The sequence below is a fragment of the Camarhynchus parvulus genome, chromosome 9 (genome assembly GCF_901933205.1).
Source record: "Camarhynchus parvulus chromosome 9, STF_HiC, whole genome shotgun sequence".
NCBI lineage: Eukaryota > Metazoa > Chordata > Aves > Passeriformes > Thraupidae > Camarhynchus > Camarhynchus parvulus.
The window spans coordinates 1,080,736-1,141,683 of record NC_044579.1 but is presented as its reverse complement, the minus strand read 5'-3'; the positions used below and the strand labels follow the sequence as shown (position 1 = coordinate 1,141,683).

At 49.1% G+C, this 60,948-nt stretch overlaps 2 protein-coding genes across 7 annotated transcripts; one reads left to right on the top strand and one right to left on the bottom strand.

The window, feature by feature from the left end:
* The first annotated feature begins 232 nt into the window (after window positions 1-232).
* CCNL1 (cyclin L1) lies at window positions 233-12,588 on the top strand. Of its 4 annotated transcripts, XR_004060963.1 has the most exons (12): window positions 259-483; window positions 675-749; window positions 910-1,019; window positions 6,952-7,072; window positions 7,490-7,554; window positions 8,836-8,935; window positions 9,063-9,167; window positions 9,416-9,557; window positions 10,625-10,736; window positions 10,849-10,947; window positions 11,753-12,205; window positions 12,244-12,588. XR_004060963.1 is itself a non-coding variant. In XM_030954538.1 (11 exons), the coding sequence occupies exons 1-11, from the start codon at window positions 388-390 to the stop codon at window positions 12,102-12,104; spliced, it is 1,377 nt and encodes a 458-aa protein (XP_030810398.1). In that variant the 5' UTR covers window positions 233-387; the 3' UTR covers window positions 12,105-12,588. The 4 variants fall into 4 exon arrangements, 3 of the variants coding, with proteins under 3 accessions (XP_030810398.1, XP_030810396.1, XP_030810397.1); XM_030954538.1 differs by having other exon boundaries at window positions 233-483; window positions 11,753-12,588; XM_030954536.1 differs by lacking the exon at window positions 10,849-10,947 and having other exon boundaries at window positions 11,753-12,588.
* Window positions 12,589-18,413: 5,825 nt separating this feature from the next.
* LEKR1 (leucine, glutamate and lysine rich 1) lies at window positions 18,414-52,617 on the bottom strand. Of its 3 annotated transcripts, XM_030954451.1 has the most exons (12): window positions 52,473-52,617; window positions 43,253-43,467; window positions 39,277-39,396; window positions 38,703-38,878; window positions 37,815-38,000; window positions 29,364-29,445; window positions 27,794-27,871; window positions 27,359-27,562; window positions 26,212-26,293; window positions 23,079-23,231; window positions 21,826-22,125; window positions 18,414-20,457 (listed from the first exon to the last, which is right to left on the bottom strand). In XM_030954451.1, the coding sequence occupies exons 1-12, from the start codon at window positions 52,518-52,520 to the stop codon at window positions 20,158-20,160; spliced, it is 1,944 nt and encodes a 647-aa protein (XP_030810311.1). In that variant the 5' UTR covers window positions 52,521-52,617; the 3' UTR covers window positions 18,414-20,157. The 3 variants fall into 3 exon arrangements, 2 of the variants coding, with proteins under 2 accessions (XP_030810311.1, XP_030810312.1); XM_030954452.1 differs by lacking the exon at window positions 37,815-38,000; XR_004060962.1 differs by lacking the exons at window positions 18,414-20,457; window positions 21,826-22,125; window positions 23,079-23,231; window positions 26,212-26,293; window positions 29,364-29,445 and having other exon boundaries at window positions 27,549-27,562.
* Window positions 52,618-60,948: the final 8,331 nt, after the last annotated feature.

The following is a 60,948-nucleotide window of genomic DNA, read 5'->3' as shown; positions in this document are numbered from 1 at the left end:
AGGTTTCACCCGCTCCCGTTCCTGCCCTGCTCCCCTGTTTGCGGTGCCGGTTCCCGTTCCTGGTTCCCATTCCCGGTTCCCGGTCCCGGGGCGTGTCCCGCGGACTCTTTTTTCCCGCCGCCCCCCGCGCGCGTGGCGCTGGCGCGTGCGTCACGCGCGGGGCCGCGCAGTCGGCGCGCGGCCGCTGCCGGGAGCGGACCCGGACCCAGCGCCCGCTCCGCCGCCATGGCCGCCGCGCACCCGGGCCCCGCCGCGCCCGCCGCCCCCGCCCCGCCGCCTCCTCCCGCCGCTCCGGGCATCCTCATCGGCGACCGGCTCTACTCCGAGGTGTCGCTGACCATCGACCACTCGCTGATCCCCGAGGAGCGGCTCTCGCCCACCCCCTCCATGCAGGACGGGCTGGACCTGCAGTGTGAGACCGACCTGCGCATCCTGGGCTGCGAGCTCATCCAGGCGGCCGGCATCCTGCTGCGGCTGCCGCAGGTGGGCCCTTGCCGGGGCTTCCAAGGGGGCCGGGAGGGAAGGAAGGGAAGCGAAAGGCGGGCGCCGCCATTGTGGCGGCGGGAAGGGCGTGAGGCGGCGCGGGGGGGCGGCGGCGCCTGACACAAAATGGCGGCGGCTGGGCCAGGGCACTGACTCGGCTCCTTCTCCCTCCTCCTCTTCTGCCCTTACAGGTGGCTATGGCGACGGGGCAGGTGCTGTTCCATCGGTTCTTCTACTCCAAGTCCTTCGTCAAGCACAGCTTCGAGGTGAGCGCGGCCCGGGGGCACCGGGAGAGGGCGGCTGGGGCGGCCACGCGCCACGCAGGCCGCTCGCTTCGAGCCTGGCGGATTTGCTTCTAAGTTACGTAATTCTCTGCTTATCTGGGTTGAAAATTGTTTGCTTAACGGAAACGGGGCTTCTTTTCAGATTGTTGCTATGGCCTGCATCAATCTCGCGTCCAAAATCGAAGAGGCGCCTCGTCGGATAAGGGACGTGATCAACGTGTTCCATCACTTGCGGCAGTTAAGAGCAAAAAGGTAAGATCAGCTTCGTTATGAGCATAAGCACGTATTACCACTAATGTTCGCTGCAGTTCTCAATTCACAGTATTTTTCCAGGCTAAGTTCAACGACCTAAAATTGAGAAGGGAGTGCCCGTTGGCTGCTGTGTAGGCAGTACAGTGCAAGCTCGGCTGCTTCTGCTTTTGTTCACTTGGTAGACCCGTTTGTCGTTGTTGATGTAGCTACGAGTTACAATTGGCAAGTATTGGTTCTAGTTTTAGGACCATGGTTGTGGTTTCAGGTCTGTTTGTTGATTTTTTTTGGCGTCTCATAGTTACTGTAAGATAGTCTTAGGTGTGCCTAGCCAGTTAGTGAGTTGCTGTGTATTCTCCAGTTTTTTAGCCATACTTAGCAGTCACGATGCTTTTTTCTCGTTAATCTGTGGCTATCCAATTGTGGTTGTGGTGTTAAGAAAGTATCTCTTAAGAAGGAGCTGAACTTTCAGTGGTGACAATGCGTTTATAAAAAACATTTTAGAAAGTACCTGAGAAAACGCCTGGTTTGGCCTGCAGTGTTTGCAGCTGTATTGGTGAGGAGCGTGTAATTGAGTCTGGGAGGCTGAAGGCATTTTTAGGTGCAGAAGGTGAGAGCGGCGTTGCTCTGGTGTGCTTGTGCAGATGGAGTGGGGCTCACCTGGCCTTGTGCAGGTGGGGTAGAGCTGTCCCAGTTCTGAGTTCTGGTGCTGCTCTTCGTGTTTAAAGCAGCGTTTTTAATGTGAAAAGCAAATAACCGATGCATTGAGAGGAGGAAGGCGTGGTTGAAGGGCAAGAGTTCTCTAGGTTACTGTTGAACACAAAATCTCCTTAATTCTGTCGGGCAGCAATGTCACAGTCTGGGACTGGAGACTTCAGCTTTGTTTCTGGTGCCTGATTGCTTAAAGTTTCAGGTACTCTAGTTACAAAAGGATTTTGCTTTCAGCTACAGTGTTAAATTCACACTTCATTTCCCTGCTCTGTGTCACCAGGTGACGGCAGGAATTTAAACACGTGTTGTGCAAGCTTTTCTGAGAAGCAGAGTAGAAATCCCTTAGGGAAGCCAGCTGTTTGTTGGTGTCTTTTTCCTGGTTATGCTTCTGTTGAAGCTCCAGCTTTGGCCTTTACTGCCTCCTGATGGTGTTGTCCTAGTTAGTTCTAGATCCAAGAAGGAAGAGGTGGTGTTAAACTTTGGAGTTTAGCTTTGTTCTGTCTGGCCTTTAAGGCTGTTCTCCCTGATGGCCCTGAGGGAGCTGTGTGAAGTTTTGCCAGGTGTGAATTCAGTGGGATTGTGTTCCACGGTTATTAAGGGAGTCTGGTTATTGGAATTACTGGAGCAGGCTCAGTGATTAGTAACGTTCTGGCCTCCGTCCAGGCAGTGAAGGTTAATTAATCATATGCCTTGCTTTCCTTTGCAACGAGAATACAAATTAGTTGTTTCTTTGTGCTGTGTGAAGGATCAGAGAAACCGAACTTAACCTGTGAATTTAAATCTTTCCAGCTAGCCTGTTGCAAATCCCAACTTGTGCATGTTACGTGGTGCCTAAAGTGCATCATGTCCAGAGAAATCGTGCACTGCTACCCATTATTTTCGGGAGAAATGGGTATTGTTGCTCTGCGATTCTGAGTGAATCTGCATGAAATTAACCTTAAAAATGCTGCAGTCTGACATTCAGGCTTGCACAACCCCCTCCCCTTTTTTTTTTTTAGCAAGCAGGATGTAAACGTTTTTCTGTACTTTTTACAAGCTGACAATTCCATCACCTGTACACGTTATTAACTTCAACTCTTTTTTCCCTTGCAACCGACTATACAGCGACCAGCTACATTTACCAAAGCCTGGGTGATGTGGAGTGGTACATAAAGATGAAGCTGTCGTCATGGCAACAGTGAGTGAAGTATCGAAAATCCCCAAGGAGAAGCCAGTGCTCTGAGCATAGGTCACTGGAATCGGGGGACTAACAGGTTGGCCGCTGGTGAACCATTTGGAAGAACTCCTGTATCTTGTTATAAGCTTTTTTCTTTGCTGTCCAGGTTTTTAGAATACTAGCTTGACCTTTTTTTATTTTATTTTTTACTGAAGCTAACACTTAGGCTGTAGTTAGTCTCTCACACACACCCCAGAACTGAAACAGGCTACTGTACTTTCTTTTTTAGTCTAGCATTTCTGTTAACTGAAGCTCTTAACCTGCACACGAATTTGGGGTAGTTTGGGTAGGCTTTGCTTTCTTTCTTAACCAGTTTTGGGTTCTTAGTTCCACTTTCTGGCTCTGTATAATTGCAGCTTGAATTCACAGTAAAACAAGGGTATGGAAGTCTTGAATTTGTATATTTTTATCAATTATGATGTAAGCAGTCCCTTTTATGTACCTGTTTGCAGAACTGGGAATTGCATTGGAATTTTCTTTTTATGACACATGTAGTCAACCAAGGTGGTATTTCTAATGCTGAGAAGTAAGAAAAAGCTAAATAAGTGTTTTGGACAAGCATATTTTCTTTGGGATCTTTACGAGCATATGTGATGTAGAACTGCATGTAAAAATGTTTGTGTGCATGGAGAAAAGCTCGTACTATGGAAAAACTGCTTTTTAAATAACTGTGCCAAAACCTCTCTGTTCTGAGCAAAGTGCAACTGTTGTTTAATGTAGAATGTAGTTTGAAGTTGATTTTATTTCTTTTAACTGTGCCTAAAAGCTGCAGAAGGTCCTGAGACTGGAAATGTGACTGGTGTGGTGCTGTAATCTCACATGGTGCTTTGAGGTGTTGAGTCAGCTGTTCCTCATTCAGGGGCCCTGCACTGGGGCTGCATTAGTGACACACATCCCTAGTGCCTTCAGACTGTCTGCAAACCTGTGCTGCTTGTGGTTGTGATCCTGGAGGCAAACAGAGAGCTGGTGTTCTTGTACTGACCAGCATAACAGATCTCTGCTCTGAAATGAGGTGCTGGTGCCCTGCTGTACTGGTCACGAGTGCTGTGCTCATTAGGAGCAAAACTCCACGCAGGGCACTGTTCCTCCCAGTATTAGTCATGCCAAAGACATCAAAGTTCAGTATTGCACCAAATGAAGCTGCAGCTGTGTGGAGAACTCAGGTTTCATTTGTCAGTGTGATTTTTAAAAAAGGTATTTGTAATTAATTTATTGTTACAAACACGTTACAGTGTGTGTTATTCTTCTGGGTTGTTACACAATCTAAATCCTAATCAAGTTTTTATCTAAGTGTTGGATTGACTTCCCAGAGGGACCACTGTGTGCTCTGTTCTTAAAGATGAAGTTTTGCCTGGAGCTCTAGTGCTGGCCTGTAGGAACAGATTCCCAGTAGGAACTTGCAACACTCCTTGGCTATACAGGGTTTGAAGCTTATATTTCATATATAAGCTTACAAATTCTTTTTCTCTGATTTGGTACTTGGTCCAAAGATAATTCTTGGACCGAGAATTAAGTGCAGCAAATGCACTGACAAAGTTCCTCTTTTTTGTAGTAGAAAACAAAGAAGTTTCTCAAAGGGGAATTTGTGAAGTTTCTAACTTGTAAATAATTGTTTACCAACATTGCAGAGTTTATGGCAAAAGTATTGAATTGGTGAATCAATGCAGTGGAGAACCTGACCTGTGCCAGTTATAAGGTGCAGTAAAACACTTAAGTCTCCTGCAGATTTTTCTTTTTCCATGAGTGGATAAAAGGCTGTATTTGTCTGGAAGTCTGTCTGGGTAAACTGATGGTTTTCATGGCTTCCTTAGGGCGGTAGAACTCGTGACCAAAGGAGTGTGGGACAGCAGAGTAAAGCAAAGTACACTGGGCATCTTGGGTTTCCTGTCCCTGTGCTGTGGAACCTGGGCCAAGTGTGACCTGTTGGTGCTGATCCCATGGCCCTGTGCAAGTACAGTGAAAAACTTAAAATGCAGTAAAGGCTCCCATCTGTCCTGCTGCACTCGGAGCCACCTTAACTTCCTGCCAGAGCTCTCAGGGAATGCAGGGACATGTGGAAGGTGGGCTGGATCATCCTGAGCAGTCCCACTGGAGATTGTGTTAATAGACCAGAAGTCATGGCTGTCCTAAGTGTGTAACCCAAGATCTCCCACCTGTGATGAAGCTTTCTGCTGACAAATAGCCTGAACTCCTGTGGGTGCTCCTCTGCAGATCCTGTTAATGCCAGTGATCTGGAGATGAAACTGGGGAGAGCAGTACTGAAGGAATGGTTATCGGCACCAGTAAAATTGATGGGAATGAGCTGGAAGTGAATCAGCTTCACTGATGGCAAGAGCTCAGCTTGGTTATTCCACTGTCCCACTCCAGAGCACTGTTCAGCCTGTCTCTGTAGTGCTGAAGTGTTGGACAAAAAGCAGCTCCGCACTGAAGTAGTTATCCTAAAGAGTTAGAAAAACTTTTCATTTTCAGTTAAATTATGGGGAGAAAAGGAAAAACAGCCAACCATAAACAAAAGAAAAAATCTCCTAATTTTGGGTTTATTTAGAGGAGCTGAAATGAAAAACTCTGTAAACTTGCCCTGATGAGTGAGAGTAACGCTTAACTAGAGAAGTTACTCTGCTGGAACATGGAAAACCTTTATTAAATAATGAGACAGTACTTGGATTGCAGGTCCAGCCTGGCACCAGGAAGCTGCAGTTGATCATTCCAGAGCTGGCAGCTGCATCTCAGCCCCTTAGGAAGAGCAGGGACAGCTCATGCTTCAGGTGCATGGTGGTACAACAAGATGCTTTCATTAGAGAAGGTTGTGGTGCCTGTCCAGGTGACTGCAGAGGTCATGGCATAAACTGGATTATTCCAGACTTGTCATTAATTAACCCTTCCTGGGGTGGGAACCTTGGTTTTTTGAATATATTTTTCTGTTCTGTGACCTGTCAGGGAAGAGAAGTGAAATCCACTCATGTAATTTGCAAGTTGGTAGTGAAATATTTTGTCTGATACAACAAAAGCTGTGTTTTGAATCCACTTTGCATTACTTTTTTTCTTTTGAAGGTAATGTAAAATAAATTTGCCACCAGTGCTTGGGGTGTATCGTGTGCACAGACCGTCGTTTATTAGAGCATGACAAGCTGCAAAAACATTATTCTGCTTTAGAAAGCACATGGAATGTGTGAGGCATATTACAGGGAAAAAGCTGGTCTGTCTTCAGGAGGAAGTGGATTAAAATATCCCGTGTGGAATGTTGAAAAGTCAAGTCTAAGCACGGACAAAGCAAATATGCAATGGAGTGTGACACTTGTGCATCAAGTGTACAGAAGGTTTTTGTGATGAAACATGCTGTGGACAGTACAGGGTTTGGACTTGGGAGGAATTAGGATTGACAGTGCTGGAGTTTGAAATGTCTCTCTGAAGTGAGCTGTTGTTTTGCAAATGCAGACAGCAGCAGGATCATCCCTGGTACCCAGAGTCCCAGGCAGATCCGTGCCCATGTCCCGGGTTAATCCTGTGCCTCGCTCCGCTTTTCACACATCGCAGGGCAGGGCTGGCTTCTCTGAAGGGTCAATCGGCTGCTCTTCAATGCATAGGAAACTGCAGTTTGTAGAACACCAGTTGCTACTTTAATGCCAGGGAGAACCCTGGTCTGGCTTACTTCTGCTTTGAAATCCTGCCTGGCAAAGGACTCCTTCTGCCACCTCTGGCACGGAGAGGAAAAGTTCTTGGGAGTGCCCCCATCAAGCCAACTCCTTCCAGCAGCTGGAGCAGTGCAGTTTGCATACACAGGAGCAGAAGGTTATTTTTTTTAATCTCAGCCATCTAATCTGTAGCTAGCCAAAAGCAGCAACTAAACTAGTTTATCTAAACTTGGACAGCATAAGATTAATGCTTAAACTTGCTTGCAGGAGTTGAAAACCGGTTTCTGTTGCCATTAGTTGGTTGGAAGGGAAAACAGAGTTGCCGTTATTTTTGGATATGCAAAACAGTTTTGATTTTATTTCTTGCAAACTATAGGACTCCAAGCCCACTGATACTTGATCAGAACTACATAAACACCAAAAATCAAGTAATCAAAGCAGAAAGGAGGGTACTGAAGGAGTTGGGATTTTGTGTTCATGTCAAGCATCCTCATAAGGTGAGTTCTCAATAATAATGTAATTGTAATTCTTACTCTGCTTTGGTGACATCACTGGGAGCTGTGGAACAAGAAACACAGATGTCAGAATGATCTGAATTCTTCTCTCTATTCTCCTATAGTTATTAAAGCTTTTGCCAGGGTACTTGGGCAAACAGCCATATTGACTGTAAAAAGTCACTTCCCTGGGAAAGGGTAAAGGTGGCTGGTTTGAAAATAGCAGAAAAGTAGTGAAATAAATAATTGTCCAAATGTGATGGGCTGACATGAGAGCTTAGAGTGTGTGTTTGCAGAGAAGGAGCCCCCATTGTTTGGGCATACTGTTTGATTTCATTTTGACATATGTATACATGTACTCCTGCTTTATGTGTTGAAACTGAGTCTCTTTTTTCTTCCCCCCCCCTCCTTATTCCTCAGATCATTGTTATGTATTTACAAGTCCTAGAATGTGAACGTAATCAAACCCTGGTACAGACAGCCTGGTAAGTTGCTATTTTCCATTCTTTTCCTAGCCAGGAAAATAGTAGCAGAAATAACAAGCCTGCTGATCGCTATGCAAAGCAGTGAGATGTAAGTCACCACCCAAACACATTTGGACAATCTTGCGGTGCTTGTTTCTGCTTACTATTTTCATGGCTTGATTCCAGTGTAGTGATGGAGAACTCAATTTAACTTTGTTCTTTTTTCTACTCTTTGATTGAAGGGTAGTCCCTGCTGGTAAGTCATAGAGCTCTGCCCTCTGCACCTCAGCCCATGACCTGGGGATGGCTGCTTTGGCTGCCCTTCTCTCCAGCCAAGCCAGTGCAAGCCTCAGCGAGTTCACTGCCGTCACCCAAAGCCATCGGGCAGCACCTCCTAGTTCTGTCCTGGCGCCAGGATTTGTATATTTGGTTCTAGAAGTAACTCTTACAACTGTTTCTCAATGTCTTTGTTGCCTACCTGCTGTATGTTAAAGGACACGTGGGGGACGATTCTGCCAGCGTTTCTTTCGTTGATTTAACATTTAACCTTGACTTAAACAGAGGGTGACAGTGCATGCAGCATGTTCACTTAGCAGCCAGGCTGGGCATGGGGGTGTAGAGTCCTCACTGACTGACTGCTGTTCTCTCTCCCGTGTTGGGAATTCAGAAATCCATGGAGCTCTGCTGCTCACCCCATCTCTGGGTGAGTGTTACTGGCAGTGCCAGCCCTGTGCAACTGCAGCAGCTCAACAGGTCGGGGTCCAGTTCTAACTCACACATCTTTTCCAACACTCAGAGAGCAAATGGGGTGCGTCTCCCTGGGTGAAGTTAAAGTGGCTCAAAGCACACAAAATTTAAATGCACTCAGAGTTTTATGAACTCTGCAGGTTGCATGTAGCCTCTGGATAATGGTAGGTTGAAAATGCACCTTGCTCTTCTGATGGCTCTTGAGTTCTACATTGATCTTTAAATACAAACCCATTGATGTTTAAGACAATGAGCTGGACAAATGCAAAGTGCTTGTTAAATTGTAACTCAGTGGACACTTCCCAGGGTAACTTCAGCTAGGAAGTGGCTGTTCCACACTGCTTGGATTTACTGCTGCACCTTACTGCCTTGGGGTTTAAAATGGTGACAGTGCTGCAAACTGTGACACATGTAAACATCCAGCACAACCTGAAGGAAATCACATGTTCAATGTAACAACAGAAAAAATAATAAAGTCAATTGAGTCTCCAGTATTGTTATCCTCTAAAAGAAAAGCAAACTGGAGTTCCAAACGGTGCTGCTTTGTTTTTTCAGGAATTACATGAACGACAGCCTCCGGACAAATGTGTTTGTTCGCTTCCAGCCGGAGACCATCGCGTGTGCGTGCATTTACCTCGCTGCTAGAGCCCTGCAGGTGAGCCCTGCCCGCACTGAACTCTGCCTTACACTGCTGCTGCTCTGCTTCCAAGGAAATACATGACAATATTTCAGCAAAACCTGACCTGAAATCTCCATTAAGCTTCTCCTTGTTTGATTTTCAGATCCCGCTGCCTACCCGTCCTCACTGGTTCCTGCTCTTCGGCACCACGGAAGAGGAGATTCAGGAGATCTGCTTAACAACTCTGAAGCTTTATACCAGAAAGAAGGTGAGTTTGACACGTTGGGGTTTGCTGCTTGATGCTCAGTGCAGCTTGAGCTGAGTTATGGTTGTCCGGAAAAGTTAGGGAATGCCTAATACAAATGTGCGAATGGAAAGGGCTCCAGTAAGGAGAGAACAAATTCTGGAAGTTACATTACTGGACAAATCATTAAAAGCCAACTCAGTATTTTTCAGAAATGAGATTAAATATGAATTACATTAGTTCAGCTTCATATCTGGTTGTTACCTCCACAGCCTAATTACGAATTTCTGGATAAAGAAGTAGAAAAGAGGAAAATGGCACTACAGGAAGCAAAACTGAAAGCAAAGGGTTTAAATCCAGATGGAACTCCAGCACTCTCAACACTGGGTGGCTTTTCTCCTGCATCCAAACCATGTAAGTCTGTTTTCTGAACAGGATAACTTTTTTAGTTTTTAACATAGATTTTAAAACCAGTCTCAAAACCTTGAAACCAGATTAGAAAGAAAAAGAGATGCTTTATTCCACATTTCCCCAGATAAGAGAGTGATACATTAATAGTATGCACCCTTAAGAGAATAATGAAGCAGGAGTTGCTGTGTGTTCTGAGAGGTAGAGAGGCTTTTTGGATTTAATTTGGGGGTGCTGCAATAGCCTTCATGGCCCCTTTTGCAGCAGGATTCTGTGAAAATTCCTTGCCCTGATGGTTTTTAATGTGTTTGGCAACTGTTTGGTGCAGTGAGGGCAGACAGCTGGTGGGCAGGAAATGGAGGAGAGAGAGGCCCAGCACTACCTTGGCATCAGAGGGAGTTAAATGGAACATGTATTCTGAACTGGCCAGTCTGTCTGAGCTCTCATGGTTTCTCCTGAAGAGTCCTGAGTTTTCAGAGGTCTCTGGGCTGGGCAGTGTGAATTTCTGACAGAACAAGGGAAGTGTTTTCTGCAAGGTGGGAGCCGAGGTTGGAAGAGTTTAAAAGCAGGAGCCTCTGGTGGGCTTAACAGCCCCTCCGTGAAAGGTGAATCCATCTCTGGGCTGTACCAACTGTCTGTAGAGACAGACTGATGTATTAACTGGATAATTTTATTTGTTACTCATTTATATTTGTGCCATTATTGTAAAGATGAAATCTAATTTTGCTGGGCAGGCTTAGTCCTTTCTATAGCATTGGAAATAAATGCCAAGGTAACACATTCTGTATTGTCGGGCATAAGGGCAGCTTCTGTTTTGTACCTCTTGGCCTCAGGCGAGCATGGCTGTGTGCCCTGAAGGTGCCAGTGCTGTTCCTCCTTCATATGCAGAGGGTTTCCCCATGAATATCCCATTCCAGGAGTAAATACAAGTGGAGAGATGGGATGAAATAATAAATGTAGCATTCGTATCTACACTTAGTGCAAGTCCTGGTGAAGGTGCCTGAGCAACGTATAGTGTGTTTATGACAAAGGATGAATAAAGAACTGATTCTGAATTGAAATTTAATTCCTAGCTTCCCCAAGAGAAGTAAAAGTAGAGGAGAAATCTCCAGTGTCTGTGAATACCAAAACCATTAAAAAAGAGCCAGAAGAGAGGCAGCAAACCTCCAAGAGCCCTTACAACGGGTAGGTGAAACTCTCCTGCTAAGAGAAGGCTTGAGTACAAATGCAGTGCAGGGAGCTCCTCCCGAGCCCCTGTGGTGTGTCTGTGCTGAGCAGTTGGGTTTGTGCCCTGCAGGCTGAGGAAGGAGAGCAAGAGGAGCCGCAGCAGCCGCAGCGCCAGCCGCTCCCGCTCCCGGACAAAGTCCCGCTCGCGCTCCCACAGCCCCCGCAGGCAGTGAGTGGGGCTGGGGCTGGGGGGGCTGCTGCCTTCAGGGGCACTCCTGAGTGCTGGCCAGCAAAAGGGAGGGGGAGGCTTGGCTTCACGTCAGGCTCTCAGTGCTGGGTGTGGGGCTGTGCTTGAGAGTTCAGGCTGTAAAATGAGCCTGTCCTAACTGCACTGTACCTGGGGAGTCTGTGCTGGGCTGGTGCTAGTCTTCGCTTGGTAGTCTTCCCAAGGATCCCATTACAAGTGAGAGCAGTCTCTGAGAGCACAGTGCCCTTGGAAGGGGACAGAAGTGCCCCAGGTGTGCAGCCTCCTTGTGTCAGTGCTCCCTGGTGCAGTGCATGGCTCTTCAGGGCTCTACCTCTCTCGTGGTACAGGAAGAGAGGGATGCAGGGAGAGCTGCTGACTTTAAGTAGTGGTTTCCTAAGAATATTCAGGCTCACATTGGAGGCTGCTCAGTGTAGTCACTGAAGGAAAAAAACAACACCCAGTCAGTGATCTGGTGTTGACAGAAGACCCTTGAGACAAGGTGGACAAAAGATGCTGCATTCTGGTTTTACTTTGAGCTGTTTAATTTCAAGTGAGCTCAACTAAAAAACTCACAAGAGTGGTTGGGGTTGGAAGGACCTTAAATCCCACATCACTGACCCCAGCCTTCTGTGGGGCAGGTTCTGAGACATTCTCTGTCCTCCTCACTTACCGCTGAGAGACAAAGGCCGATTTCTTGCAGTACCGTGGGAGCTGTAAGCGCTGATTTCTGTTTGCCTCTCCCGCTGTGTGGACACGCTGTAAACTGTAACTGTTGCCTCTCCTGCAGCTACAACAACCGGCGGAGCCTGTCGGGCACCTACAGCTCCCGTTCACGCAGCCGCTCGCGCAGCCACAGCGGGAGCCCCCGGCGGCACCACAACCACGGCTCGCCCCACACCAAGGCCAAGCACGGCCGCGAGGAGCTCAAGGGCAGCAGCAGGCACGGCCACAAGCGGAAAAAGTCCCGCTCCCGCTCGCAGAGCAAGTCCCGGGAGCACTCGGAGGCGGCCAAGAAGCACCGGCACGAGCGCAGCCACCACCGGGAGCGGCGCGAGCGCTCGCGCTCCTTCGAGCGCTCCCACAAGGGCGGCAAGCACCACGGCAGCGGCCGCTCGGGCCACAGCCGGCACCGCCGCTGAGCCCTGGGACTGCTACTGGGGCTGGGCCAGCTCCAGCACCGGCACCAACCTCTCAGACTGCGGGGCTGGGCCAGCTCCAGCACCGAGCCCTGGGACTGCAGGGCTGGGCCAGCTCCGGCACCGAGCCCACGGACTGCAGGGCTGCAGCAGCTTCAACCCCATCTGGTTTCCTAAAAGGTGTAGAAGAATTTTTCTTCTCGTGGGAAAGAAACTGTTACCAACTTTTGCACATAATACCTTAGCAGTATCCCAGAGGTGGCAAACGATCAGGTTCACTGTATGTATTAGAGTTGTGTATTGTTTATTGAGCTGAGAACTGGAGAAAGGATTTCTGTAAAAAAGCAAAACGTACATTATTTTTATACCAGTCAATTGCAGACGCTTATATTTAAGTATAGTTATTTGTTTAAACATGGTGGAGACTTTCTTACACTGGTTTTAGTCTGCATGTGTTCAAAGATTTTTACAAAAAATAAAATATAAAGCTTTTTTTTTTTTTTTACTGCTGGTTGGATGCCAAATGTGTGGAAACTAAACTTGGTTTTCTTACACACCACGGCTTTGACCCCTGTGCCTGAGTAGGACCCGGGGGTGTGGGTGTGCTGCTGTTCGGAGGGGAAAACTGGGAGAGCTTTGGATGTCTGTGTCCTCCTGGGGGTGTAGCTGGGGAGCCACGCAGCAGTTGGAATAAATGGTCATGGACTTGTCTGAAGTTCAGCAGGGTGAGGCAGGGCTGGGCTGCTGCTGTCCCCTGTCCGAGAGCAGGAGCTGCTGGGACATGCCTGGAGCTGTGCCTGCCGTGGAACAGGAGAGCTGCAAGGGGAGAGGAGGAGTCAGATCTGATTCTTCAGCTGCTGCTCAGGTAGTACCAAACCTGGAGCCTGCAGGTGAGAGGTGTTTGCTGTCCTGCTCTCCTGGGCTCTTCCCAGGTGCCTGTGCCATTCCTGCTCTGGCTGAGGCTGGAGTGTTCCCCTGCAGAGCCCAGGTGCTGCCGGCTGCTCCCTGTCACAGGGGCACTGCCAGGCTCTGCTGGGCAGGTGTTCCACAGCCCTCAGAAAGCAGAGGACACCTGAGCCGAGGTCCGTGGTTTGTACATCCTTGCCTGTCCTGCTGGGCCCCCTCTGCAGCTGCCCTGGAAAGGCAGAAAGTGAGTATTTTCGAGGAGGAAAAGAAAATGTGTGTTTCTTGGTTACCACTGTTTTTCAGTCTGTAACAACTGTGTTTGTGTGTGTGGCGTTCAGGAAAATGTGGTTGTTGCTATGGGACTTGAAGGAGCTTTTTCCCCTAGACAGAACTGCTCAGATAGTCCAGATCAGAGAGAATCCCTGGGTTTGGAGGGGCAGCACCTCTGCCTGCCTTGGGTTTGAGGTTTGTGTGGGAGTGACCCGTGGAGGGCTCAGCCCTGGTTTGTGTGAGTGCCGAGCACCCCTGTGTGCTTCACAGCTTCCCTTCCCCGAGCCCAGGGGCTGTGGGACCTGAGGGAGCCCTGAACGCCCCATTCCCTGCAGCACTTGGCAGGAGGAGCTGCAGGGCACAGCAGCTGAAATCTCCCTGCACCACAGCTCCTGTCTCTCCTAAGACTTGGAAGTATCCCTGAATTTTGATGTTTCCATGGAGCTGAGTCACAGAAATGAATCATTTGGCAGGGCTGATGGATTTCAAGCACCTGTGCTGATCTCCAGAGTCACCTGAGGTTACACTCTGCTCTTATCTCAGTAGCTATGACAATTTTTTTTGACTCCCTCACTCCCGGGGTCCCCCCTCACTCCCAGGGTTCCCCCTCACTCCTGGGATGCTGTTCCCCCCCTCATTCCCGGTGCTCCCCCCTCACTCCCGGTGTTTCCCCCCTCACTCCCGGTGTCCCCCTTCCCGTGCCCCCCTCCCGGTGTTTCCCCCCTCACTCCCGGTGTTTCCCCCCTCACTCCCGGTGTTTCCCCCCCCCTCACTCCCGGTGCTCCCCCCTCACTCCCGGTGTTTCCCCCCTCACTCCCGGTGTTTCCCCCCTCACTCCCGGGGTCCCCCCTCATTCCCGATGTTCCCCCTCATTCCCGGTGTTCCCCTCACTCCCGGGTGCCGTTCTGGGATCCCTCTGTAGGTGGAAGTGTTGCCGAGCCCAGCGGAGTCTCCCGGCTCTGCCGGGGCTGCACTCACCGAGGGCCACCGAGGTGAGCAGGGGACAAATGTCCTGCCTTGGGCCATGGGGACAGAGCAGCCCTGTCCCCGGGGCGCGGCCTCGGCTGGACACCCCAATTCCAGCTGCTGGGAGCCGGGGATGGATCAAAGCCTCCAGGGGCGGCACCGGCCGCCAGCTGTGGGAGATTCCCCGGGAGTGAGCAGGGACAGGGACAGCTCCAAGTGACTCCAAAGGGGAGGGAAGGGGGGTCCCTCACCCTGGCCTGGGCTCCTGCAGGTGTCCCAGAGGAGCTGGGGCTGCCCCATCCCTGGAATGTTCCAGGCCCGGGTGATCCCTCTGAGGCCCGGCAGGGCGGGGCAGGCCCAGGGCCTCAAGTGAATGAATGTCCTAAAAGGCCCTCACAGATTTAATTACCCCTGTTCAGGGATTGCTGCAACTTCCCAAAATTCCCTGTGACTTGTGAGCCCAGGTTTGTATGGAGCAATCCGGAGCTGAGACTCAAATGCCTGAGGTCCCGTCTTAGAGTGATTTAGAGGGTGAGAAGCTGAGGTTTTATTCAAAGCCTGAAGGCTGTTCTATGCCTCAATAGCCCTAAAAAAGGAAACACTTTGAGCATCTTTCTGCCAGGGGGAGATGGTTCAAAGTTTGCCCCCCATGCTGAGGAGACTCCTGGCCCGAGGACACAGCGGGGTGACAGTGACTGAAATGGGGCAGAGTGGAGGGAAGAGGCTGGAGCTGTCACCCTGTCCCTTCCAAGGGGATTGAACACCTCCAAGGGCACAGAGCACCCTCCTTCCTCCCCCTCAGCATCCCCTGGGAGCTTCGCTGGGCTGGGAGCCCTGGGCCAGCCCAGGCCCAAACCAGCCCTCCAGAATTCCGTATTTTTCTGTATTTTTAATTTGTATTTTCTGTATTTTTCTCCACCAGGATGCTCAGAACACCGTGGCCCGGCAGGGTGAGAGCACAGTAGTGCTTTGCCATCAAGGAAACCGCAAGAACGAGCGGAGATGTTATCTCTGACATCTGGCTGCGATCAGGGAGCTCTGGCTGCCGTCCCTAATGGACGGGATGGCCCCGGGGCTGCTTTTTGTTTCAGGGCTCCTCGTGCCTTCACCAGCAACAGCGGAGCCGACACGGGGATGCCAGAGCTGGGGACACAAAGGCAGCACCGCCACCCTTCCCCTGCCCTCTGCAGAGCCAACGGTGACCTCGGCGTGGCCAGCGAGCAGCGACGTGTCCTCAGCCACCTTTAACCCAGGTGAGACTGGCTCATCCAGCCCCACCCTGCCACGGCAGGGACACCTCCCCTGTCCCAGGTGCTCCCAGCCCTGTCCAACCCAGCCTTGGACACTGCTAGGGGTCCAGGGGCAGCCCCAGCTCTGTGGACACCCCGAGCACCGAGTGTCCTGCTCCTGCTCTCAGGGTTGTGGTGATCATGAGGTTAAAGGTTCCAGAATAATTTTCCCTGGGTCAGGCTAAGAGGGATCCCTGGAAACTTTTGCCTTCTGGGATCTGTGCATCTCCTGCACACATCCTGCTCTGTGCCAGGAGCCTGCCCAGGTGTTTTGCTCTCCTCTTATTTCAGGCACGGGCTTTGGATTAATTGCTCGTGATCTGAACCCTGAGTTGTGTGATCCAGGGCAGGGGATGTCCTACAGATCCTGGGGAGAGAATGTTCTACACATCCTGGGGAGAGGCTGTCCTACAGATCCTGGGGAGGGGATGTCCCATAGATCCTGGGGAGGGGATGTTCCACAGATCCAGGAAAGGGGATGTCCCACAGATGCAGGGGAGGGGATCTGAGCCCTGGTTCCAGAGTCCTCCTGCACAGCCCTGGCCAGCTCTGGCTCCCCCAGGTCTCTGTTTCTCCAGGGTCAGGTGCACACACAGATCCTCTCCCAGTGGAAGTCCTGTGGACAAGGGACAGTTTCCCTGTCAGATGGACCTTCAGCAGGTTTGGAACATCCTTACCCAGAGCCAGCCAGAGGAAAGGATTCCTGTGGATTTCTGTGAGCACAGAAAATCCTGAAAAAATCCAGAAAATCCACAGAAAATCCTGGTGTCCAGAAGCAGCCTTTCATCCAGAGAGCAGAAATCCAAGTTCTCCCTGTGTCCAGCTTGAGCAGGTGAATTTGTGCCTCATCCAGCTGCAGCTACTGCTTCCTTCCACCACCCTCCAAGGAGGTGCTGGGGTTATTTTTAGAAGGAACCCACAAAAACACCATCTCAACCCAGACACCAGCAAACAGGATGGGGTTGGCAGCCAGCTGAGGCCGTGCTGCTCCTGGGTTACACCCCCGGAGCCTGGCCCTGCCCGGGCGCCTCCCAGCTGCTCCCGAGGAGCCTTTTTTGGGTTCTTTTCCCCAAAGGCACACGCGGTTCTTTGTTCAGAACTTGGTGGTGATTAAAATGACCGCTCAGTCCCGGAAAGTTAAAACAAGCCCTGCAGCCAGCACAGTGCACAGGAAACAGCTGGGGAGAGGATGCTGGAACGGATTTCCATAAAAGCCAATGATTCATGGAAATGTTCAGTGAGCGGGGCCAGCCTCGGGCTCCTGAGGAGCTTCTCCCGACCGACACGGACAGGATTCCCGAGCCAGCCCCTCCCCGCCCATCATTCCCGAATTCCCAGTGCCCGCCCCCAGCCCCGGCCTTGGAGCAGAGCAGAGGGAACTCCCAAAATTCAGCCTGGGGGACGCTACATCCCCGATTTCTGCTGCCCTGGACTGGGGAAAGGGATGGCAGGAGAGTGCAGTGCCTGTGTTACAGGGGCTGGAGGGACACAGGGAATTGCTCCAACTCAGGGAATGGCATCCCATCCCAGAGGGCAGGCCTGGATGGGATATTGAGAATTAGGAATTGTTCCCTGGCACAGGTGCCCAGAGCAGCTGTGGCTGCCCCTGGATCCCTGGCAGTGCCCAAGGCCGGGCTGGGAGCACCTGGGACAGTGGGAGGTGTCCCTGCCATGGCAGGGGTGGGGCTGGGTGGGATTTAAGGTCCTTCCAACTCAGCACAGTCTGTGACGATGATGATGGTGATGGTGAAGGACATCTGGGGAGGACAGAGTGTGACCCTCCAGCAGGAAGAAGAACCTGCTGCATTCCGTGGCTCTCCAGGCTCCTTTCCTCTGTGCCTGCAGATTTCTTCCAGGACTCTTTCCGTGGAGCTCCAAGCAGGTACTGCCAGCTGGGCATTGCTCCCTGGAGTGGTGCCAGGCCAAACCAAACCACTTTCCACATCCCATAAATCAGGAGATGGAAAATCCCCTTTGGGGCACTGGGTTCAGCTGCTCCTGCAGCGCAGGGCTGCTCCTGCCAGGACATTTTCCATGGATGTTTCCCACCCACTTGGAATGAGTCAAGCACAGGGGCTCCACACTGCAGGGATCCTCCCTGGCTGCACAGCTCCAGGGGAGGGCATTTTCCTCTCTCTCACACTGAGACTTTCCTTTCCAGATGTCAGCTCTTTCCTCCCATCTGGACCCCCTGGGCCATTCCCCCTTTCCCTGACGTTTTCCACCCTGAGTTAATTCCATGCCTGGCACCAGTGCCTGAGCGCTGCTGGTCTCAGCCACATCCCCCTGCAGAGAGCAGAGGGGAGGGTGGGCCTGGAAAAGTGGCCTCAGGGACACCCTGGGCCAACCCCCTCCGTGGCAGGGTCTCCATCCCCTGGAGGGGTCTGGTGGCACCCGTGCCCCTGCCTTGGCTCTCTGAGCAGGAGCAGAGTCCCCTGGCACTGAGCCCTGTCCCCACTCCAGAGCCTGGAGGGCCAAGGAGAACAATCCATGGGAGCTGGCCATGACCTGGGAGCAGCTGCCAGGGCAATGCCAGATGCTCCACACAAATGACATTCCTGGTGTGAAAATCCCCCAGCATTAATCTCAGGCAGTGCCCTTTTTATCATCCCACCCAATGAATTCTGTGTGTGCTGTGAGGATGAAACCCCTGGATTAGTGTTTCACACCATCTCAGCTGCTTGGGGCTTGTTCTTCCTTCAGCGGGGCACTCTCAACCACCTGTAACCACCAACATCAAATTTTCATGATGGAAATAAGGGCCTGTTTTAAATAACTAAAAATGCAGCTCTGGGGGGTTGTCTGTGAAAGGAACTTTCCCCAGTTTCATTATCCTATTCTTATTTTGGTATTGAGAATGCATAGTACAAAGAAAGACAGTCATGCTTTTATTCTGATTAATACATTTTAATGATCTGTGGCATTGGTTTCTATTTCCATGCACTTTTAACACTGCTTTGGAACTAAGATGCTTTTTCCTGCAGTCCAATTTCTTCTTTTGTAGAAAAACTCCATCTGCAAGGCACAGTCGGGATCCCAGATCCTACACACACCTCAGAGCAAGGTCTAGTGATCATCCCAGCTTTGGTTTGTGATATCCCAGTGGGAATGAAGTGATATCCATGGCAAGCTGTGCACGGCCACTGCTGATCCCAATTTCTGCTGAAGGAGCAGCAGGACCAGGCAGGGGCTGGACTCTCCATCAAATCGTCTGTGGAGAACATTACACTTTTGGGCAGCTTCAGGTGGGAAAAGGATGAGCCACACTGAGGCACTGACTGGGATTCCAGGGCTCCTCTTGTGCTGTCCCTTTGTCCCCTGGGAGCAGGGATGGATCCCCTGCTCACCCTCCTGGCAGGGTCACTCAGGAGGGGTTTGGCCACACCAGGGCTGTGCCTGGGGCTCACACAGAGCACCAGCCCCAGCCCAGCGAGCCCCATTCCCTGCCTGGCACAGGGGATTGATCCTTTCTGGAAAGGGTCAGGGCTGCAGGAGCTCCCTCCAGAGCAGGCACCACCCCGGCTCTGCCAGGGGCAGTCTGAGCCTTTCCAGCAGGGACAGCCCCGTGCCATGGGATGTTTTCTCCAAGGGAAGGGCTGGAATGCTGCCCACAGCCAGCAGGGCAGGATCCACAGGGACAGGTTTGTTCCTGGAGCTTTGTTTGGCTTTGCCTCGTGCCACAGGTCCTGGAGGGCAAGGTCCCTGACACCACTCCTACAAGAACTTCCTGCAGGAAGTGGGATTTCCTAAAATTTCAGGGCTGTAATGAGGTGTCCACGTCCTCCGTGGCACTTTGTGCTCTGCCTGTCATCCCACCATGGAAAACACTTGGTAAACTTTCCTTGACATGGTGAGATTCATTAAATTGTTTGCAAAGCCAGCAAAAAAGGGTCCCTGACATTTCCATATTTTGTTTATTGCTTAGCAGCAGGAGCTCTGGGTTCTGGGAGGAAGGGGAGAAGGGAAATATTTGTTCTGGACTTGGTTTGGCTCCAGGACCTGGCCACTCCCTCGTGCCAGAGCCATGATCCCATTCCTGCTCCCGTTATTTTATTTTATCCGTTTTTATTTTACGTGCTGTTCCTCCCTGGCCACACTCCCCCTTTACTGCAGCTGCTGCCCCAGGACACAAACAGGGAGATAAGAGCCCAGGTGTGAGATGATGGAATCATGGAATCACAGACTGGTTTGGGTTGGAAGGGACCTCAAAGCTCGTCCAGTTCCTGTCCCAGGCTGCTCCCAGCCCCATCCATCCTGGATCCTGTGATGCTGGGCCATTATTCCCTGCCCAGGGCCAGGACATTGGAATGGGATGAACTTTAAGGTCCTTTCCAACCCAAACTTTCTGGGATCCAGGGATTTTCTGATTTCAATCCCACTCATTGAAGATGTGCTGCTCTTTGTGCTCCTTTTGGAGAGACTTTTCACTTTTCCCATCTTGAAACGCGCCCAGCATTTAATTACACCATGAATAAATTATTGGACAGATAAAAGTTACTGCACCAAAAATAAACAAATATTTAACTGGATTTTAAATTGTAGGAACGGATGAGTTGGGGAAGCGTTCCTTCGGAGGCTGGAATGGTTTCCCGGGCGGAGCTGTCAGAGCTGGCTCGGCCGGTGCCTCATCCCGGCGGGGACCCGGCCCCGGGGCTCGCTCGGCGGGGCCGCCCTTCCCTTGGCCGGCTCCAGGGATCCGGCGCTGCTGCCGCCGTGCCGGCCCGAGCCGGGGCCGCGGCAGCCCTGGCCGTGCCCAGGGCCCCGGAGAGGCGGAGATCGCCGGCGGGCAGCGAGCGCGGCGAGCCCGGCAGGGCCCCGCTGAGCCGCCGCAGCTCCAGCACCTGCTCCCGGGCCCGGCCCAGCGCCGCCGTCAGCTCGAAGCGCTCCTCGCACTCGCGGCGCACCGTGTCCTGCAGCACGGAGTTCTGCAACGAGAAACACCGGGAATGGGCCAGCCATCCCACCCGGAGCACTGCCCCTGCAGCAGGGAATTCTGCAACGAGAAACACCGGGAATGGGCCAGCCATCCCACCCGGAGCACTGTCCCTGCAGCAGGGAATTCTGCAACGAGAAACACCGGGAATGGGCCAGCCATCCCACCCGGACACTCCTGGGACAGGGACCTGCCCTGCACTGTCCTGCTGTTTTCTGGGGAGCCAGTGGGACATCCCAGGGAAGTGCTCAGAAGGCGCTCCTGCTCTCCTGCCCAGCTGGGAGAACTGGGAATTGCTGCTCTTGGGAAGGGAAGGCAAAAATGGACAGAGGTGCAGTGACACCAAGGGGTTAATGCTGCTTTTCCCTGTAACCCTCTGCAGTGGGAGAGCATAGCCTGCATGGAGCTGGGGAACCAGGAATGGAACCAGGTGTGGAATCAGATATGGAATCAGGTGTGGAACCAGGTATGGAACTCAGATGTGGAACCAGATGTGGAACCCAGGTATGGAACCAGGTGTGGAACCAGATGTGGAACCCAGGTATGGAACCAGGAATGAGCCCATGGAATCATGGAATCACTCATGGTTAGGCCGTGCAGTGCCCCTGCTGTCCCAGCACTGCCAAGGCCTGTCTCTCCCATATCCCATCCTTGGGCACAGTTTGGGCACAGCCTCACTGGAATTCCACCCACACCTTTCCCAACCTTTCCAAGGAATAAATCAGTACCAACCCCAGCACCAATTCACTTGGAAGAGTTTTATTTTCACTGTTGACCAATTCTTTTTCCTGCCACTGAATTGCTTTGGACATTCCAGCCTAATCTTATCTGCAGTCCCTGACTCCACATTTCCCATGGAGCAGCTCTCTCCTCCCTTCCCATCATATTCCAAGCATTCAGCAAATGTTTGTGGTCAGAATATCCATCAGTTGAATTTCTCTTTGCATTTAATTCATTTTGATGCATTCCTGAGTTAGGGAACATGGCTGCACTGGTGGGAGCTGGGGCACCAGTTCAAGGAATGAGAAATATCCATGTCTTCTACTCTAAAAACTGGGAATTCTTCATTGTTTACTCATGTTTGGGCAGTGGGACATGAGGCTACAGACTAAGAAAGGTCTTGCAGGATCTGAAAAATAATTTTTAATAATATATTTTTCTATGAATCACTAATTTAAGCATTTGCTGAATTAAAACGTCACATCTTTTGTGATGTACCGTATTTAGGAAATGATGATGGATTTGTCTGAGAAATCTTTGCATTTCAATGGACTTTCTGGTCACAGACCTTTGAATGATTTTAGAAATCACATGTCTCCAAGCAAAAATAACCAGGGCATTTCCTGGGTCCTGTTCCTACCTCCTCTTGAACTTGACTCAAACTGTGAATCAGCTGTGTCTTCTCCTGCGTTAATTTTTCCAGTTCATCTGACTTGTGCTTAATTTCTTTCCTCAGTTTATCCAGGAATGATTCATTGTTGCTCTTTTCCATGGTCAGCTGGAACTCAAGCTCACTGATGAGCCTTTTAAGGCTCTGGATTTCTTTTTCCTTGTCTCCATCCTTCTCTGCCACTTTCATTTGGGCATCTTGGAGCTTCTTCTCCAGAATTTCCATCTCCATCCTCAAGCTCTTGGTGGCACTGGATATTAAACCTGGGATCTGGGTGAGATCAGACAGGAATTAATCTCCACTCAGTACCTCTAAATATGGAGAAGTAATAGCAGACAAATGGTGACTTGGGGAAAAAACCAACAAATTCAAACTTGCAGGTCCTCAGAGAGAAAAAAAAGCTCTGAATTTACATAATTCCCTCAGAGGACACCAGAGAGCTGTAAATTAATCACCACTCACTGAGAACACAGAGATTAATTAGTGTGTTCAAGATCAAATAGAGACATTGAGGTAAAAAAAGGGGAAATTTAACTTCAAGTTAAATTTATTGCAAGTCGGTGTTTCCTCAGGCTTTAAAAACCATGGTTAAATATTTGCCAGGTGAACAAAGCCAAACTCATTTTCAGCTCTAAATCACAATGCCCCAGATTTTAAATAATAATAAAACCTCATCACATTCCTTTCATTTTTCCAGATTTCTCAGGTTTTCTCAGGAATTGTATCAAACCTTTTGGAAACTCAGGTTCCAGGTACAATTTCTCAATTCCTACATCAAACTTGAAGGGGATCTGGAGCTCCCAGCCCCCAGTGGTGCCAGCACCAGTCCAGCCCAGCAGGTTTTACTGGCCCTGGAGCTGCTGGGTTCCCTTGGGAAGGGGAAAAATATGGGTGGGATTGTGGCACCTCATCGTAGCCTGAAACAGCCCCAAGCTTTTTAAAAGTGATGATGTCAGATTAAATATAATCAACTCTGGGGACATAGATGGAGTTTGGGTGGTGAAAATACGAGATGAGAAAAAACTTCCACACCAATTAACTTGAACTGGAATAGTTATTTTCAGCTTGTTCCATTAAAAAAAATTAAATATACTAAAACTGTGAAAAAGTACTGTATCATCCAGAGAAGATGACACACAGAGGAGGTTTTATTCCTTCACATTCCCATTTTTTACAGTTTTCTGTGATCTTCTGCCACAAGTTTTCCCTCGAGCATTGCACACCTTCTGCTGGAGCTCCTCGTGCTCTCTCTGGTACTTTGTGATCAGCTCCTGCTGCTTTTGTCTCTCCAGCTCCAGCTCCACTCTGGCCTCTTCCCTGACTTTCAGAATTGCTTCTTTGTGCCGAGCCTCTCCTTTGGCCAGGTCCATCTCCAGCTGGGGGACAAGAGGGGTCAGTGCCATTGTCACACAGGGATGGGATGGGATGGGATGGGATGGGATGGGATGGGATGGGATGGGATGGGATGGGATGGAAGGACCTTAAATCCCACCCAGTGCCCTCCCTGCCATGGCAGGGACACCTCCCACTGCCCCAGGTGCTCCAACCCCCATGTCCAGCCTGGCCTTGGGCACTGCCAGGGACCCAGGGGCAGCCCCAGCTGCTCTGGGAATCCCATCCCAGCCAGGAATTCCCAATTCCCAATCTCCCATCCATCCCTGCCCTCTGGCAGTGGGAGCCATTCCCTGGCTCCTGTCCCTCCATCCCTTGTCCCCAGTCCCTCCCCAGCTCTCCTGGAGCCCCTTCAGGCCCTGGAAGATCACAAGGAGCTCATCCCAGACCCTTCTCCCATTGGAATATTGGGTGAAATTTCTCCAGTTGGAATATTGGGTGAGATTTCCCAGTCCTTACAGCATCTCCAACAATTCACATTATAAATTCAGCCATCATTTCCCCAGTAGAAAATGCTGGATTCTGGAGGAAAGCCTGAAGGCTGCATTTAGGAGAACACTTTTCCTTTCCCAGGCTGTCCCTATTCCCTTTGTGCAGCTGATTCTGATGGATTTAATTGCAGCAGGCTGAGAGCACAACAGGCACATTAAATGCACAACACAAACCTCATTATTTCAATGATTAAAAGCACAATAGCCCACAATGAGCTTAATTACAATTATCTAATTCCACACATTATTATGAGCAGAAGTATAATAAATCTCCCCAATGTCTTTAGGGTAAAAAGAGAAACTGGAAATATTTCATTTTTTTTAAAGCAAAATATACCCAGTTCAGGATGTGGAAGAAGTGTAAATCCCCCACTAAGTTACGGCTTAAAAATGGCTGTATTTGTTGGATGCCCAAAGTAGACTATTATAATAATAACAATATCAATATGAATAACAATAACAATAATAATGATAATGATAATTAATTGTAATTCTATTATAATTATATTATATATAATTAAATGATATTAATAGAATATCAATAATTATATTAGTATAATTATCATTATTAGAAATATGATTATGTAATTAATATTAAATAGTCGATATAATATTAGTAATTTATATTATGTGATACTAATATTATTATATGTAATTATTCTATAATGATGTATAATTTTAATGATTATATAATAATGCATATTATTGATTATAATTATATTATGAGTAATTATTAATATGAATATTTCTATGTTCTTGGATGGGAGTTGGGGTTCTGAACATAAATCCCCAGATTTATTAACTCTACCTGTTATTACAGATCCTGATCACTTTGTGGAGGCTCCTTGACTCCACAGACTGAACAATTAAAGGCAATATACAAACCTGAGCTCATTCATACAAAACATTTCCCATTTAATATTTGAAATTAATAAAGCTGAGATCCAGAACAGAAATAAAGTGGAAGTTGATGTTCCAAGAGAGCACATTGGCCACTAATTGATTTACAGCCACTTGCATGCCCCTCATTAATTAAGATTTAAAAAGCCCAGAAGATAAAAGTGTGCAGCCATCTTTCCAGGAGGGATTTCTCCATGGGAAGAGTGGCTCAGGGGAGGACAGGAGCCCTCCTGGAGGTGCCCAGGGAATGGCTGGACGTGGCACTCAGGGCTCTGGTGGCGTTTGGGCATTCAGAGGAAACTCAGTAATCCTGGGATTCCATAAATAGGCTGTGCTCCAAGGGAGTTTTTTCTTAAATTACTTCCTGAAAGTGACTTTTTTTTTTTTGTTCCACTGAAACCATTTCAGGTTTATATGTATTTTAAACAGAGAACTTGACCCTCTGGTGCTCTGCAGTGGCACCAACCAAAGGCAACGTTGTCACTTTGTCACTTTGTTGATTTTTTTGGCTGCTAAGCTGAGTTTTGGGGCCTTGCTGTGGCTGCATTGTAATGGCTGTGACACCAAAGCTGAAATTGCTCCCTCTCCCTCCCACCAATCTTTATTTTGTTCTCATGTCAGGTTGAAAACCTCTGATTATGGAGCCAGCCTGATCCCCTTCCCAAATTATATCCTGTGACAGGGAAGGGATGAGGTTTCCAAAGAAATGTAACTGATCCTAATTGCTACCAGTCCCCAAGTTTTCCTGGGACTAAATAAAGCTTTCAGACACTGAAACAAAAAATACAGTAATTTCAGTCACCAATTACGTGAGGCTTAAACCAGACAAGTCACAATTATTGTTCAACTCTGCTTTTAAATTTTCCTTCACTAATATATGCACTTATTTTAGTTTCTTATTATTTTTAATATCTATTTTTTATTCTCTTTAATACTTAAATATATTTTATTTATTATTCTTTTTAGTAGATGAATATATTTTTATTTCTTATTCAGTTCAGGGTTTTCTGGTGCTCATGGGCAAAGCTGCAGATGAAAACATGGCTGACATGGTGGCAGCTGTTCATGGGAAGCAGCTTCCCAAATCCCACTGGAAGAGGCTGCCAGGAGAGCTCCTTGGCCAAAGGATATTCTGGACAAGCTGTGGCTGCCCTGGATCCCTGGCAGTGCCCAAGGCCAGGCTGGGCAGGGTTTGGAGCACCTGGGACACTGGGAGGTGTCCCTGCCACGGCAGGGGTGGCACTGGATGGGGTTTAAGGTCCCTCCAACCCAAACCAGGCTGGGATCCTGGGATTCCATGAACTTGAGCCAACATTAAATGTGCTTTTGGAAACAGGAGGCTCCCCAGACAAACCGGGAGTTCAGGGCTTTGAGGCCCCAGCAGACCCAGAGGCCAAAGACAAACAAGATTTGTGTGCTCCTGACAGAATTTTTGGCTGAATCGCTTCCAAACCAGGCTGTGTGTGATTCCATGACTCCACCACACGTGGCACTGGGGGAGATCATTCCCTCCTTTCCTTTTCCAGTGCTCTTTGTGGAACTGGAACCCCCAGAGCAGAGCCCCCCGAGTCACCTTGTCCCTCCAGGAGTCCTCGCTCTGCACCTTCTGCCTCAGTGTCTCCTGCAGCTGCTCCGTCCTGCTCTTCAGCAGCTCCCTAAAAACACAAATTCCATGTAAACCCGGGCTCTGCCCACACTGCTGCAATGCCCTTGCCTTGCAATGAAGTCCTGCTCGTCCTTGCCCCAGGAATCACCACTTGGGATCTCCACCACACCCTCACGTGCCTCCTGAATTTCATGTTTGAATTTAATGTTTTAAAGAAAATACAGTGCTTGATCTTCCACTTCAAATGGCATTTTAATACTTCTTTGATATTTTCAAGACAAATTTCAAAGAACACAGAGAAACCCAAAGTATTCCACCCAGAACTTGTATTTCATGAACTTGGAATATTAGGATCATTAATTTAACAATTGTAATGGGTTTGGACTGAACAGCACTGAGTGCTTTCTGTCGTTCAAGGTACTGTTTGTACGTGGGGCTTGTAGGGCAAGACTCCTGGAGAGGTTCAATTCCTGTCATTGATGTTGTTAACAACTTGTCCACCTCAAAAATGCCTCAGTATTCCCTGAGCCAGGCTCTTGGACAGGATCTGGTGCTTGGGGAGGTGTGAGAGCAGCTTCCCACCAGTTCAGTCTGGCTCTGAAGGGTCTCAGCTGTGAACAAAGCTGCCATTGTCCCTGGGATTGCTTTGAGATGTGCAAAATAAAGCACTGGGCTTCTGAGGGCTGTTTTCCCTGGAATGGGATTGAGCTGAGTGCCTTTGCTTTGGACTCAGCAACCTGAATCCATATTTATTTAATTACCTGCAGCAGAATCTCCATCTCCAGTTTGACAGCCACAGCGTTGATTTCAGCATTTAGAAGTGCCAGGAGGCACCAACTGTTCTGCATTTCAGGAGTTTGAATATTCCCTGCACCCTGAGCACAAAGAGCAGCTGAGCAGCTGCAAAAATGGGGGTTTGGGGCTCAGATTAAACTCCAACTGAAGCCCTGCAGTCCAAGCAGAACGTCTCTACTCTTATTTTTAATAGTACTTTTTCTTCTCTCCCCTTCATCCAAGTTTTGTCTATCCCATAATAATTTAAAAACCCAATCCAATGACCTCCAAAATCTCCAGAGTTTCCAGGAGCACCTGAGTCCAGCTCAGCTCCCTTTACCTTTCCTGTTTCAGCATCAGCACCTCCTGCTCTGTTTGGCTCAGCAGAGCTTTCAGGGTTTCCAGCTCACTCTCTGATCTCCCAGTTCTTCTTTTCAGATCTTCTTCTCTCCTCTCTTTCTCAGCCACCTCATCCTGTAAATGTTTGCAGACTTGTTGGCAAACAAGAAGGGATTCCTCCTTTTCCTTCAGCTCTTTTGTAAGTCTACAGATGAAATAAAGAAATAGCAGCATTGTAGTTACTATATTCTTATTTATAGACAGAAATAATCATGCCTGGAAAATAAAACATTGGTCAAAACTCCATGTGTTCTTTATGAAGTTAAATCTACTGACTTGACAGATTTTTTAAAATTTATTGCATAAAAACTGCATTGAAATAATAAAATGTTTGGTGTCATTGCTCAAAAATATGAAATATCATTTCAGCATTTACCTGGACTCAGCAATTCCATTCTCATATTTGATCTTTTTCAGTTCGTTTTGACAGACATCAAGTTCTGTTGACTTCACCCTAAAAAACCATTGGGAAAAGAGGATATTATCCCAAGAAATGAGCCTTTACTCCTGCAGCAGCCTGCATATCACTTCTGGGTGTGTTTTCCTCCTTGCATTTTCCATTTCAGGTAAAAAGCCAGGAACAGGAAGTTCTGTCAGCTCCAGCAATGGTTGTTAATAATTGGAAGTTACACTTCCAGTGCCACCTCAGCCTGACCTGGATCACAAATGTTGCAAACAAGAAGTGAGATCTTGCAACACTGATGACAATTTTGAGTAATAAATGAATAAAATGGAACAAATCCCAATTTTGTAGGTAAAAGGGCTGGAAACTTTGCAGGTTTCATGTCATTATGTCACCATTGCACCAATTAATAACCATGGTTAAGGTTCATATTTACATTTAAACAGATATAGAATATGTTGTTTTATTAAACTGTGCCCATATTACACTGAAATGTTAATTTACACTTGGAAAGCCCTCAGAGTTTACTTAACTGTGTTCATGACATCTTTGTTTCCCACTCAATCCTTACATTATCACTGCAGTACTTTGTTGCTAAGCATCCCAAATATTTGCAACTCGGTCATGGTCAGACCCCTGAGTGCAGGAATTGAAAGCAGGAGGTGCAGAGCAGAGCAGCACAAATCCTGAGCTCAGGTTCCAGGGAATCAGGGGCACAGAGTGCAGGTGGTGCTCACGAGCCTGGCAGTGCCAGCTCCTGACCCTTGAGCCCCACAAACACAACCTGGGCCTCTTCAGCAGCCTCTGGATGCCTCTGGATTCTCCTGGAGGTGATGTTCCCGAGCTGCTCCAGTGCCCACGGAGGTTTTCAGCACTCAGCTGTGGAATTTGTAATGTTTTGTGGTGCTGGGGTGTCAGGCTCCTGCTGTGGGAGTGTTCTGAGTGCTGGGGATTGCTCTGGAAATGGGAGAAAATCCTGCAGTGGTTTGGGTTGGAAGGGACCCCAAAGCCCATCTTGTTCCACCCACACTTTCCACAGACCAGGTGGTTCCAAGCCCACCCAGCCTGGCCTTGGACCCTGCCAAAGATCCAGGAACAGCCACAAATTCCCTGGAAACCTGTGCCAGGCCTGCCCACCCTCGCAGGGAACAATTCCTAATTCCCAATATCCCACCCAACCCGGCCCTCTGGCAGTGCTCTATCACTGTATATTCCTTCCCTCCTACACAAAAATGTGTATATACACATTTTATGCTGAAGTTAGGTGGATTTCCCAAAATGCCTCGTACACCTGTGTGTGAGGTGAGGCACTGCATCAGGCTCCTTATCCCTCCTCTGCAGTTCCAGCAATCCCTGCTGCAGGAAGCAATCCCTGCTCCCACAGCTCAGGCAGGTGCTTAGAAATAATCATAGGAAGATAAAATAGTTCCTCTGTTGGTCAAAACCTTCTCAGAGCTTTCTGACAAGCAGCACTTGCTGGAAGAAAAAAGTGGTTGATGTGTTTTATGTGCAGTGGGAAGCAATCAAGGAATGGGAATCTTACAGCAACAGCTTCTTGTAGTGGTCCATCTCTGCTGTCACCTTCTGCAGCTGCAGGCCAGCTGTCTCCACCTGATTTGTTAAATCTGAAAGCAAAAACACCAGGTTGTGCCTCTGTTAATGTTAAATTAATCCACTTTAGTGGTTTGTTTCCAGGTGGGACCTGCAGCTCCTCGCTCCCACCTCAGGCAGAGCAGGGCACACGAGCAGAGTGTCTTTACAGCAAAAAGCTGGGGTTTGTTTGTGTGTTTGGGGCTTTTTATCCCACCAGAAAACAGCAAATTCAACTACACTGAAACATGAAATCAGATTGTTTGCTTTAAATCAGATTGTTTGTACATAAAGCCAAGAGCAAACAGATGCAGGAAGGTGGCCCCAAAACTCACCTGGAATTCACTTCATCTGAAACCCTGGCAGTAATAAAATGGTGTTGTACTTGTCTTACTCTCTATGCATTATCTTTCAGAACACATCACCTCAGCTCCAATCAGCCACTGCCTTTTTCCCAGTACAATCCTGATTTTTTAGTTAAATTATCTCATCTGGTTTTGTGTGCCTTATATCATCCTTTTCTATGCTTTTAAACCCTGAGAACAGCCATAACTTGCACATGTGAAGCCCTTTAAACTGAAGCAGCAGCACACGGCTTAATCAGGTTTTCATCTCCATGAACATATCACAGAATCATGGAATGGCTTGGCTTGGGAGGGACCTCAAAGCTCCTCCAGCAGTCCCAGCTCCCTTTCACTGTCCCAGGCTGCTCCCAGCCCCATCCTGGGACACCTCAGGGATGGGGCAGCCACAGCAACTCGGGCATCTCTAAATATCCTCATGAACAAGGGCTGCCTTTCCAGAAAACCTAGGAATGATTTGAAATCAAAGTTTCTACCAAAAGGACAGTACCAAAAGATACATGGGGAAAAAAAATCCAATGACAAATCATTGCAACAGGTCTGGAAGTGAAAGGAAAAACAAGATTATTCCTCAGAAAGTACCAGCAAACAAAGTGAGGTGACCTTGTCTCTGAAGGGAACAGCTCCCAAGACAGTCCTTCAAAGCTCCCTGATGTATCTTCCCAGAAGCCAAACCTGTCATTCCTGTTCTTAAATTTATCATTTCACCCCAATTCCCTGAATTTCTGCAACTTCTCCCACGTGTCTGTCAGTCATTTCCAGCAATGATGATGGGTGACCCCAGTGTGGGATTTCCTGCCAGCCACACCTTATCTTGATAAATCCTGCATGTGGAAGAGTCCCCTCTTTTCAGCAAAGGGAAAAGGAAAATTGTTCACAAGACTACAACAAAAAGAAATTCAGGGAGAGAATTATACAGGGTAAAACACACAGGACCTGTCAGATGCATTCCCAAACGATCAGCATTTATAAACAGCTTTTTGAAGAGAAAAGTAAAATTTCTTGGACTTGTCTGAACCCGTGGAAAAATCATGGAAGTTAACTGTAGAAGCAGCTTCTCCACCACCTGCTGTGGATGCCAAAACAAATAAAACAACAAACTAATCAAAGAACAAGCAAATCAAACAACAAACAAACCAATCATTTTTGTGTAATGCACCTGTGGGACACCCTCAGGTGCTGTCACTGCCATGGGTGGAAGCTGGACTGAGGTGAGCAGAGCTCCAGGCTGTGACAATTGGTGGCACTTTCTCCCTGAGCCAGCAGTGGTGGCCCAGCACCCTCTGGACACATCAGTCCCTGCTGGAGCCCTCACTGGGCATTCCTCTGCCATGCCCTTTCCCAAAGGCAAGGAACCCAGCTTCCATTTCCTGGCAGAGCCTGTCAGAATTCCTGCAGGGAGGGAGAAGCTGTGGCTGCAGCTGCCCAGCAGATGTGAGGCACAGCCTGGGCAGCAGCCAGCCCTGCCAGCAGGAACGTGAGCCTGTGCAGACAGATGAAGCCCACGTTAGTGTGGGTGGACACCAGAAGGAGCAGAACCCTCTGCCCATCCTCACAGGCTGCTGTGGAGAAGATTTCCCAAACAACTCTTTGTGACCTTTTTAAAAATTGTTATTTTATAATATTTCTGCCAATAATTAATAACTGTGGTCTTTTTTTTTTGTTCTGCCTCAGAGTGGGAGTGTGGACACAATTCTGGAATAAAGGAAAAGGAGAGGGATGATGCTTGGTTTGTTCTGTACTTTGGGTGGTCTCTCTCAAAGCTGTTTCCTCTTTCATTCCATTTGTTCTCAGAAGTTTTCATGCTCACTGAGCATGGGCAGGAGTTTTTCATGAGGGAAGAGATGGATTTAATTACACAAATAGTTTCTGCAAGTCTTCTCTAGAGAGAATTCTCACCAAAGGCAATGGGAGCTGGTGAGCAGAAAGTCCCACACCCATGGAGGCAGATTCCAGTGAAAACCATGGTAAAAATGAGGCAACTAATAAGGAGAATGGCAAAACAAAGGGAAACTTGTGCTGCAAACCTGCTGAATAGAGGAAAGTGTATTCAAACCCTTATGTAAAAATGTTCTCTGGTAATGGAAATAAAGCCAATTGCAAAACATGCAAAGCCAACAGAAAGAGCTCACGCTCTGTAATACTGATACTGGGCTCAGTGCTGCAACAACCACCCCGTCTCAAAGACTCAGCAGGCCAGACCCATCTCAGTTTCATTCCTGTTGAGTTTTACTCATTGCTGTGACTCAGAATGGCTCTCAGCAGAGTCACAAACCTTCCAGTAAGCTCTGTGAGCCGTGCTGTGACAAGGACAGGGACTGGGGCACAGCCCGGCCGTGCACGAGGACCTGCTGAACCACAGAAACAGAAACAGGGCAAACTGGGGGCTGTTTCCTCTTCCTTGGGCAGATTGCATCACTGCAGCCCCTGGTGTGTGCAGAGCAGCCAGCAGAGCCTGCCCACAGCTGGCTTGCAGGAATTGAACCACCCAGTCTGCAACCGAGGGCACGGTGCCCCAGCTCCTGCCTGGAAACAGCAACAGCTGGTAAAGTTTTCAGTGAAAAATAAAAATAATAATAAGCAGCACATTGGGTAAGCAGCCACTCTGGAAGCCATCAGCTCCACAGCTAATTCCTAACAGATTCCCAGGGAGGCTGGATCAGAGGCACACGTGGTAGAGCGGTGTAATTTTCTGCTTTTCCTGCAAAACCTACAAAATCCCATCCAATATAATTGCTGACAATTTGGGGGTAATCTAAATAAAAGCTCAATGCTTCATACATGTGCACAAAAAAGATTATTTCCCTGTAGTTAAGACTTCATGGGGAGGTTCATAAGCACTGCTCAAATAGATCACAGAATCCAGAATCCCAAAATGGTTTGGGTTGGGACTTTAAATCCCATCCAGCGCCAGCCCTGCCATGGCAGGGACACGTGGCACTGTCCCAGGTGCTCCCACTGATCCAGCCTGGCCTGGGACACCTCCAGGGCTGGAGCAGCCACAGCTTGAGGCTCAAAGCCATCTGCCATCCAGGGCTGGGATCCTCCACCCTCCTCTGGGTGCCCTCTCAGCACCAGGGACCAGCCTGGAACCCAGCCCCTCGTGCTGGATTTCTCTGGGATTCTGGGAAATAGGAAGTTGTAGCAATTATTTAAAACTTAATTAATAACTACCCCTTGTATGGGCCCTGAATTTGGCCAATCAGCTGTGCCAAAGGGGGCAAAACCATTTAATTTTTCTCAGAACACTAATTCCAGGCAAACTCAGACGTACACTTAACACAGATAGTTCCCAGTACATTTATTTAAGGAGCATAGCAGGCAAGCTGTGAGAAATATGCAATACATGCATGAAAAATTACAGTGTCAGAGCAGGAAAACGTTGCCTCACCACGTGTTTCTAAGGAGACCAAAGCAATGAAGTAACAGCCCAAGGCCCTGCACAGGACAGAACTAATTCTTTGTATTTGTAATAGCTCATGTCCTGTGTTCTCTAAGATAAATTTTTTTGTCTACACAACAAAGTCCTTCTTCTAATTTGTGACTCACAAAAGTCTGGAAGGAGCCCAGGGATGGACTCCAGATTTAGATCCTTTGTGGAGACCTCACCAGTGCCATCAGGAAGTGTCCAAATCACCCAGAGCTGCCAGGAACTGGGGGGAAGTGCCAGCAGAGGAGTGACTGAGGTTTATCTCCCCCAGCATACGCTGCTGAGCACTGCCAGACTGGGCTCCATGGCCCTCTGCCTCCTTCTTCCACCTTCAGACAGAAAACCAGCAGAGAAAAGCAGGAAAAGGGACCAGATTCTAAATAGTTCTGAGTGGCACAAATCAAGGGCAGCCTCACAGAATAAACCAACAACTGCAACCATGCAAACATGACAAAATCCTTAAATAGGGAAAGAATGTTATTTGGGCAGAGCCTGCTCCCCCCCACGTCCCCCAGTGGCACAGGACAAGCGTGCCTGCCCTCAGAAGGGTTGGCTTTGCTCATCCATGGCCAGAGTTCACACTCCAGCACCAAAGGCCTGCGTCTAAAGCCTGAATTTTCTGCCTGCATTCCTGCCTGTTTGAAGGCAAGCTAATTGGGATATGTCACAATTCCTACAGACCTGCTTCTCCTACACATGAACATTGGTTTGAAATACTGGAAAAACTAAACAGGAAAAAAATGGAGATTCTGACCTTAATTTTCCTTGGGGATAAGTTTTTACCCTCAGTGTTTAGGCCAAGCAGACAAAACAAAATACAATAAAGACACATCCTTTAATACAGCATTATGGTTTGGGTTGCAAGGGACATTAAATCCCACTCAGTGCCAAGGCAGGGACACCTCCCACTGCCCCGGGTGCTCCAACCCCAATGTGCAGCCTGGCCTTGGGCACTGCCAGGGATCCAGGGGCAGCCCCAGCTGCTCTGGGAATCCCATCCCAGGCAGGAATTCCCAATTCCCAATCTCCCATCCATCCCTGCCCTCTGGCACTGGGAGCCATTCCCTGGCTCCTGTCCCTCCATCCCTTGTCCCCAGTCCCTCCCCAGCTCTCTGGAGCCCCTTCAGGCCCTGGCAGAGCTCTGAGCTCTCCCTGAAGCCTTCTCCTCTCCTGGCTCCAGAGGAGAACCTGGATTCCTGCTTTTCCTCTGGAAGCAAAGTGTGTCCCTTCTCTCAGTCACTCTCTGCAGCCTGGTGCCAGCCCCAGCAGGGAGCTGGGATTGTTTGCCATGGATTCCTGTGCCTCCTCTGGCACTCAGGCTGCTGGAAAGCTCTAACGAGCCTTTGCCTCACTCCCTGCTCCAGCAGCAGCCCTGCACTGCCCAGCTCTCACCCTCCCCAGCCTTCCCACTGCAGCTGGAATTCATAAAAAAATACATTTCAACAGCACTTGGAGCATGAACAGGGGCTGTCTGCACTGCAGCCTACCTACAACTCAGGAAACTATTCCCCCTTTGCATTTTCCAACCTCTTCAAAGTGGTTTTTAAAGTGCCATTAAAGACACTCCAGGAGATGAAAACACCTCCTTTCCATGAGGAGGGCTAACATTCCCTCTCCTTTCCATGAGGAGGGCTAACATTCCCCTCCCCATGGATGCAGTTTTCCATCATCTCTCATCAGCCTCATCATGGCAGCAGACCACCAGGTTTAGAATGAGAGCAGGAGCAGCCAAAGACTGAATATTCGGATTTTGGGAGCAGCACCAGCAATTTCAACCCATCCAGAGCAAGGCCAAGAGCTGTCATGAGCTAAAGAAAAGCCACAAGGACTTAGGGGAAGAAAAATGATTTTTTTTCATTTGTGATTAAGTAAAGGATCTAGCTGGTAATAAAATGAAAGCAGAAATCTTTTAGGAGCCCGTGCTACTGCAGCCAGCATGACAAGAACATGTCAAACCATGTCAAGAACACAGACACATTATCACCATTATTGATTTTTGATTTGGGGAGTCTGATTGATTAAACAATTGCCCAGCAGACCTTACCCTGTGTTGAGCATTTGTCAAGACCCGTCACCTCCCTTGACTGGGTGATGCTCTGTGAGGCTGAAAAGGGCCTTGAAGCCAACAATCCAACTGATCCCACAAATCCCCTGCAAAGGGAATCTCCAGAAAGCCTCCACAAGCATGAGAGCAAAAAACAACAGCAGAAACAACTGCTTGGCCCCTGATCTTGCAAATGCCTGCTGTGGTGTGAAATAACTGTGACTTTACAATTCTGTGAGAAATATGCAACACAAGAATCCTCAAAATACTGGCTGCAGAAAGGAAAATCCTTTAAAAAACACGTAAATCACAAATCCTGGTAGTTTTTGTTATTTCTGGAGTGTCAAATTATTTCAAAGAGGGACTTTGGAGTAGTTTGTGGGGGGAAAAAAGGCAAAATAAGGCAAAACCCCAAGCTCCCCCCAAAGCATGGACACTCAGGATGTGCCTGATTTCCGCACCCCACTTTGGACAGGACAAATCCACTCCCTGGAACTGGTTTCCAGTAAGATGTTGTTTGTTCCCACTCATTTACTTTAATACAACGGCAAACTCATTTCATATTTAATGATTGTTTCATGAAAAAACCCTGTTTGGTATTTCAAAGAGAACCATTTTTATCAGCAGTGCATTAACTGGGTTTATTACCCCGATCCAGCAATGTGTTCCCTAGAGCCAGACCCCTTGAAATCCTGCAGGATTTGTGTTTTACTGATCCATTCAGGAAGGGTGGAATCCAAATGCCTGAGCCAGCAGCTTTCCTGCCTTGAAACTCCTCCTGGATACCCACATCAAACGTTTTACTGCTCCTTAACAACTCATTTATTAGCAAGTGACTGCTACATTTTATTAATCAATCTTAAAATGCCTCCCATAAAACATCAACCAGCTCAGATGGCATTTTTACTCATCATTAAGATTTTGCAGGGTCCTAATATTCTGTATGAATTCCATATAGGAATCAGCTGTGGTTTTAGCTATGTTTTCTCCATAAAATCTCAATTGTTTTCTATTCCACTGCAAATTTTCAGCCTGGGACAGTGGAAGGTGTCCCTGCCCCTGGCAGGGGGTGGAATGGGATGGGCTTTAAAGTCCCTCCCAACCCAAACCATTCCAGGATTCTGTGATAATTAATTGTGATGGGCTGATGCAACATGCTCATTTAGGGAAGCAAATTCAGGTTTTCAGAAGACCCAAGAAGCCATGCAGGCCCCCCCAAAATACAGAACACATTAAACAACCTTTAAAAGATATAATAAAATAGAGACTGCAAAACCTTCTCTTTTAAGATAAGAACAGGCAATTGCACATGGAGTTAAAGGGGGCAAAGCAGAAAATGGAAGTGTTTGTTTGCCATGCTCATGAACAAACCCTGAACCCATTGTTTGCAGCAACCTCTGGAGCAAACAGAGGGGAAAGGGAACCTCAGCTAAGGGCAGTTTTCCTATCACATAACACAGCAATACAAGTGTTTGATGTTATGATGCATTTCAGAGTGTGAGAGATCATCTGGTGAGATTTATGTCCACTGCTCCTTATTATTTCTACAAAGACAGAAGGTGTTGTTGCTGGAGCTTTTTAGCAGCATTGTTACAACAATAAATAATTCAATAAGAAGATATTATTCTGTTATTACAATCGAATAATGTGTGACAATGCTCAGCAGCAGGGGTTGGTGACTCAGGGATGGGATCTCAGAGCTGCTGTCTCCACAGGTGCTGAAGGAGCAGTGGAGTGACCATCACTGTGAAGTGACCATCACTGTGGAGTGACCGTCACTGTGAAGTGACCATCACTGTGGAGTGACCATCACTGTGGAGTGACCATCACTGTGGAGTGACCATCACTGTGAGCTCCTGCTTTCAGGGTGTCCCCAGGCTGAGCACAGGGCAGCTGGGCACTGCTGTGGCAGCCGGGGGACTGCAAACCCTGCCTGGAGCAGCACAACCTCACTTGTGTTCCCAAGCTCCTCAAATACCTCGGAGCCAGAGCTGTGAATGCAAGAGAAAAGAGACCCACATAAATAATCCTTTTGCAGTGAGTTTTTGTCTGCACACAGCTCCCAGGGTGTCATTTCAAGTGCTGTCATTGCTCTCACCCTTGTCAAGAGCATTTTCTGCTTCCTGGGACACAATCAAGGCCAGATCATTGGAGTCTGGTGTTAATGACTCAGAGAAAAGGGCCAGGCCTGGCCTGTCCTGCTGTTCAGTCCTGCTCTGAGAGCCACAAGTCCTTCCTGGTCCTGCACTCAAAATGAGACCAATCCTCTGAATTTTACCCTCAGAGCCTGATGTTCTACTTAAGATGGACAATTAACAGCAGGATTGTACTCCACCACCTTCATGGTTTCCCTCTTTTTCTTCCCTTGCCCTCCCAGCCAGCAGCCTGGTGCTCCCAGCAGGGCTCCAGACTCCTTGGAATGACATTCCCTCCTCCTGACTGCAGACACCCACCTTTCATTCAGGCCTGTTGGGTCTTTTCACAGCAACAACCACAACTTTGGTGCTTTTAAATACTTTTTTTTTTTCCCCTGGGATTTTTGCTAGAAAAGAGAAGAACTTCTCTTACCCAGAGTTTCCTTCTGCAGCTCACGGCAGCGACTCTGGAGCTCGTTGCCCTGCTGAAGGGAAGTTTGGAGCTGCTGAGTTTTCAGCTCAACTGTGTCAGCCACCTCAGTGAGGTGCTTGACCTTCTCCTGCAGGCACTCGTTCTCCCGCTGGGATTTTGCCAATCTTTGGTTCAATTTGGGTATTTCTGAGGAGGCAAAACAAACCCATGCAGACTGTTGCTATTTCATGTTACTCATGAACAAGAACATCAAAGCTTTTAAATGGCATTCACAGGCCAGCAAAAATAAGTGGGGCTAAATGGTTTTGATGTGGAAAGCTGGGTTTGAGGATGGGTGTGATATTCCTGGTGTGGCACTAGTCTCAAGGGAAATGTTGGATGAGGGATACAGAGCCTGTGTAAGAAAGGCTGAACTCCAGCTCCCCTGGCCCTTGTGGGAGCAGGAAGGGGCCAAGGGAATTCTGGCCAGCCCAGGGCTGCTCTGTGCCCCTTGCAGGCCCCAGGACCCCTCAGATAAGGAGGGCTGCATTTGGCAGAGCTTGTCCTCACCCAGGAATGGGAGCAGGGAGAGCTGCTGCTCTCGGGTGTGGGTTTGCTCCAGAAGTCCTTGCTGGTCCTGCACTCAAAATGAGACTAATTCTTTGAATTTTACCCTCACAGCCTGATGTTCTACTTAAAATGGACAATTAACAGCAGGACTGCATTCCACCACCTTCATTGTTTCCCTCTTTTTCTTCCCTTGCCCTCCCAGTCAGCTGGAAGGGAAGGGGGGCAGCCTGTCCAGTGTGGGGGGCAGCACTGCAGGACACTCCAGCAGCTCCCACAGGGATGCTGGATCCCTGGAGGATCCTTTTTTCTCTTGCCCAAAATGGTTGCAGGATGCTTTACCTGTCAGAGCTTCCTTGCTCATGGCTTTTATTTGCCGAAAAATTTCCTCCTTCATGGCAGCAAAGTTCTCCATGTTGGTGGAGATGACCTCTTTAATACTGTCTAATTCACTTCTAATGAAAGGGAACAGTGAGACAGCCTTGCTCAGGGTGGAGCAATGGTGTTCCAAGGTAGTTCTGCAAGAAAAAATATACCAGATGTATATTTATAAATTATTCTAGAAATAAAACTTGGGAATTGGACTAAGCTTGATAACCACATTCCCATTATCTGGTAATTTATACTGAATTGGGTTACAATAATTCAGGGTATGAAATGTGCTGTGTGTTGAATATATGTATTATAAGTTTCTCCATCTAAATGTTTAAAGCTTTTATACATAAATGAAGAAAACTGGGTTTGTTTCATCATTTCAAACTCTGGTACAGGAAGCTGTACAGTCATTTTTAATTGAGAAATCAGAGTAATTGTGTTTAAATGACTGTATGCTCAGGTTTATGGTGAATCTTTAAAAACAATATATACGTAAGAAATAGAACACTTCCAACATCAGCATTTCTTTTTGGGTTCTCACCTGAGCACCTGTGACTGCTTGTAGGCAGCTTCCTTCTCCTCCTGGAAATACTGCAAATCAGCTTTCACAGTTTTCATCTCCTCCTGCTTGGTTTTCAGTTCCACTGTCAGGGTTTTTATCCTAGAGACGTAAATAAAATAATCAGAGTTGTTTGCAGCAATAATCAACCTCCAGCTTAGGTTTCAGCTTTCTCAGGGCAGGAGCCAGCTCTGTGCTGGCCTCAGGCACAGCAAACACCTCCAGAACCATCCCCTCGAGGTGTTCTTCACCTCTAACATTTACCTTGGGAACTTTCTTTGCAGCACCAGTTTGTTTTTCAGGCACAGCTATCCCCGTGTAAATAAACACAGTTTAAACATTGCTCTTTCAACAATTCAGCACTTGCTCCCATAACTGTCAGGAAATGAATGGAACTGCACAGGAATAAAAGGGCTGAATCCAGTTCCCTTCCTGTGGTACAAGTGAGGAACAATCCCACAGAGCACATCAGCCCCAGCTGTTTTCTGGAGATAACCATCCTGAAGCAGCCTTCCAGCCCCAAAAATACCACTCCAGTGACAAGCAACTGCCAAAAACCAGCCCCTGTTTAAGCTTTCAACACCTACTGCTCACACAGAGAAAATGATCTATTTGTCTCCTGGTGACTCATTGCCACAAGTAAATAAGTAATGTTTGAATAGACAAGAATTTTACAAAACCAAAGGCTGGCAGAAGCACTACATCAGCCTTGGCTTCAATTTGAAACAGCAGAAGAGAATGAGGATGACTTATGCTGAAAATATATAAAAATTAAACCAAACTATGACAGTGCATTAGTTACTGTTATCACACAGATCGGCACCAAAATGCACATGAAAAAAAATATTAGTCCTGGTTAAGAAACCTCGATCTGCAGAGCTCTGACAAAATCTGAACTAAACATCTGGGGGTTAAAAAGCCCCAGAAGCAAGTTTTTGGGGTTCAATTGTGAACCCTGGGGAAAAAAAATAAAATTGAAGACATTCCTGGCATTACCTTTTTAGGAAATTTTACCCATTGCTACCTGCAAATTTCCAGGAGGTGGAGAACAGGAGGGGAGAGATAAAATCTGTTGGATTGTGGTTGGGAGCAGACCTGTTGTCACTCACAAGAAAATGTCCATCCCCTAAACAGCTACAGGAATTCAAATCTACTTTTGCAGCTGAGGAAAAAAATCAGTGATTTATCACTGACCAGTAACAAATCCAAACTCTGTGAGCCAGGGAGAGCCAGATGCTCATTCTCCACTCTCGTTCTGGAATGGGGAGTATTTGAAGATCTTTTGGATTAAAAAGAAACTGGTAAATAAGGAGAGGCACATTTTCTTCCTCTTTCCATTCCAAAGCTGACATTGAAGGGATGTTTCCTGCTCAGTCACACTCTAAAGAACCCATGGAAAAGGCAAGACCGTTATAAACCCGTTATTTTGGGTGTTGGTAGCACAAAGGGAGACTGCAGTGGATGGTTAGAAGCTGGAATTGGAGAATGCTGGGCACAGGCTGATCTCAGTGAGCACTCCCCGCCACGCTGGCATGCCCTGGTGCTCCTCTGTGGCAGTGGGAGGTGGGACAGGACATGCTCACCCCGGTGCTGGCAGGGACAGAACAGCACAGAGAACCCAGAGGGGCTGCAAACACCCCTGGGGTCCCAGAGCAGGAGGAGCAGCTCCCCTGCCCCGGGGGTTCCCAGCAATCATCTCTGCCCAGCACTGCCCGGTCCCGGTGGGATGGAGCAGCACCGGCACTGCCACCAGCACAGAGGCACACGGCAGCCTGGAACGTTCTGTCCAAAAAAGCCCCACCCCAGGATTCTCACTGCCAGGAAACTCTGGGAGCTGCCCAGAGCCAGGAGCTGCTCACTTTCATTTCACAGCCAGGAGCTGCTCATTTTCAGTTCAGAAAGTGGTGAAGTCACCACCCCTGGAAGTGTTCAAGATAAGCGTGGATGTGGCACTTGAGGACATCTTTACATCTATTTTACATTTCCTACTCTGGATGCCGCTGAATTTTGCTAATTAAATTAATCATAACTCAGTTAATTACCAAGACTGAAGTGATTCTAACACAGAATAAGGTTGAACAGTAGGATCAGTGCAGTTTGTTCCCCTTGTCCTGCCAGGATCCCAAAGGAAAGATAACTAAGGACAAACTCCCAGGTGGCTTTCAAGGTTAACCACGGGTACCAACAGGATAGCTGAACCTAGAGGGAACAGAAACCTGAAACAGCCTGCAAATGATAAGAGAGTCAATCCCTTGGTCTGGCAGAGATAAAAGTAAGAAAAAAGCATGTTTGGCTTCTGGGAGCAGTGATTTGTCAGCCTGGCCAGAGCCAGGATGTTGAATAGTTTATACCACAGCACAAGGTAGTCAGAGAGGCCCAGGACAGCAAGGAGAAGATAAGGAACATTCAGCCAAGTTTCTTAACAAGGCACAATGGTTGATTTATGGCTGGAATGGAAACCTACTGCAAGTATCTCACTTGATTTCAGCAGCTTTTAAATCAAGTGGAGCCTTAGGGGAGAAAAGTGCAGAGATAAAATTTTTATTAACTGTTCCAGCTTTACTACAAGAAGTCAGCTCGATGAAAATTTAAAGTTTAGCTCTGGCAAATGAGCCTCAACAAGAAGAATGTGCTGTCAGTGCATTTGCTCACACACTGCCACCAGAGCTGCCACCCAGGGTCGTTAAAGGGACAAGGAGCAAACAAGCTTCAAAAATAGATATTAAACCACAGAAAATATTAAATATCGGGAAGGAGGGGTGAAAGATGCTAAATTTAAATTAAAAAGATATTGCAAGAAACATTATGAGTAACTTACAAGATAAGTGCATTTTGTTCACTTTCGTGGGAACTTGTGCTCTAAAATGAATCTTTTATTAGTAATATTAGCAAGCAAAAGCCAAACTAAATCCATTAATTTAGTTAATTTTTTAACAGTATTTGAGTCATTCTCAAAAAAAAAATTAGGTTTCCAAAGCATTTCAGTCCAATCTCAAGAGCACCTTCAGCTCTACATCCCTTGGTGTGGGGCGGTCATACAAGGAGCCCCTCCTGGGGATCCCAAAAATCAAACTGAGCTGGTAATTAAAATTAGAACCTCATCCTTACAAAAAAAACTTCTGTCTGTTTGAGTCAGATGAGCCAAAAATTACCCAGCAGTTCCTGGGAGCAAACTGCATTTTTATAAAGTATATTTTACTAATTGACTATAAACATCAATTCTTTATAGTCCTACTGTAATCAATTGATGGAATATAACAATAGATTCCAAAATATGTGCACAGAACAGGATACAGACCCTGTAAGTATGAGCTAAAGAACACACTTGAAGGTCCAGATTGTGCCCTGAAAATCCAAATGTGGCTCTGAGATCCATCAATAATTACTGGAGTTTCATGGTACAAAACTCCCCCTGTAATTGGGGCCTTCCCATTTCTGTAAGGATTTGAAACCTCCTGTTTGTGAAGCAAAATGCCCCTGGCATTTCCCAAACTGTTCCCCACTGCTTTGGGATTCTGCCCCAGCCCTGCAGAGAGGGAATCCTGAGACTGTCAGGGAAGAACACTGAGGATTCTTTACTGTGAGACAGCCAGCCCAAATCTCAGACCTGTGGCACTCCCAGTCCTGTGGAATTTCATCTGGAATATTAGAGATTTATTACAAGATGATAAGATGAGATATTCAAAATTTCCCTTTGGGAGTGTGTGCAGGGGAAATCCCTCTGAGTGCTTCTGGCCTTTCCTTCACCTTCCACATATCGACTGCTCCTAAACTGCTCAGGAATTCTGAACCTGCTTCCAACAGGACACCAGGAAAGATGATTTAAGTCAAGTATTACAGTGTATATGGGCCATCTGAGAACAGAAAGACAAATGTTATTTGTAATTGAAGCTGCTTTGTGCTGAAATTCCCTGCCACACAGAGGAGAGGATCTCCAGAGGAGATGATGTGCTCTGACCTTTCCGTTTTGGATTCGCTCTCAGCCCGGCAGCGCTCAAGGTCGTGGTGAAGAGCCTGCAACTCTGCCTGAAGCCTCTGCTCCCGTTCTAGGCTTCCCTTATAAACCTTAATCTCCTTCTCCATTGCTTTCACTTTGTCTTCCATCACCTTGAACTCGTGGAGTGTCAGGTAGCTGACTCCGCAGTATTTGCACACTGTCTGGTCCCGGGGCATCTGCAAAGACAGAAAATGCTTCAGAGCCTCAGAGAAACAGGTTCAGCTAAAAAACCCCTCAGTCATGCTAAGAAATAATAACAAATCCAAACAATTTAAACCATTTGCTGCTCTGGAACATTTGAGATCAGATGATGTTATTGCTTTAGCAAATAAAGACAAAAGTCTTCATTAGCAAAATGAACCCCAGCTAGAGCAGCACTTTTCCTTCCTGGCAACTTCCCAAGATACATCAATTTGATATGTGGGAACTCCCACTGAAATGCTGAAGTACTTCTGAGTTAGGTCGGAGGTATTAATGGAAAATGAAATACTGTGTTTTATAAAGCTATTTCATTAATGAATCTGGGATTACCAGATAAATGTTATTTCTCTGGGTTTCTGACAACTCAAATCCAAGTGAAGGAGGCAAGAGGAAGGAGAGTGAATAAAGTGAGGTAATCCACAATCTTCACAAAAATAATTGATGAGTGATGCTGAGGTGTCCATGGCACTGGGGTGCTGTGGAATCTGTAACCCCTTTGCCAGGAATGAAGGACTCAGGACTGGTTACAAAACACAGAGCATGTAACACCCATCCAAAGGAAAGGCCGTGTATTAAACTGGGAAACAGTTTTCCAACTGAGCTAGTTATTAACCTTGAAGCAGGGAACATGCAAGCACCTGTTCAAACAGTTTAAATCCAATTAAGAAACTTCGTTTTACAGAAGAAAAAAAAAATTATGTTTTGAGACATTGGGATAAACAGAAAGAAACCATGCCGAGAGGAAAGAAAAGAGCTTTCAAAAATTATAAATTAAAGACTCATACAACAACCTTTAGGAGTTTAAATACAGTTTGATATAAACAGTGTTTCAGGGTGCCCTAGACAGGCTTTATTTCCCCATTTCTTAATGTTGCTCCAGTTTAAACCCTCCTGGTTACAGCTGCTCTGGAGGAGCCGAAAATGCAAGTTTATTTTTCCTGGCAGCTGCAGTCTGTGCTTGGAATCCTGAAACTGTTCTTCAGGATAAGTGCCCCGAAGTTCCAAAGCACTGGAATGAGTGCCCTGGAAAAGGACAAAACGAGCTGTGCAGGGAGCACAGCAGGGGCTTTATCAGAGAGGACACGGTGCTCTGTGCACACAGCCACTGCTGCTGCTCACACAAACAGCTGAGAACTTCCACTGCTTCTCCCATCAAAAACAAGATAGAATCACCAGGGGGCTGAACTCGAAAGGGTTTGTGCAAGTACCAAAACTTCTTAGTTTTCAAAGTCAGTTTTGTTACTGAATGTCAAAATAAATGAAGCCATAGAACAACAAATACTCCCTGTCTGGGCTCAGCTGGAAGTGCTCTCCTTCCCATCCATTCCTCAGGTGAAATGAAAATCTGGGAGGATTCCTGATCAGGTTGGAGATTTACAGTATTTGCTACAGAGTCAAAAAATCACAGAACAGGAAAGGCTGTGTAAATCAGGACCTTGCTCTGCACATTAATAATTACCCTGCAAGCACTGCAATAAGTGTACAGATTGAACAGCTTCCAAATATCCACCTTAATCCATGGAACACTTCCCTGGCACCAGGAATGGATTTGGCACACGCTGAGTGATGCCAGCCACAGTTAATTTAAACCCAGCACATCTGTCCAGGGTACCTGCAAAATTACCAGGACCCAGATGAAAGTGAATAGAGCAAGGAAGGCACTGACCTGATTTCCCATCCTGAATCCAAGGTTCCTCTCTCATGGAATCCCAGGATGGTTTGGGTTAAGTGGGACCTTAAATCCCACCCAGTGCCACCCCTGCCATGGCAGGGACACCTCCCACTGCCCCAGGTGCTCCAGCCCCAGTGTCCAGCCTGGCCTTGGGCACTGCCAGGGATGCAGGGGCAGCCCCAGCTGTGCCAGGGCCTGCCCGCCCTGCCAGGGAACAATTCCTAATTCCCAATATCCCATCTGACCCAAGAATTCCAATATCCCATCTATCCCTGCCCCCTGGCAGCCTTATAAATAAATGGTCTTCCCAGGAGAAAAGCTCCACCAGACCTTGTCTCTTAGACACCAAAGCTGACCAACCATTAAACAAAATCTGTAGGAAACAAACTCATCAGTTCATGTGCTTACAAATTACCTTTTCTGGAACAGTGAGATTGCTGAGTAACCACAAAGGATGTGTACTAAAGACAAATTAATGGTTTCAGATTCCATATTTCACTGTTTCCATTTGATAAAAACACTGTTGTCAACTTCAAAGCAGGAAAAAAATCAGAGGAAAAACAGTTTGGAAGGAATAGAAAAGGAAACTATCAGAGCTCTGAGTACAAAGGGGACTTACATGTCCTGAGTCAGCACTGAGGACAAGTAGCAAACAGAAAAAATCAATTAGGAATTTTAAAAAACCAGTTTTGCTGAGGACAAAGTGCTTGATCTGGGAAGATATTTATCCATAAGACTTTGAGCTACAGTTGTGAGTGATGCACAGATGCTGTAAAGCATCTGGGGGAACACTTTCCACTCTGCAGTTGGTTTTGGAAGGAAATACTATCCCCTGGTTACAAAGATTTCTTTAGCTACCAAGGCAAGGGGAGGACTGGGCCAAGAGGGATAATCACTCAAATTACATCTGTCTGACTCAGTTTCATCTGTAGAGCATAAGCTGTAAGGAAAAAAAGAAAAGAAATTGGTGGTCTGGACCATTTTTAGCCTTCTGAACAATGAGACAGGAATTTGTACCACTTGAACTTGACCAAATAACTCCAGGGTGTGTCAGCTCGTGCACCACCACCCCTCTCCTCTGGAATTTCAGATTCCACCCACAAACATCCCAGGATGGAGAGCTGGATTCCTGTTTAGAAGAGTGAGCTCCTCTCTCATTTGGCAGGGCTTTGGTGTTACAGCACCCAGCACAGGGATCACTCATCACAGAACCCTAAAACTGCTCAGCTTGGAAAAGCTCCCCAAGACCATGGAGTGCCACCATCCCACAGCATCCATGTCCCCAGGTGCCACATGCACAGGGCTGATAAACCCCACCAGTGCCCTGGGCGGCTGGGCCAGGCTGGACAGCCCTTTCCATGGAGAAATTCCTCACAACACCCCTTGCTCCTCGGTCCACAGCTCTTCATCCCTTGGTGGATCTGTCAGGACTCAGATTGCTTCAGCAAGGACTGGTCCAAACCAAAAAACTCTGTATTTGTCCAAATTAAACTTGTAGCTGGAAACACGAAAGTCAAGAAAAAACAAATAATCCTTATGCTGCAACTGGGTGGTCTTAAATTATTTCTTATTACCAAATTTTACTTTCTTTTTTGTTTCACTCCTCTCTCACATTATTTTCATGTTTCTCATTCTGTCTGTCCCTCTTCTGACACACCAGTCAATCCTTATTGCACAAAAAGAAATGATGACTCAAATCACACCATTGATTTTTGAGGAAGAAAGGGGAGTCTTTTTGATGTATATACAAAATGAGGAGGTACCAGATTGAAATTTATATTTGCCTTAGTCAAAGAAAGATTTTTAAAAGGTCTCAGTAGAAACTTCACTTCTTTTAAAAGAAACAAAGTGTATAATGAGCCAAGTTTTCAATCAGCATGTACCCCAAAGCACTACAGATGGTACTGCTGAGCCACACTGCTCACATCATTATGTGCTCCCTGCCCATAAAATCACAGTTGCAAAATAAAAATCCCAGTGCTTGCTTTGAACACATGAGCAGTGGAGAAACAGGCTGGGAGTAAAACCAGAAGGTTGCTTCACCCAAAACATGCTCTGGGAAAATCCCTGTGTCACGACAGGAAATATCACCGGGAGCTCAGGTAGCTGAACCCATTGCAGCCTGGAGGGAAGCAGAATAATGAACCCTAACATTGTCACACTCACAGAGCCTGCAAACACCAGCACAGGGCCATCCCCACCTTCCTTGGGATGTGTCAGGGCATGTTCCAACGGAGAACCCAACCCCAGGGCTGCCACCAAGCATCTGATGACAAAACACAGCAGACAAGGGGTGATTTAGCCCATTGTTAACCAGAGCTTTGCCTGAGTAACCCTGCATCCGTAGGTGGGATTGTCAGGAAGCCCCTCCTGGCTGTAACCCCACAGCGTGGGAGGTGAGGAGATTCCAGTCCCTCCAGTCCCAGCAGCACCTCGGACACATGTGCAGAAAGGCTGGAAAACCTTGGCTGTAGTGAATACAGCCCTGACTTTGTGCAAAAACCTTGGATATAGAGAATACAGGCCTGGTTTTGTGAGAAAACCTTGGTTATAGAGAATACAGCCCTGGTTTTGTGCAAAAACCTTGGATATAGAGAATACAGGCCTGGTTTTGTGAGAAAACCTTGGATATAGAGAATACAGGCCTGGTTTTGTGAGAAAACTTTGGATATAGAGAATACAGGCCTGGTTTTGTGAGAAAACCTTGGATATAGAGAATACAGGCCTGGTTTTGTGAGAAAACCTTGGATATAGAGAATACAGGCCTGGTGTGATGAGAAAAGCTTGGCTATAGTGCCTAGAGAAGGTGTGGAGTGTCCCTTAGTGGAGATGCTGAACCATCTGGGTACAACCCCTGGCAGTGCCCAGGCCAGGCTGGACACTGGGGCCTGGAGCCACCTGGGATGGTGGAAGGTGTCCCTGTGTCCCTGCCATGGCACCTGGAGGTCCCTTCCAACCATTGCAGGATTTTCTCCCATTTCCAGAGCAATCCCCAGCACTCAGAACACTCCCACAGAAGGAGCCTGACACCCCAACAGCACAAAACATTACAAATTCCACAGCTGAGTGCTGAAAACCTCCGTGGGCACTGGAGCAGCTGGGGAACATCACCTCCAGGAGAATCCAGAAGGTGGGGGCCAGCAGGATGCTGGAAAGGGCTCTGCCATTCTGCCACGTTTATCTGGAGGGCACAAACTGGAAATTTATCTGCTTTTAAATGCCTGCTGGTGCCACTGCAGCACGTCCCAAGCACAGAGCCGTGCTGTCCTGGTGGATGGGACAGGCCCGTGGGCTCCCAGCCACAGCTGGAACTCTGTGTTCCAGAACCTTCCACAGGAAAACCCCAATGCTGGGTTCCCAGACGGCAGGAGGAGGGGAAGCTGACATGATGTGCTCATACAGAGCCCATACTGTGCCCAGGCTATAGCACACGTGGAGAGGCTCCGAGTACCCCTTGCTGCCTGTGGTGTACCCGACACCCTGGGGACACCACAGGACGTTCTGTCCTCATGGGGAACAGCCTCGGGCTTCCTGCCCGGCCTCAGCTCCTGGCCTCACACAACTCTCAATCTCTAAGGTTATCTTGGCCCCATTAATTTTATGATTTATGGTAACAAAGTTGGTTTTTTTTTAATAAAATATGAAATTAAATATAACTGTGTTTGCTGCTTTGAGGACTTGGGTCATTCTGTTGCTGTTCTGTTTCCTGTTTCAGGGAGATCCTCAGTGCAAAGCTGCATCTTCCCTCCTATTTCCCTCCACTCCCACAGAACTTTAATTAAAGTCCAAAGGCACAAAAAATGATTCATCCACCACTGGCAACAAACAACTACCAAGGTGAAATATAAAAGCCTTGAGGAAAAATTAAACTAAAACAAAACATTAACCAAGCAATAAAACCAGAAGTCCCCAAAAATACACATCCATGACATTGGGTCAAGGAAACACTAACTCCCTTCTTTACCCTGCTGGGCTCTGTGACACCTCTCAGGCTGAGTTTGCTTGCAGAAACTCTATGTAAATACATTGAAAGTAGGCATTAAAAGCCACTGATTTCCATCTTTACTAACAATTAGTTCCCAAGAAGTATGGAACTATAAACACAAAAGAATACTATAAACTTTAATAATGGATATGTAGATGTTTGATTCACCTATTGATTTTGTTTTTTTCATTTAGCACCCATGCAATGAATGTGAAATCCAATGTTGTGACAGGGGTGTGAGAACAGAAGAAGGAATGAGAGCGAGAAGAGAGCAGGGACATGTAAAAGTTTTTACACAGTTCTCTGAGGCAAAATAGATCAGAACATGAAGAACCAAGGTCCCTTCACATCTATCATTCCCTTAAAAATTGAGAAATCTCCTTCCATGCAATGTTGTGAAAAGGGTGTGAGAGCAGAAGGAATGAGAGAGAGAAGAAAGCAGGGACATGTAGAAGTTTTTACACAGTTCTCTGAGGCAAAATAGATCAGAACATGAAGAACCAAAGTCCCTTCACATCTATCATTCCCTTAGCAAAATGCTGAGAAATCTCCCTCGCTCTAGACTAAAACTTCCTTTAAAATAAAACCTTGATAAGCAGTTTGTGCAGCTCCAAGGAGAAGAAGATGAGAGCCTGCCCTGTGAGGCAGCTCCTGAATCCCATGTGAGTGCCACAACCCAACCTCCAGCAATCCATCCATGCATCCACGAATCCATGCAGCCCTCCATCCATCATCCATCCATCCGTCCGTGTGTCCATGCCAGCCCAGCGCCAGCCCAGGGCACATCCCTCACTCTGGGCAGCACTCGGTGCCTGAGAGGCTCCATCCCTGCAGCCCCACGTGCTGCCTGGGCCTGCACACCCACACTGGGAGCACGTGCTCCATCTGGCACAGCCAGCCACAGCTGGCACAGCAAGCCACAGCTGGCACACATCCCTCGGCGGGGGAGATTCCAAAGGGGAGGCTGTAAAATCTGGGCAGCAGAGAACGGGAGGGGAACGAGCACATGTGTGCGGAAAGGACGGCAGATACGAGGAGAGGAAATGGTGAGAATGACTTGTGGTGCCTTGTAACCCTGCTGCAGCTACAACACGAGCCAGCTGAGGAGGAGAGGAGCACAGCACAGGATGTGTCAAACCCCGACACTTTCCCATCCCAAACCCCGGGCTGTCGCTGCCTTGGAGCTCACATGTGGCATGAGGAGGATGGGACAGGAATAGAAAGTCTGTCCATATCTGCAAATCCTGCATCCTCTGCACTGTTAAAGGTGTACCCAGCACTGGTGGCATCTCCAGAGATTGCCTGCCCCATCCTCTCCTTCGAGGGACAAGTTGAAGTGACAGTCCCACAGCCTGGGAGAGATGCTCCAGAGTTTCAGAGTAATCAACCAAAGCACATCCAGAAATGTGAGGAAAAGACTCATTTGCACCTGGAAACGAACCACCACCTCCTGTGAGCAGTTACTGTGCCCTCAGGTATTTTCCAGAATGAGCAAAGCCAGCTCTGTTATCCTTTCTTAGAAGATTTTAAAGCTCTTTTTACTATTTTTGCTCTTTTCTAAATTCCCATCAGTCATGTCATTATTTTTAAAGCCTGCAGCTCAGAACTGAAACCTCAACAGCCCTGGACAGAGGGACAACAAAGACCCAAGTTTCACATGTGATTCCTATTACAATTATTGAGATATTCAAACTGTCAATACATTAACAGATTCTTTCTGTGTAACGTCCTTTTGTTCATATTACTCTGCTTATGACCTGATTAGAGCCCTCAGACTGTTAAGTCTGACAAGGGGGCTATTATGGATTTGGTATTAATGCATTGGATTAATTTTAAAAGCCTTTTTTTTCCTAAGAATATGAAGTTTAATGCTGTTCCCAGTGTGCTCACACCCCTTCCCAATTGGCACCCGTGTATTCCTTATTGTAATCCAAGATCCTGGCTCAACAGTAACCAGCAGCCACTGACACTGCTGCTGACAGGATTCATGTCACTGCATTTCTGTGCCTGCCCTGGCTGCTGCTCCCGCCTTGTGCCAGCATACGCCTAGCACATGGAGCAGGAGCTGCCTCAGGAACTGATCCCAACATAAAACAGGCTCAAGTGCCACCAAACTGCAGCTTTAAGTCATTAAAGGAAATATTAAGCAGTAACCAGCTCCAGGAGGATTCCCTCGTTGAACAGTTTGGTACAACTGTTTCTGTGAGAAGCTTACACTGATTTTTGCTCACCACTGTACCCCGTTGGGGCTGAAAAACTAACTGCTAAATAAATAAACTTAGTGGGATCCTTCCTGCTACCAAAACAGCTGCTCACGAGTCTGAAAGTGTTCCACAGCTTCTTCCCTTCTTCTTTTTTAAGGCTAAGTATTCCTTTTCCCTTTCTTTGTCTATCTTACCCATCCCTGATTTCTCAGAAATCATCTCAGAAATTGTCTGAGTAGTTTCCTGGACTAAGCCAGGGAGAATTTCTCCAGGCTGAGTACACAAAGCTTTTAAATGACTTGTCAATTACGAGCTGCAGACCGGGGAATGAGGACAGCTGGGTGTCGTACTGCCAGAGTGAAAACTTGATAGTGTTACAAAAAGTGACTCGTGTTCCACTTGAGTGCAGACTCCTCCTAAATTGAGCCGTACAAACAGCAGCGCTGCTACACCGGCAATCATCTGTCTGGCAAACAAAAGAACACACAAAGACACGAGGGGAGAGGAAGGGGAATGTTCCGTCCTCGTGTGTGTTGATACTCCTCTGGAACATGTCATGCTCTGCAGTCCTTCCGAACTCCCGGCAGCAAAACACGCCAGAACAGGGGAAATCTGAGACTCACCTGCAGTGACAGCCCCGGCACAGGGCGAGGTGTTCCCCAAAACTCACCTGCAGTGACACCCCAGCACAGACTCAGGTGTTCCCCAAAACTCACCTGCGGTGACAACCCTAGCACAGACTGGGGTGTTCCCCAAAACTCACCTGCAGTGATACCCCGGCACAGGGCGAGGTGTTCCCCAAAACTCACCTGCAGTGACAGCCCTGGCACAGACTCAGGTGTTCCCCAAAACTCACCTGCAGTTACACCCCAGCACAGACTCAGTGTTCCCCAAAACTCACCTGCAGTGACAGCCCTGGCACAGACTCAGGTGTTCCTCTGCAGGGTTCCTATAGAATTACTGTAATTACACCGCACAAAGAGTGAGAAAACCCAACACCCAGCCTAACCCAGGGCCAAAATGTGCAGATAATGCACCGGCGCTCACAGGCCTGTGCAACATCCCTGAACTGCTGCAGGAGCTCCGAGTGTCGGGGTCTGGCATTTCCACAGCTCGTACCTTGCGGATCTCCTCGGGCAGCGCGTGGACGGGGCCGCGCCGCTCCATGGCCTCCCGCGGGCCGGGCGGCGGGCTCCTGGAGCGGCCGGGGATCGGGGTTCCGGGAGCGGCGGGGGCTCGGGGGTCAGGGCCCGCCGGGGTCCCGGCCGGGGGGACCCGTGAGGGGCGGGGGGGGCGCGGCGGCCGCCGCCATTTTGTGGCCGCGGCGTCCGCCGTAACCGCGGCAACGGCGCGTGCGCGTCAGAGGGGCTGAGGGGAGGGCGGCGAGGGGAGCGCGGCCCGGGCTCGCCGCAGGATCGGGGTTAAATGCGCCCCCAAAACCACCCTGACACCCCAAAGCCAGCCCTGGCATGACAAACACGGCTCCCCAGAGCCGCTTCTGACACCCCGAAGCGGGCTCGACATCCCAAATTGGGCCTTGACACCCCAAAGCCAAACCCTGACACCCCAAATTCGGCCCTGCCACCCCGAAGCCCCCCAATACCCCGAAGTCAAACCCTGACTCCCCAGATTCGGCCCTGCCACCTCAAATTTGGCCCTGCACTCGCAAAGCCACCCCCAAGGTCCCGAATTTGGCCCTGACATCCCAAACCCGTCCCTGACCCCAAATTCTATACTGACACCCCAAAACCACCTCTGCCCCCCCCATCCTGCACTGACAGCCCAAATTTAACCGTGACACCCCAAAGCCCCTCCTGATACCCCAAACCTGCATCTGACACCCCTAACTCAGCCCCACCAGCCCAAATTCGGCTCCGACACCCCAAAGCCAGCCCTGACACCCCCAATTAGTCCTCGCCACCCCAAATCCGTCCCTGCCAGCCGGGTCATCTGCGTGTCACACCCGAGGCACGAGCTCAACCTCGGGATGAACCGGGAGCCGCCAGCTCCCGGTGAGACCCACTGGAGCGAATACACAGTTACAAAAATAAATAAATCAGGGAAGGATTGGCAGCGAGATTCGGCAGTTTCAGCGGGATTAATTCCACTTTCTGCCCTTCTTTCCAGCGCTGATGGGTTCTTGTTTCCTCCAAAACCCAGTGCCTGTTGGGACTTGGATTTATCACACAGCAGGGACCATCTGCCCAAAGGAATTCCTACATCCCCAAAGCAGTTCCTACATCCCCAAAACATTCTCTACAGCCTTATGTAAAACAACAATTTTTGTTTAGGGACGTAATTTAGGGACACACACACAAAACTGGGGACAGGCCATGACAAAAAGAAAAAAAAAACCCGAGGTGACCTTAATTTAATTTTTACGCGACCCATCTCTGAGGTGAAATATCAGTAAGGTTGGGAGACGAACAGGGGAGAAAAGGGCGGTTGGATTGAAGAAAGTAGTGAATTTTAGGGGAGAGAAACAAAAGCTTTATTGGAAAAAAAGGAAAATTGCATCAGTAAGGGGGGGGGGGGGAAGGAAGAATGGGTAAGTGCTGTCTCAACAGAGGGATGCAAAGCCGGGGGGGAAACAGAGGGCACAGTGCGCTGGTTCGGGCTCCCGGCGCCCTCCGTTCCCCCCGGCTTTGCACGGCGGTGCCACGCGTGTCACCGCGGGTCCCTCGCGTGTGGCCGCCGTGCCCCGTCCCGCGTTGCGTGCCGAGCTCCGAGCCGCGCTAATCCCGCCTTGGCAGCCGCCTCACGCCCCCGCCTCCATTTTAACCTCTTCGTGCTTCCACGCCAGGCGCGGGCGAACGGGGGGGAGCGCGTGTTGCGTGTGAAGGGCGGCTCGCCCCCCGCGGGGGTCATTAATTAAAATCTGCATTAATGGGAGCTGGCGAGAGCCCGCCTTGGCTGGGAGCGGGGTCTGGGAGCGGGGTCTGGCCGCGCCGTGCCGGCAGCTGTTCCCGCCGTGCGTGATGGCGGCGGGCGGGGGGGCGGCGGCGGCGGCGGCTCTCACGCGATGGCAGGGCTGACGTGCCGAGCCGGGGTGTCGTGAGGCGCGGCCGTGAGCTCAGCGCGGATCACCGCGGGCGGCGAGCGGGGGGAGCGCGGCAGGGCGGGGGGAAGGCGGGCTGCAGCACGCAGCAGGCGGGCAGGCACGGGGGAACGGAGGTTGCTGCATCCCGGCCCCCTCCTGGCTATGCCCGCCGAGGAGGGGCTGGAGGGGGCTTGGCTAGAGGGAGTTGGAGGGATCCGGTCTTGGGGATCCCGTGTTTGGGGGGGGCTGAGGGGAGCTTGTCCCAGAGGGTTCTGAGGGGATCCAGGTATTGGCGGGGCTGAGGGGAGCCTGTCCTGGAGGGGATCCAGTCCTGGGGGAAATGAAGGCCATCCTGTGCTTGGGGACCTGAAAGAGATTGGACAAAGGGGAGCCTATGGATGAGTAGATCCAGTCCTGGGGGGCTGAGGGGAGGCTATCGTAGGGGAAATAAAGGAGATCCTGTCTTTGAGGTCTGAGAGAAGCCTGCACAGAGGGAGCCTGTCCTTTGGGAAGGCTGAGGGGAGCCTATCTGAGGGGATCAGGGGAGATCCTCTCCTGCGGGTAGGAAGAACCTGTCAGAGCCATGCTGAGCCAGCCGGGATGCTCCCAGGCCAGAGCCCTGTGGGAAGCGGAGCACAGGAGAAGCACTCGGCTCTGAAGCAGCTGTTTCCTCCCGGCAGGAAGCCCCCACAAACCCCCCACTCCTCACGGAGCCCACCGCCCGCTCCACACATCCGCGGTGGCTCCGGGGGCTGAGGGGGTCGGTCAGCCCTGCCCGAGGCCTCGAGCCGCGGCCGGAGCACGGCCGTGGCTGTGCCCGTGGCACGGTGCCGGTGTTCGTGCCAGCCCCGGCGCCCGGCACCGCTCGGGATCAGGTTCCAGGCGGCGCGAGCAGCTCCAAGGACAAACGAGCGGGCAAGAACCGAGTGCGTGACACGCAGCAGTCATAAGGCAGCTATTTCCATTGTTTTCCGGCAGGCTTTGTACCTTCTCAAACACACGTGGAAAGCCTCCCGCCGCTTAGAAATCCCAGCCCAGAGGAGCAAAGTCCGTGCCAGTGTGCAGCTGGGGAAAAAGGCAATAAACACCAACACCCTCTTCACACAAAGCGGGACCGGCCGAGGGGCTGGGAGGGTGAATAGGTGTGTCCACACCTGCAGCATTCTCTGGACAGTGAGAAATCCAACTTTTATCCCAGCCCTCTGCCTTTAGGCTGCCCCTACATTCTCTCGGTACAAGGAGCGGTGCGGGGAAGCGGTTTTGCAGCGTTGTCTGCAAACAGCTCCTCTGGGAAGCTCCGGTTGTTTTCCTAGGGAGGAGCAGAGCTCGGTTACCGCTCCGTAGGTACACAGGGGATTTGGGGAGGAGCGGGGGTCCTGTGCCGGGCCCGCAGCACGGAGCAGACGTGCGGCAGGAGAGGTCAGGGGAAGGACAGGGCTCGCAAGGCAGCGAGGTTATTTATTCCCGGTGCTCCCTGCACATCGTGTTGGTTCCCCTTTTCCAGCAGTATTTGCTGGGTTTGTTTGGTTTGCTCCGTTTGCCCCCTCTTTGCAAATGTCACAAGGACGAGAGTGAGGGGAGAGGGGCCTCAGTGGGAGGATGTTTGGAGAAGGGATCTGAGCGCCAGGGCTACCTGGGAGTCAAGGTCAGGCAGGTCGCTCTGTGCTAAGAACAGAAACTCTGCAAAGCTGCAGGGAAATGATAAAATCAGGGAGAGCGGGGTGCTGGTGCTGTGTGCGGGAGGGCAGAGGGGAGGGAATGGTCCCACTCTCCAGAGGAACCGATGTGGCCCAGAGCAGGGCACAGAGGAGCGTGCTGGTGGCAGTGGGACATGTGGGGCAGCACTGGGATCCCGAGGGATGTGCTCCTGCCGTGACATTGCCAAATCAAAGTCAAGCTCTTGGCTGCAAGAGCACACGAGGTGACTCAGAGAAAGAAACCATATGATTAAGCAGCAGCTGAGTGCCAGAAGTGAAGAGCTGTCAAGGATAATATCAGGAGTGTGTGTGTGGAGGACAGTGGGTTTATTTGCCACGATAGGAAAGGATTTGAAAGGGAATACAAGACGCTCGTACTGAGTCTGACTTGGCAGCAAGAGGAGTTGGGAAGGGTGCCAGGAAAAGCGTCAGGGATACAGAGCTGGAGTGAGGAGGGAACGCAGAGCACAGAGGCAGCTCTGGCAGTCAGGAATGGGCACGGAGGGGCAGAGGGCACAGACCAGTCAGCAGGATGGCATCTGGGGAGGGAATCAAAGAATCATTAGAGTTGGAAAAGATCCCCAGGACCATGGAATCCACCCTTTGACTGACCAAATACTGCACTGTCACCAGCCCAGAGCCCTGAGTGCTACATCCAGTCATCCCTTGGACACCTCCCTGGGCAGCCCCTTGGAGTGCTGAAAAACCCTTTCCATGAAGAAATCCTTCCTGATGTCTAACCTGAACCTCCTCTGGCACAGCTTGAGGCCAGTTCCTCTTCTCCTGTCAAAAGGTCCAAGTAAAAGCCCAACCCCTGGGAGATGGTGCAGAGGGGTAGGAGGATTTGTTCTCTATTTTTAAGGCATTCAAGGGCATAGCTGTAAGATCTAATGCTCCTGGATGACAATGATGGTGGCACTCGTGAGGGCTCCTCAGGCAAAACAGAGCTGTTACCATGAGGGTGAGGTGCAGGACTCAGCAGTTTCCCAGGAGCCCGCCAGGGAACTCCCATGGGATGGCAGAAACCCCATCAATCTTCCCTGTTCCCCCCAGCCACCAGCAATCTGCTCTTTCCTAATTTAAACACAGGAGCTGGAGAGAGCAAAACGTTTCTACTGCTGCCTTAAAAAAAAAAAAAAACAAACCCAAACCTGAAAATCCTGCCAAAACAGAAACTGCACACAAAGCCCTCCCCACTGGAAGGGGACAAGGATGGATGAAACAAGACAGATGTTACAGCCTTGGTGAGCTACTGGAAGAAACACTGGGCAGTGATGAAGGAGCTGTGGAGTCACTGTAAAACAGGAAAAGACAGAGAGAAAACAAAAGTGAAGGAAGCCAGGATGTTTAGAGGATGGAGCATCCCAAGGAGGATGGTGGGGCTCACTCGAATCCAGGGGGCAAGTTCAGAGTGTGTGCATCATTCTGAGATTCATCATGCAAAAACAATCCCTGGGTCTCCCAGCCTACAAGAAAGGGAACAGGAATGCCCATACAAGTTAGGACTAGTGAGGAGAGTCTTTGCAAGCCGTGAGACTGTGTTATGATATTTACTGGTGACACAGCTCTGGAGCTTTGCTTGGGCTCCTCTCCATCGCCTTTTAAACAGCAGCATGCAGTGCCTGGCAGGAGGTCAGGCTGCTCCTTCCTCCGCCTCACCTTAGTGCCCAGCTCCTGCTTTGGGATTGCCCTGCAGCATCCTGGCACATCCTGACAGGAAAATGCAAATGTTGCATTTCCATGGCATGGCCTGACAATGTACATTTATCTCCCACGAAGAGATAACAGCATGTGTGTGTTGGTTGCAGGCTGTTGCTACAACAGACTTGTTAAGAAGCAGCCCTACCCTTACATGTGCGGAACTGGGATGAAAATAAGGCGGGATAGGATTTTTCTTGCTTTGCTTTAGAACCCGTTTCCTCATCTGTCAAACCCACTGACTTCAAAAGGAGCAAGGGCAAGACTGCAGCTAACATCCAAACAGAGATAATGTTTACTGAAGTGCAAAAATGGTTATTTCTGCTCTCTGAAGGTAGATACTGGGGGAGGTGATGGCCAGAGGATGGCCCTCTGTACTGCCCTGACCAAGAGCTCGGCCGTTGTGTCCTGAGGACACCCGTGGTGACCCGTGGCCACCTGAGGTGACCCATGGCCCGATGCCAGCTGAGCTGGCAGCTTGTGGAGCCCGGGGATGTGCAGGAGCTGTAGCAGCCACCACCTCGCCGTGCTGGCTGCTTTCTGAGGGCTCTGCAACAGAACCCTGCAGACCCCTCAGGGTGGTTGTTCTGGGGCTCCTCTAGCACTGCTCAGCATCACAAACCTTGACCCCATCCCTGGGAATCTGTCAGCATGTGATGGTCTCCATAAGCTGTTTGCTATTTCAAAGTATCTTAAATAATTTAAGGAAGGAGATTTTAGATTAAATTGCTTTAAAATATTTAGGTTTCTTTGTGATTTATTCCGAATAAAAGCTATTGAAGAACTTGACACAGCTGCCAGCAGAAGGCCCAGAGCTGTTGATGTGTTTGGGATCAAGAATGGGGACTCCCTGCCAGGGGTCCCTGAGCTTTAAGGTCCCTTGCCGCCCAAACAGCTGTGACTCAGTTGTCAGAGGCACAGAGAGGTGTCTGTGGCTCTGGGGAAAGCAAACCCTGTGTGTGACCTGTGAGAGGCAGGGGAGGCTTGTGAAATGGGCCAGTGTTTCCTGGTCACCATGGAGTCACCGAGGGAACAGGCAGATTTTCTTCCTGTTTACACAACATGGCACCAGCAGCTTTGTCCCCATCTCTGGTGGCCTGCAGCCACCATTTGGAAGCCGTGGTGACACACCATGGTGATAACACATTGCCAGAGGGTTTTTGAAGAGATCCCCAGCTCACACAGAACCCAGCCCTGCCACAGGATGCTGTGGTGCATGAGGGCTGGGAGGAGAGGCAGCCCCAGCCTGCAGCCACCAGGGCACGAGGGAGGGCACACCAAAGGTGGCCCAGATATGTCACAGGGAATTGCTCCCCAGGGAATGGCAGCAACGACCTGCATCCAGAGTCTGTCCTGTGAGGGGGCTGAGGGAGCTGGGAAGGGGCTTAGCCTGGAGAAAAGGGGGATCAGGGGGGCCCTTGTGGCTCTGCACAGCTCCTGCCAGGAGGGGACAGCCAGGGGGGTCGGGCTGTGCTCCAGGGAACGGGGACAGGAGGAGATGGAACGGCCTCAGGCTGGGCCAGGGGTGGACAGCAGCAGGAATTTCCCCGTGGAAAGGGTTAAACTTTGGCAGGGGCTGCCCAGGGAGGTTTGGGGTGCTCATCCCTGGAGGTGTCCCAGAAAGGGCTGGAGGTGGCACTCAGTGCTCTGGGCTGGGGACAAGGTGGGGATCAGTCACAGGTTGGACTCAAAGGTGTGTGAGGGATTTTCCAGCCTCAGGGATCCTGGGATCTCATCACTGTGTGCAAGGCCAAGCCTTGCTGGGAGCTCAGGCTGGACCCGGGGTTCCTGCAGGGACTCAGGCTGCTGCCACACGCTGTGGTCCATCCTAAAGTGCTGATGGCTTAAAGCCAAAGGTGCCACTCAGGACCCCACAGCCCCATCACACCACACAGGGACAGTGCACTACAGAATTCACTGTTTTCTCATGGCACTGTGACAAAGTAAAAGTGAATTCATTCCCAGGGCTTGCAGTGAGTGCTTTCGTGAGCCCCCATTTCGTGGCAGAACATTTCATTCCCAAAGAGTTTTGCTGTCGTGTGGTGATGGTGAGAAGTGACAGAGTCCCCAGCTGCACCAGCAGGCGCCACGCACGGGCTGTCACAGGGCATCAGTCACGCTGCGCCACGGGAAACCACCACGCACAGCCAACCTGGCATCCCACACTGCAGCCTCCCCTCACGAGCCACGGCTGTCTCCCTGCAGAGCCCAGAGTTACACACACACACCAAGCTCCCTGACCTTTACCTGCTGGCCTTTCTCCCAGGGCTGAGAGGAAGGGCTGCAGGTTGTTCTGCGGGGTGAGAGCCACGTCCCCCAGCAGGATTTGGGGTGCCCAGCACTGGGATCAGCTCACAGCGTGTCCCACTGTCCCCTGCACTCTCCCTTCTCCCATTCCTCTGCAGGAGGGCACCACACCGAGCCCCCCTTTCTGGGGAGGGAACCTCCCTTTCCAGACCAAGTCAGATCTGACTCCAAACCTGCAATTTTGGGAGCTCTGCAGCGTGTCACCTGCTGACCTGGGCTCGGTGCCTGCAGAACAAAAGCTCTCCCTGCTGCTGTTTGCTCTTTGCACAATATCCCTCTGAGTACACTTCCCATATCTGGGCCGATAGGGTGGGAGATACTCGCTGTAGTATCTTGCACTCACACAAGGAGGATCAGCACTTCCTGCTGGGGGTACAGCACTCCCCACCCTGAGATTAAGGCCACATTCAATATTTATCGAGCTGTCACACCTTGAGGCCCTGTCAGGATTGAGCTCCACGGTACCTGGTGCTCTAAACCCTGATAAGAGCCAGTCCCACTCCCCCTGTGCCATGTGTGTCCCTGCTCACCACCAATGTCACAGTGCCCCGAGCTGCCACCCCGGTTATTTTAAGGATGGCAATGACTTCCACACAGGTGTCACCTTTCAGAACTCTCAAAAATAGAACTTTAGAAAGTGCTTCACGTAACCCTTACCCTGAAAAGCCTTCCCAGTGGGGGGAAGGGACCAGCAACAGGACACGGGAGTTTTGGGAATTAACTTGGATCCAAAAAGAAGCATAATTAGAGGTTATTTATACAGAGCCTTTTTCCTTCACAGAGTGCACAAAAAGTGGATTGGATCATAGAATCACAGAACCACTGAGGCTGGAAAAGCCCTCCAAGACCAAAT

Excerpts from the sequence above, each read along its gene's own strand:
- CCNL1 (XM_030954538.1), top strand. The coding sequence starts at position 388 with ATGCAGGACGGGCTGGACCTGCAGTGTGAGACCGACCTGCGCATCCTG. Across the intron at positions 7,073-7,489 it reads ATGTCAAGCATCCTCATAAG|ATCATTGTTATGTATTTACA; the intron begins GTGAGTTCTCAA and ends CTTATTCCTCAG. Across the intron at positions 7,555-8,835 it reads ACCCTGGTACAGACAGCCTG|GAATTACATGAACGACAGCC; the intron begins GTAAGTTGCTAT and ends TTGTTTTTTCAG.
- LEKR1 (XM_030954451.1), bottom strand. The coding sequence starts at position 52,520 with ATGGAGCGGCGCGGCCCCGTCCACGCGCTGCCCGAGGAGATCCGCAAG. Across the intron at positions 43,468-52,472 it reads TGCCCGAGGAGATCCGCAAG|ATGCCCCGGGACCAGACAGT; the intron begins GTACGAGCTGTG and ends CTGTCTTTGCAG. Across the intron at positions 27,872-29,363 it reads CACTACAAGAAGCTGTTGCT|GGTGAAGTCAACAGAACTTG; the intron begins GTAAGATTCCCA and ends ATGGTTTTTTAG.